Here is a 55000-nt window from a genome sequence, read left to right as displayed (position 1 = left end):
CCAGAACACGAGGCGAAGCAGCAGAGGAATAAAAACCCTCCGCAGGATAAATGAGAAACGTCGGAGCAGCGAGTCTCCGTTCGTCCTCTGCAGCGTTTTCAGGCCTGCAGGCGTCGAATCAAACCTCCAGAGATCCGATCCGACCGACGGGCCTCGTTTCACATCGCCGGGCCGCCGCATGTTAACACGGCCGGCCCTTAAAGCAGCGAACCGCTGCTTTCCCCTCCCAGCCCGTCCCAAATCAATTTACATTATTTATCAGTTCACACACGGAGAAAGAAAAAAGAAACAGCTCCTCAAATGTCTGATTCACGTTAGAAGAGAGACGTCGGAAAACCTTTAAACCGAAATAATCCTAAAACATAATTCATTTCTGTTTCAGAGTCACATTAGTAAACTGAACAACCTCCATGTTGATGCGTTCAAGGACGTCCGAGATCTAAACCTCTAAAAATGCAGCAAACAACCAAAGTTCACGTTCGACATCATTTACAAAATTAAAATCGTTCTTATTCCTTATTTATTTTTCCTTCATTTTGTTTTTAGTTACATCTACAGGGGATTAATTTGACATTTTATATTTATTACTATTGTTTCTGTTACTTTTTTTTACGTGAACAATAAAACGTTTTTCATATATTCAACCAAAACGTGATTATAAATACAGATTCTAGTCCTGCGCTTCAAAGAACACTAAAGATAGTTTTTAAATGCATCTTTTTATTGAGTTTTTCTGTCATTTGTATTTTATTTTGTGCTGTCAAATTTCACCTCTGAATTTGAACTTTGTTAACGTACGGAGGCCAACGAGTGCCAGAATAATAAACAATGCAAACACATAAAACTGAATAAATCTCAGTTGAAATGAGGTATTAAAATGAATTTTGGCCCCGCAGAGCTCCGGCTGCTGTTTGTAAGGAACGATTGATCCTTTTAGATATCAATTCATTAACACATATGAATAAAAAAAAATGTTTATCTTAAGATGTGATTATTTTATGACACTTGAGAGAAATCTGTAGAGTCCCAAAATGATATGATATACTCTGTAAAATAATCTGGATTTTCACTTCATAAAAACAAATCTATTTGTTTGTTCATTTCCCCTCTTCAGGCCTCAAACGCCAGTCGATCTCACGTATACCTATAATATTATATTATATATATATATAGTATAATACCTCCAACGGTCGGAGCTGAAAACCGTTAATCAGCTCGTTTCATCACAAACACGTTTGTTTTGGTTCCGAAGCACCGAAAGCTTCAGTTGAAGAAGCTGCAGCGACTCCCGACGTCGGCGGTGACGTCGCCTCGTCGTGTCCCGCGGTGGGAAACCGGTCCGACCGCGTCGTGTTCTGTTATTTGTGAGTTGTCATGTCAACACGAACTCAGGCGTCGCGGCGGACGTCTCCGTGGGGTCCTTTAAAGTTGTCTTTTCCCACCGGGGAGGCTGGTGGGAGGAAATATAAAACATAAAAAATAAAAAAGCGTGTTTATGGTTTTGCGTTCTGCCGTGTCTGAGCAGGTCTCAGGCTGATGAAGCCCGACTGCAGGATTATGGTAATAACAGGCTGCCGGGTCCGTCGCTGCAGGACGGGCGGGTGGGCGGGTGGGCGGGCGGGCTGCGGACGCTTATCAGCGCGCTGCAGTGGGCGATTCTTCACACGGTCACATGACGGAGGACCGACACCTTGATTCACACTGCGGCCGCACAAAAGAGCAGCGCCGCGGTTTTTATCACCGAAAACCAGGAGCGGAAAAAAAAAAAAAAGAAAGAACCACGAAGAGATGCTGCGCGCTGATTGGGTTTTTTTTCGTTTGATTTTTTTTTAAAGCTCAAAACGACTCCGTCAATCTCCAGAAAAATGTGACTGTTCTCCGAAGCGAAGGGACTCGGATGTGATCGGAGATAACCGGTAACGAGCTTCGTTCTCCTAAAACTCAGCTGAAAAGACTCGCTTTCGTACCCGCCGTCAACTTCATCAGATAACAACGCCGCTCCGCGGTGACCTTCAGGGTCGGAGACGCAGACCCGGTTCTGGTTCCGGTTCCGGTTCCGGGACCCGACTGGTCCGATTTGGGGTTTTTCGAACGAAAGGTTTTGATTGCAGGAGAGTGGAAAAAAAACCAAGAGAGAAAAGGACGCAGAATGGGATGAAACTGTATGTAGAGTTGCCAAGGAGACGACAGGCAGCAGGGGGAGGGAGGGGGGGGGAGTTATAGGGGGTTAACCCCCACACCCTGATTTCATTCACAACGCTTCTCCTCTTCGTCCTCAGGAGACACTCGAGGAGACGCAGCCGAGGACGCGGCGCAGGTGAGAGTCCACGTCTCCGTCCGGACGCTCCGACCGGCTGCAGGTGTTGAGAACAACTTCTCTCCGGAGTTTCGGAGAAAAGCAGCGCTGCGGCTTTAAAACGGACATAATTGAGTGTCGATGATCGCCACATCAGCTGCGGCGTCCCGGAGAGGACGGCTGCCTCAGCTGTGCGTCCGTCACGCTCACTTCACTTCTCATTTCTCTTCTGGTTGCAGCTCGCTGGAGCCGGCGCTGAGGAATTATCTGCTGTCAGGGACGCCGGGACGGGGGGCGGGGAGGGGGGGAACCGGAGCTGGACCGGGCGGGGTCGTGTCGGGGCGGGGGGGCGGCTGAGCCATGCTGTCCGGCGCCGTCCAGATCCTGGCGTTCGCCCTGGCGCTGCTCGGCGTGCTCGGCGCCACCGTGGCCACGATGCTGCCCAACTGGAAGGTGAGCGTGAACGTGTGGTCCAGCGTGGTGACGCCCGTGTCCCAGATGGAGGGTCTCTGGATGGACTGCGTCTGCTACAGCTCGGGCGTCTTCAGCTGCACCGTGAAGAACTCGGTGCTGTCGCTGCCGGCGCACCTGCAGGCCATGCGGGCCGCCATGGTGCTGTCCTGCATGGTGGCGTCGTTCGGGCTCTGCCTCGCCACCCTGGGGCTCAAGTGCACCCGCTGGGGGGGCGGCCGCCGGGCCAAGGGGCACACGGCCGTGGCGGCGGGCGGCTGCTTCGTCCTGGCCAGCCTGCTGTGCCTCGTCCCCGCGTCCTGGTTCACCAACGAGGTCATCACCGCCTTCCTGACCACCGACCTGCCGGACAGCAGTAAGTACCAGCCCGGCGGCGCGCTGTGCGTCACCTTCATCTCCGCCGGCTTCCTCCTGGCCGGAGGCGTCATCTTCTGTTTGTCGTGTCCCGGAAAGAGATCCGGGCGACCGGACGACGCTTCGCCCGACGGACCGCCCCGAGACGAGCGGCGGAGGCGGGAGCCGCCGGCGGAGCGCGAGGAGCCGAAGACCGGACAGAACAACGCCGTCCGGCTGCACGTGGACGAGGTGAAGCGGGAGAAACCGGATCAGGAGACGAAGACGAAGACGAAGCTCTACTCGTCTCCCTCCAAACTCCCCCAGAAAGACATCAAGGACAGCTACATCCTCCAGGAGTACGTTTAATCCTCACGGCGGAGCACCGCAAATGTGGAGTAATCGGCCGAGGCGGAGAGGAGAAGAGGGGAGGAGGGGGGAGGGGGGAGGGAGGCGTGATTTTGAAGGGAAATAATTACCAAATGTTGGAAATGACAGATAATGGATTCGGAGTCTCTGCAGGAACCCCGAACACTGAAAACCCTTTAAAAAAAAAAAAAAAAAACCTGCCGCAGCTTTTTTTAAACCAAAGGTACGAAGACGAAAACCCGCTGAACACACAAGAAAAGCCATCGTTTCAAAGCTCTACATGCCGTCTGCCTCCCGGGGTTAAATAGTCTCCAGCAGGGCCGGCCAAAAAGCTTTCTGGGGGCCGTGAACCCCCCTCCCCTCCCCCCAGCCCTCCCACCTACCACCATAGAGGTCCCGATTACAGACAGAAAAAAGAAACAGTTAACCCGACACGTTTTCAGTTCTTTGTGTGTCGTGCTGTTTATTTGATGTTAATGTTTATTTGAGGATTCTGTACCTTTAAGATACGCGCTCTGATTTGATTTGTTCTTGAAGCTTTAAAACTTCAAATAGGACCCAGAAAATTAAGAAAGAAAGAAAAGTCCTAAAGTGTCATATTTCAAGAAAATCTATCGTACATCCAGAATGTAGATCGCTAAGTGCCAAAAATGTAACTTTTTTTATGAATATGAATCACAGCGAGTGTTGAAGGTCTGTGGATTCAACGGCAGCTTTCTGTATTACTTTGCTGACACGTTGGTTTCATACCAGCTCTTTTCGTTGTACGTGAACACCTGAGTTCCACGCGTTAACGTGACCGTTGGTAACGTGAACATCAGTGATGTCACCGTGGAAACCTGAAACTGGACAAACATCCGATTTCGGCTCAAAAAACAGAAAAGCTTCAACACGCCAGCATTTACAGCCGAGTGTTCCTGAGCCCACGCGGTGATTTCCACGACAGAATTGGGGCTGTTATTTAAAAGCAGGGCCCACCTGTGGGCCCAAAGATCACGGCCGTCTAATATTGGTTGCTTGCTTCCATCCTGCTCCGTGAGCATCGCTGTGCTGCGCTGCGTTCGTGTGAATCAGGAACTTTACGTGAATCGTGAGGAAACGTAACCAGAGATTAGCTTTAAAATCCACCTTTGAAATAAAGTCCGAACAAATTTAGTTTTTGGTGCTTTTGAGCACGATGACAAAATCGCAGGGTGTATTTTAATTTATGACCAAGTAGTGCAGAAGAAGACGTGTTTGGGGCCCCCTGCTGGCTGGAGGCCCCTCCGTCCCTCCGTCCCTCCGTCTGCTCTTGGCCGGCCCTGAACTCAGCAGTCGATTGTTTCGTGCATGTCGTCGGTGCTTTTAGATGCTTCCAGCCTAAAGTTAGTGAAAACTGCTGCTGTAGAAATCTGTGACTGAAGTCCTAAAAACATCGCTGAGCCTCTTCAATGTTAAAACGAGTCCAGATCCAAACGCCAGAACGGCGACATCCACTCCGTCTTTTCCTGGAGGTTCGAGGGGGGAGGGAGGGGGGCAGAGCAGCATGGAGAGAGGTAATGATGCTCTTTGCTTTCCCATTATCCTCTCACCACGGTTGGATGCACATACCCCCCCCCCACCCCACACACACACACACACACCACCACCTCCTCCACCCGCTGCAGCTGTATGGAAAAGGACATGCAGTCATTTTCAGAATGTAACTCCAACTATAATGGAGACCGAGGTGGAGGGGGGGGTGGGATGGGGTGGGGGTGTCCACAGTGTTGTGTCAGGCAAAGTGTCCTTTAACCTGAGTGAGCTGTCAATCACGGCTGCCATCGAGGAGACGAGCCGGCCGAGCTGAACGCCCACTCTGCCTCTCAGGAAAAAAACCTGCAAAAAACCCACCAAGGGAGTGGATTCGATTCGTCAGCGCTGCGGCGGCGTTTCACCGTCCAACCTGACAGACGCAGTCGAGGAGAAAACGAGACTCGTTCAAGCAAAAAAAAAAAAAAAAACCTTATGTCAAAAAATCCAAACAGGCAACGACGCTTTCGAATGTTTCTGCAGCTCAAACATCAACGACGTCTGAGATTTGTTTTTAAAAATGAATGTTTGCGAGCAGCATGCTGTCGACCCGAAGACGGATCATCGCACTGTTCACATTTTTAGTTTTAGTTCCACTTACAGACTTCGTGTGATTCAAAATTACAGCCGATGCGGCATTAAAAAGGTTTTGTGCCTTTGCATCAAAAAAAATAAAAACCTGGAAAATAATTGAACCGCCATTAAATGTCTGCTATTAGTGACCTTTTGTGTGATGTTTGTTTCCTTTTCACGGATAAGTGAACCAACTGATTCACTTAAAGGAGAATAAATAAATACCAGAAACCTGGAAGGAAACATCGTCAGGAATATTTCAGGAGGAGGCGCTGACATTTCATTTAAATGTTTGGTGCCTGTTAAAGCTGAAATAATTAGTCAATTAATCAACTTGTCAGGTCATTTAGAACTGATTCAGCTCTGAGGTAAATAGATCCCAGATATGACCGATCAATTAATAATAATGATAGAAAAAAAAGGATCAGCAGATTAAATGATGATGAAAACTAAACATCACTCAGTTTGTTTTAATGTCAGAATGTGACCGTTTTTTAGGTTGGTTGATATATATTTTTTTTTATTTTGATAAAATGTACACCGATCACAAGAATTAAGAATCAAATTCAAGCAATCTCCACGATATCTGCAGCGGCTTTCAATTGTGTGTCGTCAGAGTAAATTAGTGTGTAAATTACTGCATATTCAGCAAATAAAATTTTAAAAAAAAACTTAGATCCCATTTAACATTCTTAGTCTTTTTCTGTTTGTCTCTACTGTGGTTCTTATTTTCTCTATTTTTACTGAAAAAGATTTTAATTGGTGGTGAAAAAAAGAAGTTTAAATTGATTGAACAAAGAAGCACGGTGAACAACGGTGAAAGATAGAAAGACACGTTTTACAGCAGGTGAACAACATATTGGCTCAAAGTCTCAGAAAGTACTGTCGTAAACAATCTGTTATCAGTTCAACTCCACCTCCAACGAGACGATGGTGACGTAGTCGTCACGTCCTGAGACGTCCGCGGATCACGTCGGCCTTTAACTTCAGTCGAGCACAACACGGGAAGGAATTCTGGATTTATAAAACTCGACATTTTTACTTTCTGGCTCATTGTAGAGAAGAATGATCGCTGTTAGAAGTATTTGAAGCTTTATCATTTCCCCTGAACACATAGTTTAAGTTAGTTTAACAGAGCTAAAGCCGTTTTTTGTTTTTGTTTGGGTAAGTCGGTCCCTTCAGGGTTTTGCTTGGTTTTTTTGTGATTGTTTTAATCAAACATTTTTGATTTCGCAGCAACTTTTCTCATTAATTACGATGTAACATGGATTTTTTTGTTTTTTTGCGGTAAAATTAGCTAAAATTATAAGTCGAGGGGAAAAAAAACAAAGTTTGTGACTTTAATCTAGAATACTTTCATTTTTTATTTTTTTTTAATTGGTATCAAAGTTTGATGTTTTTCTCTGCAGCCATGGGAACAACATGTTTCAAAGCTCAAGTACCCGTAACTCCAACATGTAAGATTACTTTATAAACATACAACATTTGAGTTTTTCTTGGGTTCAGTTTTTCTGATGATGATTCATTCATGTTTGGTTGAGATCAGTGTCACTGAGGTTAGCTTGTTGAGATCATTTCATTTCCTACGAACTAACACTTATTTTATTATTATTGTTGTTAAAAATGAACCTGAACATTTTATGAGTCATAAACAAATCATACAATTTCTGGATGAGGAAATATTTGGTAATCTTACAACAGTTAGACGTGTTGATGTGTGCTGATGTTTTAAAACAATATATATCATGAAAGTTTTATACGTGACTTTCACTCTGCAGCCACGGCACCATCGAGTTCCAGAAAGGAAATACCTGAACCTCCTCCACGTAAGACTGGTTTTTAAACATCTAAAATGTCACTTTGTTGTTTGATGATATTTTTGAATACTTGCTTGATAATGTGTCCTGTTTCTGACGGTTCTCCTCAAGGAGTCGGTGACTGTAATATAAAATACAAAGGTGACATCTGCTGTCAAAATAAGAGCTTTACATGCTTTTTAAAATCACATTCATTGAACACAAAAAACAAAGTTCAGTCTCTCAGCTGGAAGTGTGGAGAAAACTCATTTAACATTTAACACCACATTTCCCACAAAGCCCCGTCACTTGCTGTTGTTGCGGTTAGCTAGCAGCGGTTTGTTTTGATGGAGAGGAGAAAGGGGGCGGAGCCTCGCTGATTGGAAATGAAGTTATTTTTGGTAAAAAAAGACATTTTATTTTGAAAGTCTGCACGGCTTTCAGCAGAGCTTCTGTTTGACTCATGAGGTTTTGCGAGCGCCCACAAATGTTGAATCGGCATTAATTATTGTGAGATCGGCATCAATGTTTTACACGTGACTGTTTTACTCTGCAGTACCCGAAGCGTCAAGTTCCAAAAATGAAGAACCCGCAACGCCGACATGTAAGTCTAGTTCATACAAACTTTAAATGTCACATTGTTTGCTGATGATGGTGTTGTTTGTCATAACGTGTCCTGTTTCCGACAGTCGTCCCGGAGCCACGGTGGGGGTGAGTGCTTCCTCATCCATGTTTTTATCAAAACTGCAAAATCAAACTTCAGTCAGAAGTGTGACGTAACGTTTTCTTTCTTGTGATGTGATGTTGTTGTGTTTTTAGAGACAAACAGAATCTTCTGGAGTACCTGAAGAACTACAAACCTCAGATTGAAAGTCAGCAGCTCAGGATTCTTCTTCTTGGGCCGGTTGGAGCTGGAAAATCCAGTTTCCTCAACTCTGTGTCGAGAGTGTTACGAGGCCGAATGTCTGCACGGCCTTCGGTGGATAAAACCTCTGGCAGCTGTTCCACCAACGAGGTCCCGTATGTTCGACTGTTTGTGTCGAGAGACCAGAGAAATGGACCAAATTCGTTAGCTTGCATACGATTATTATTGAATAAAAAACATTTAGGATTTTAAAGAGCTGCAGGTAGAAGTTCTTTTACGGCATTCAGTTCGACTGGCCAAGAGTATGATCATTATTAAAACATTCAAAATGATAAACAGGTAAAAGTCCAGTTGAAAAGATCGCCGACTCGCGGTTTTATGACTCGACCAATCAGTGGAGTTGCAGTTAAATTTGCGTCTGTCCAGACGTAATCTAAAAACTTCACTCAGATAGTTCCCTACGTGTTTTTCTGCGTGTTGACAAACTAACTGCACTTTTCTCCGTGTGCGTTTTTTCAGTACACGACATACAAGATTGAAAAAGACGGCCCGGGGAGTTTTTACCCTTTCGTCTTCAAAGAAATCACGAGCTCGGTTTCAAACGAAGCCGCAACTGTGGACGACATCAATCTGGCTTTAAAGGGACACGTGAAGGACGGTTATCAGGTAACGGCATCAAACATACGTAGAGTCAACGGCAAACTTTCAAGCTTATTTTAAACCTTCCTGAAGAGAATGTTCCAGATATTCATCGCTTACTTTGGTCTTTTAAAAATAAATTGTGTGCTGATTATCTCAAATTCAACAATATTTTGAATAAAAATCTGTTTTAAAAAATGCACACCAAAAGTCGACCATAGTTTTACCAGATTTTCGCCTCGTTTTGTAGTTCAACCCTGAATTAAAGTTGTCCGAAGACGACGAGTCGTACGACGACGAAGCGCATCTCCTGGTTTGGGTCGTTCCCGCCCGCGAGAGCTGGAAGTTTGTGGGGAAGTTTCAGGAAATCAGAAACGGAGTCAGCGGCTTAGGTGACTGCTGGAATCATGACGGTAATTATTCCGCAACGGTCTAATAGATCAGACGGCTCGATGAATACGTAATAAAAGATCCTTCAGATCTCACACGTCTCTTCATACAAACTTTTTAAACTGAGGAGACTGATAACTAATAACTGCCCGATTAAAGCTTTCACAATCCTGGCACTGACCAAAGTGGGCTGACCACAACTTTAGCTTTAACTTCAGCAGGGTTAGCCCCCAGTTTGCGTAATTACTCCCCGATCGTGGACTTATTACGGGGCTAAAGGTGCCGGTGTGACACTGGGCTACCGTAAATAGATTTTCGTCCGAGCACACAATTTCTGCTGCTGGCGGCATTTTAATTTTGCTACTTGCACTTAAAGAGATGCTCCAGAGACGCGTCATTCGAGAATGTAAACGTTATTTCCAGACATTTAACCCGAGCCAGTAGAAGTGCAACGTGAACGGCATACAGCTCTTGGCTTTGGTTGAACCTGAGTTAATAACGCGTGGATAAAAAAAACACCATAGAGAGCTTGAATTCAGTCTGAATTCATGCGACCTGCACTCGGTTTACGTTCTCATAGTTCTGTGTTCATCCGGCAGGCGTCCCCCAGGTGGCGCTCCTCACCAAAATCGATATGGCCGCTTCTGAAGTCAAACAGGAGTTGGGAGATTTCCTCAAGTCGGAGGATCTTAGGGACACGGTTTGTACAAAGACGGAGAAATATTCTAAATATAAAAAGCAACAATTCTCTGAGCAGTAATTTGTGATTTTTCTAATTGCAGATTAAGTTCTTCGGCTCCGACATGCGTATACCGAGCATCTTCCCTGTGAAGAACTACGTTGAGGAAACTCACCTTGACGATGACACCGATGTGCTGCTCCTGAACGCCCTGGGAACAATCGTCTCCCTGGGAAACAGGTGGATGAAATTAAAAAGCAGCATGAAAGGATGTGAAAACAGAAAACAAATTGAAAACGTGAAAAAAATGATCTTAAATGTTCATCGGGATGTTTAAGAGTCATGTATAAGAATTAATTACGGTTTCATCTGCCAATCACAGAGCAGCGGGACGCCGATTGCAAACTCAAAGAGGCGTCTTCCAAACTCCTTATTACCGTTATTATAATACCTGTTGGGGTTTTTTATTAATGAATGGACAAATGATAGAGAAGATAGCTCCAAATTATGAGGAAAATCATCTACGAGTGGTGTTCAACCTCATTTCCGAAAAAATTGCCGGCGGTGTTTCTGGATCATGTTTCTATCTGGTTTCTTCTTTGGAGAGTTTTAACCTCCATTTGTGGACGCAGCGATGAACTGTGTTCACAGACGATGGTTTTCACAAGTGTTCCTGAGCCCATGCAGTGATTTCCACTCCAGAATAGTGTGTTTTTAATGCAGTGCTGCCTGAGGGCCCGAAGATCACCACCATCCAATATTGGTTTTCTCCCTTGATGGGATTTTTTTTTTGTAACACTGATGATGAAATCACGAATTTCTTTGTAATTTTACATTGAGGAAAATGATTCTTGAAGTGTTGCACTATTTGCCCACACAGTCTTTCCCAGAGTGGTGAACCTTTCCCTCGGTGTTTTGTTGCTCCTGTTCCAACTGTTTTTGAAACGTGTCGCTGCAGTCAAATTCAAAATGATGATATCGGACTGATATTGATTCAACGATGAATTCTGCATCATATCAAAGAGTGTTTGAAGATAATGTGAAGCCGTCTACCTGAAAGCTGAAGTTGTACCTGAAGTGGACTTTTAACGGGATGATGGACTTGAACAATGTTGTTGTATGTAGCAGGAGTTGAAACAGGCAGTTGATATGAAAGTTATTCATGATGACTTGTCGCATTTATGTCCAGGTTATTGAAAATTTGCATTTTAAGACGTTAATAAAAGAGTTGACACGAAAATTACGAGTGTAAAAGAATTTGTGTTTAATTTTAAATTTAGATTTAGTGAGTGCGTTTGAGTGCAGTGCAGCTGAGTGTATTAGCTGAGAGCTCCAGCAGAGGGCAGCATGTCGTTATTTTCTGTTCTGTTGGTGCTCGTTTGTGCAGTTTGAGGTTGAATCTTCATCACGTCAGGATTTCACACAAAAAAAAAAGAGCACAGAACCAGTCAGCGACATTTAAAACTCCTTAATTCAGGTCAAATGTGCCAAATACATTCATGAAGTTCTAAATCTCAAGTAAATGTTCTCACTTGCGTTTCGTCCGAGGTTGTGATCAAACGCTCAAATCCACATGGATAGCAGTGAGTTTCCCAGCATGCCTTGGTGGCGGACAGGAGGCGCGTCGGGCGTGAACACACAGGAACGCAAACATTTGAGACACGTGAAGATTTACGGTGTCTGAAATGTGGAATATAAACATCTAAAATATAACATTGGTCCTTTCGACTCAAGAATTTGACTCTAATTTAAAACTGGACTCATGAAATAAAAGTTTTTGAAGTAATGTACCATTAAACTCAGATTTATAACACGATAAACGGAGTTGGACAAAAGATTTTACACTTATTGGTGTTTCAATAAAAGTCAAGTGAAAAAACATGGCACCTCATGGAGAGTTAGCGCCACCTGCTGTTCACCTCGATGAGCCAACTCTTCGTATTCACGTAACGGGAGTGGAGGCTTTTTATTTAGCAGATTTTCTCCAAATTTGGCTAAAATTATTTTTGATATTAATTAATCTCAGTTATTTTTCTCTTTGATTAATCCATTGATCATTCGGTGATAAAAACAAGTAAAACAACAGCAACTGACAAATTTAATCTTGATTGATTGTGCTGTTCGGATGATTAACTGGAATATAACCAAAACTTCAAACTGTTGGAAACCACAAAAATAGGCATCAAATTTTCCCCAAATTTGCACAAATCGTTTTTACACACCTGTAAAATAAATAAATAAATAAATAAATAAATAAATAAAAGGCCAATTCTCCTGAGAAACTCTAAATCTGGAGACGCTGATTGTTCTTGATGACAAGAAGTCTTTTAAAATGACTGAATGAAAAGAGGCGTTAATGTTTCGGTCCCTGAACGTCCGGTGTCCGTCCGGCGTCCGTCCGGCGTCCGTCCGGCGTCCGTCCGGTGTCCGTCCGGCGTCTGTCCGGTGTCCGTCCGGTGTCCGTCCGGCGTCCGTCCGGTGTCCGTCCGGCGTCCGTCCGGTGTCCGTCCTCTCCGCAGCAGAGCGAGTGTTTCTGAGAGCTGCTGCTGCTTTCTGACCCAGTTTCCCTGCTCGACTTGACTGGGTTGTTTCCAGTGCTGCTGTGGGAGCACCCCCCCCCGCCCCTCTTCCTCCTCCTCCTCCTCCTCCTCCTCATCCCCCCTCCCCCCCGCCCCCACCTTCACACAAACAGCCGAGGGGAGGCGTCCCTCTTCATTCTGCTGTAACGTACGTCGTGTCCTCCAACTGTGGAGGTATTTTTTTTATCCGATCCAGGACGCTGCCTAAAACCTCGTTACCGTCCCGGGAGCACCGACGCATCGTCTCCACGAGGTTGATTTTGAGTCCATCTGTTTTTATTCACTTACTCAAAACGTGCATAAAATCCCCTGATTGGAAAACGTTGACGCTCCACATGAACACAACCTTTTTTTGGAAAGAAGTTTTTTACCGAGCGGTAAACAAAACGGTGACGTCGCCCGTTCGGTTCGCGAACGACCGTTCTGAAGTTCGGCATTTTGGCCGTCGCCATCTTGTTAATTTGAAGCCAGGAGTGACCATATTTGGACGAGCTGGGGGAGGAGCGTCTCTGCCCCGCCCACCTGTCACAGAAACCTGACTGCACCAGAGGCCTGTCAATCAAACAGACACGCCTTAACTGCTGCCAATTCGTGACCACCTGCGATTCTACAGTAAATAAAAAAACAACACCTATAGCCCAAATAATATAATAAAATGTAATGCTGAATTTGTCTTTATTGCAAACATACGATGATATCTTTGTGTAATCTATTCGACAATGGTTATTGGTATAACTAATAAACAGGATAGTTTCCATAAAAGTATACATACCACCTTCCCATGCACCTTTTTTTCATTTTTTTTTTCACAACTCAATGTTTCTGTCCATCACTTATACCAATCTGCTTTATTCCCAAAAGTCACATGGGAAGAGAGCATGCTGGGAAATCTGGCCAATCTGCTTATCAACATCTGTCTCGGTCTATCTTTGTTTATCTGCTGTTTTCCACCCAGATGTGTTGATGCTTCTACAAAAGTTGAAAGCTCCTCTTTCTCTCCGCCGCCTCTCCTGTTTCTGGTTGGATGTTTTCTGACTTCTGGTGACGGCAGCCGGACGTAGCTGAACTGTGAAAGGAGTTAGATCATCAAAGCTTTGTTCATATGAAAAATGAGGAAGAAAAACTCAGCATGTCGTGTGTGAATGTTTGAGTGAAACATTGAGTCGGTTTTACAGATTAATCTGCAGATGAATCACAATACTGTAGAAATAAAAGTGCGGTATGAGTGCTGCGGAGGCGACGGGCCTCCTGAACTGGATCATTTGGAAAGTCATGAGGAACCACTCGCATAAATATTCTCTGAAGCGTGACATTTTATTTATTTATTTAATTTTTGGAGCTCTGCGGTGCCCCCGGCCCACCGGGGTGACCGGGACCTCCTGGCCGGGTCAGGTCGCACCTGTCCAGGTGGCACCAGCCCTGGTGTCGGACGGTGAGAAGAAGTTCCCTTCAGACGGGGAGCACTGGTGGTTCTGATCCATCAGCTGGGGGGGGGGACCTCCCGGAGAGGATCCGAGCCGGCTCCGGGGACCAGAAGCACCAGAGCTGGAGCACCAAAAGGCCCGGCTCGTCTCATGTGACCGACATGGAGCCCAGGAGGCTCGGCGGGCGTAAAGGGAAAAACATCGACATCAGAACAAGTGCTGCAGCTGCTGGCATTGGACCTCCTCCTCCTCCTCCTCCTCCATCACCACCACCACCACCATCATCTCATCACACACCTCCGCCGTTCAGCTACTTTATCCAGCAGCTTCACCCCCAGCGGCAAACCCACAACAACAACAACAACCAACAGGGCCGGAGGGAGGTGCGAGGACAGAGCAGCGGAGACCGACAGCACCATGGAGGGACAGGAAGCCTTCTCCTGGTGGGGGACAGCCGAGCGGAGGAGCGCCATCACCAACACCAGCTGAATCACACCGAGGAGGAGGAGGCGGAGGAGGAGCAGCAGCGGATGGATGCGAGCCCAGGATCAGCCACCAACAGCACCACCAACAACCCTCCTCCGAGTGGGACCAGCTCCGAGTTTAATCATTATTATGGGGATGGAAGAGGAGGGCCTTGCTTTGCTCAACATGGCGGACAACAAAGCCCAGGGACTGGGGTAACAGCGGCGCTCTCGGTACTCGGCACCATGGACCAGGTTCAGAACTCCCACGAAGGCTACAACAACAACAGCCCGTACAGCCACTACCCGAACTACCGACCGGGCTACGGGGCCAGCGGGTACGGGGGCATGATGAGCCCTTCGCGGCAGGGCAGCAGCCCGCTGGGCCCGGCCGCCGCGAACCACAGCAAGGCGGCTCCGGCCGCTGCCAGCTCCCCGGCTGGAGGCGGAGGGTTCCAGCGGTTCCCCGGGCAGGGTCAGCAGGGTCAGCAGGGTCAGCAGCACCCGTCGGGCTCCACGCCGACTTTGAACCAGTTATTGACGTCTCCGAGCCCGATGATGCGGGGCTATGGAGGCGGATATTCGGATTATAACCATCCTTCCGCGCAGCAGCAGCCGAGCCTGGTTCTGGCCAAAGACACGGGCTCCCAGTACGGCTCGGCCGCTCACGGCTGGGCGGGACAGCAGCGGAGCCACCCGGCCATGAGCCCGGGGAGCACCGTGCAGGGCGGCGGCAGATCGCAGGTGAATATCGGGCGTTTTAAACTCCGGTCCGGTGCTCGTCTGACGGGCGACATCCGGCTAACCTGCTAGCCGTGATGCTACCTAGCGTCGGCTAGCTGTGTTTTTTTAATCGTTTTATTTCCTCATTAAAACAGCGCGAACACACGTGTGGGCATTTCTGGGGACTATTTACCAAACGAAGACCCCTCGTCGGTTAATGATGCGGTTAAAGGAGCGACAAATAACGGACATTACTTCCGTTAAGTCGGTGTTTCCGACCGTGTGTCCAAGGTGACTCCGGTGTTTTTTAGCTGGCTATGCTAAGCTAACATTAGCATCCAGCTGCCGTGCAGCGCGCAGGCCGGAAGAGGCTCGTGTCTCTTTGTGACTTTAAACTTTAAACTTTAAACTTCAAACTTCACGCTTTTATGGTGAAATGACAGTTTCGGGACATTCAGCTGCTCCACGTGTGCTAATGACGCGGGTTAAAAGTGACGTGAGGTGTCGCCGGCCGCCAGGTCGCCCTCCTCGGCTTTAGTTCCTCTTCCGCCCCGCTGAACAGAACCTCCGCGTGGAGAGGAGTTACCCGCAGGTGGAGGTGTTCCTCCTCCTCCCTCCTGTCCCCTCCTCCCCCTCTCCTCCCCCCTCCACGTGGGTGTGGCTGCTTGCTTGTTCGCCCCGTCACTGTGACCGTCGCGTCCATCTCCACCGGAGCCCTGACCTCCACACATGCAGATTAGCCACGTGTGCCCACCGGCACAACACTGGAGCAACCCGGGCCGCCCAGGGCCACCAGCACCGGTCACAGGCGGGTCAGCGGGTCACCGCTTGTTCCCCCTTTAATTCAGTTCACTTTTATTCATACACGGACAAATCACAACAGGTTATTGTACAGCATTGTACAGAGAAATTCAACAGTTACCACGTTAAAAAGACTCCCTCGAAACAGGAAGAAACCTCGGACAGAACCGGGTCGGTGGTGAGAGCAGAGCAGAGAGAGAAAAGGACAGCATAGAGAATACCAGAATTATGTCACCGCTTCTTATATTCAAGCCTGAAACTAAACAACTAGTTTCATTAATCTGCAGAATATCTGAAAACAGTGGGGGGGAAATCTCAATCTAAGTATCGGACAGTTACACGATAACATGATTAAAATGGGTTGTTTTGGCCCAGATTTTGGAAATCTTCTGGATCCTTTACATGTGTGCTTGAAGAATGATCAGAATAATCGGGAGTTGGACCCCCGGGATCAATCGCCTGGTCGTATTCGGATCAAAGTCCGCTTTGTGCCCTCTTAGATATCTGGACCGTCTTTCCTCGCCGGGCTCTTACTCGTAGCTTCGGTGTTCTTGGTTGTGACTAAAGTCTGAAAAACCCCGTTCACGTTTTATTTTTATTTTTGTTATATCTGCGTGTCTTAATATTTGACTTCAGTAGAGCTGCAGCGACTGATGGAAAAATGGGTTCTCCTGAAAATCAACTATTTGGATCTTCGAGTCTTCTTTTACGTCGGCTACTAAAGAGGCCGAATCATCTTTGGTTTGAGCTTCTCAAACGCAGTTTGTTACTGTTTTATATCACGAGGCAGAATATTTTGGGGGTTTTAAGTCACTTTGACTTTTTATTCAAAGAATTAAATCCTTGATAAATCTAAATTCTGTCTTAATACGTCCAGAAAGCAGCAACACGTGGGGCATGGCTTCGTTTTCTTGTTCTTCTCTTGATCGACATCATCACTGAGTTCCTCACGTTAACGCTGGTACGTGAACATTTGTGATTTCACCACAATGGACCTGAAACTGGAGCAGACAGAAAATCTTCAACTCGCCTGCTTACAGCCAAGCGTTCCTGAGCCCGTGCAGTGATTTCCTTTACAAAATCAGGGCTGGGTTCTGGAAATCGTCAACAGAGACCCTTTAAATGCTTCAGAAAGTCTTCGGCCGTGAAGCGCTGAGCCGGGCGAGGTGGTCGGGACACCTCGTACCTCGTGACGTTCACAGTTTCGAAGAGGCGGAGCCTTAGTGAGGTTGTTGTTACTCGGTATCCTGGAGGGGACACGCGTCTTTAAATTAGATTATGCACCTGCCGAAGACTCTCAGACTTTTCTGCAGTTTGACTTGTTGAGTCGAGCTTCATCGTCCCGTCACCGACGGCCGAAGCTTCCCTCCCTTCTGTTTACATACCGATTTATTGATCGGGCCTTTTTCCAGCTGCGTCGCCTCGGCAACCCTCCAGACCCGCTCGGCTCGTGCGTTGTTTATTTCCTCTCCTCAGCTGACTTGCTTAGAAATGCGTCGTCTGGAGAAGAGATTTTAAAAAAAACAGGACTAAAATCTGCTTCTTTTTTTTTGGAGTAAAATCCATCGTGTTTCTATTTTTAGCCGTCTGAGCAGAAACATCTGTTCTCACTGAGTCACTTCTCTCACCTACTATTATGTCAGTGTGTCACGTACAGTGTGAGTGGGAATATTTAATATTCCTCAGACGTAGGTTATTTATCGTAAGTGAAGAACATTTGGGCGTCGTTTTCACCGTGCACGCGAGAAGAGACAAAATGAGCGCTGCCCTCGTGGTGTTCGCAACATCGAAACTTCCACTTTTTGCTACGTTAAAATGGAACTCGTAAGTTTGTAGTTGCGACACGGGAAGTTGGAGTTAAGTTCTGAGACCGCCGTTGCTAAGTAACGGCTATGTGGGCGGCGACTAGAAGCCAAAAGAGGCTAACAATTTAGCGAGCAGCCGACATTTTATTTCGCAACATGGCTAAGTTACAAAGACAAACTCGACGTGACTAACATTACAATGTATTAGCTTAACATCCGATAAAAAAAACAAGCTTCCATGACCTCTGACCTTTCTGTATAGACCTCAGCAAACACGTCACATTGTGTTCCGACGTCGTGAATACCACAAGAGGGCGCCGTTCACACGGACTCCTCTCGGGCACACGGTAAATACGACCCTTATTGGAGCCAAGCGTGAATTTTCTGAGCACTTTACAAAGTTTTTCTGCGTTGTTGGTGCGAGCCCGATCTTGAACGTCCTCTTCAGGATCTCGGTGAACCTGCGGTTAAAAACTAAGTTACGAGTAAAAAAGAAAAAAAAAAGAAATGGTCTGAATCGCTCATCGTCCGATCGTGTGTCTTCCTCAGGTGCCGTCCATGGACCCGATGGCGATGAAGCGCTCGCAGCTCTACGGAATGAGCAACAACCCGTACTCCCAGCAGCAGGGGGCGCCGTACCCGGGCCAACCCTACGGCTCCCCCTCCCCCCACCGGTACCCGATGGCGATGCCCGGCAGAGGCCAGATGGCGATGGGAGCGATGCAGTACCCTCAGCAGCAGGTAGGAGGCGCTGTGACTCTTAACTGACGCCCCATTTTCGTGACGGGATTCACGTCATCGTCCTGGACGGGAATTTAAACTTCTGTGATTTAATGACACACGAGTGGAGAATTAGCACCACCATAGGACATTATTTATTTTGATTATTGGTTGGAGAAGCCGACCCGTTCTGGATTTTTTTGGGGGGCAAATATCGATATTATGTTGTAAAAAATAAATTAAAAGAAAATCTGATATATTTAGGCGGACATTATTTATATTTATACAGTAAATATAATGACATTTCTCACATTTAATCCCTAAAATGTGGTTATTAAGCACTTTTTAGACGTGTGACAACGAGCTGTAATGTTACAGTTCGTCCACTCGGCGCCCTGAAACACTGAACTTCACTGGAAGTTCAATCATTATTGATAATAAATAACAACAAAAACAAACAGCGTTATTTCATATTGGCACATATCGGCTAACATACACGCCGATATCAGCTGATGTATCCGTCGGGCTGCTGATTCATCTGCAGCGTCACCACCTCGTCGCCATGGACAACAACGGACCCATTGATGCTGTCAGGCCACATGGTTGCAGCAGAGCCGAGCCGGGTCGGGCCAAGTCCAGCCGGGTCGGGCTATTCCTGGTGCAGGATGGGCTCGGGCTATTTTTAGGCTCCACACTGCTGGTTTGGGTCTGATGCTTCTGCTCTGAGCCAATGAGCTGCTTCAGCTTCATCAACTGAGGCGTCACATTCAGGGACAGGCGGCAAGAAGTCTTTACAGAGTCGACATCAAAATAAAACGCTTGGACTTGATTTAGAAATCCAGCATGGAAAACCTGGACGTGATTTTTAACCTTTTAGAATTGACAGTGTTTCTTTTAACTGGGGCAGGTTGTCATATTTTCTCATTTTAAATCAGGAAATTGTTTCTGGATGTTTACCGGTGCCTGTTAGTAACACACTACAACCACCAGAAGGTGGCGGTAATGCTCCTTAAAGCTGTTTGCCAGCTGCCATTAAGCAACAAAAGAAGAACACGTTCCTTCCAAGTGGCAACAAACAGTGACGTCATCATCCATCAGTGACGTCATCATCCATCAGTGATGTCATCGTTGGTTTGTGAACGTTATGAATCCTCCAGTTCAGATTCTGTCCGTCACCATCTTTGCTACTTCGGAGCGGTTTGGAGCAGGAAGTGACCATATTTGGACGAGCTGGGGGAGGAGCCAGCGGTGGATCTGACTCAATCGAATTGGATAACTGACGCTACTACGTCCCGCCCACCGATAGTTGTAACCTGACTGCACCACAGGCCTGTCAATCAAACAGACACGCCCCTCCACCGAGCTATGTTTGGAGGCTTGGCTGTTTGATTGACAGGCCCGGGGTGCAGTCAGGTTTCTCTGTATTGTGTGGGTGGGGCTCGGTCTGTCAAATCCGCCCCTCTCTACTCCCATGCTCGTCCCAATATGGTCGCTTTTGTCTCCAACTGGACGGCTGACGTCGCGGCGGGCTGCCCCAGATGGGCCCGGGACTCTTCCCTGCCGGTGGGTTTTGGGGTTCGGAGAGTTAAAGGAGCAGTTTGACGTTTTTCCATCAGGGTGTCGGCAGTATTAAAAAAAACAGTGGTGTTGGTGGTAAAATGTGACTGACAGCAGGTCAGCTCATCCGGACTCGTTTCACATGACTTCCAACTGATTACATTATCGGGAATTGTAGTCACGTTCTCCCTCAAACGTCTCGCAGCAGAAACTGTTTGATGGTCCGACTTAATGAAAAGCTTTTGTTTCCCGGAGCACACGGTGAGATCGCTCCGTCGGTTTACAGTCAGATTAGACTTTCAACAACTTCCTGGAATCATTCAAAGTTGAATTTAACCACATCAAATATTATGATGGGGAAAAAAAAGTCTCATTCTCATTGCAAACTTGCTTTTATTTTGTAGGAGACACTTCCACCCTGTAGTTCGATAAATAAAAGCATCAACAATTGTTAAAAATTATAGTTAAATGCAAAACAACAACAACAAGCAGCTCATCGCTCCTCAATCCGTCGGGCTGCTTCAGGCTGCAGACTCAACCTGCTTCCATCTTAAAAAAGAGCTGCGTGAGGCGCTTTTGAGCAAGGCAGCGGCAGATCCTGCAGGGCAGCTCTCACAGATTGCACCGAGGTTGCATCTTATTGCACTTTGTGGCGTTCGCTTTCAGAGGGATAATGATCTGAGGGGTGTGTGTGTGTGTGTGTGTGTGTGTGTGTGTGTGTGTGTGTGTGTGTGTGTGTGTGTGTGTGTCAGTAAAACAGCTCTCATGATGATCATTATGAGTTTGATAAGCGTTCATTAGTGACACAGAACAGGAAACACTGTGTGCCTGCTTATAGTATAATAACATACAATAAACTCTATTGAACTGTCAGCTGATACAGTGGGCGGAGCTTCAGCTCAAGTTTTAATGGGAGTCTCCAGGGACCGACTCCCTGCTGGAGCCTCTATTGGACATTAAAAGAACTGCAGGTTTTTTTTTTTTTTTAGAGGCTTCACGTTGAGCACAGAAGCGTTCTGCATTGAGCCCGTGCAGTGATTTCCATCAGTGTGGAGATCGTCAACACTCTTGAAAAGGCTTCAGAAAGTCCACGGCGATGAAGCCGCGTGCGTCGCTGCGCTGCGTTCAACGTGAAGGAGTCAAATCAAAAACGCTGACGCTCTCCGTCTCCGTCTCAGATGGGTTCTCAGTTCGCTCAGCAGCAGCAGAACGTGGGCGGTTACTGCCAGCCGGGTCAGCCGCCGTACTTCAGCCCTCCGCAGCAGCAGCCCGCCGCCCCCAGCCAGCCGCCGTACATGCAGCCCCGCCCACTGCCGCAGCAGGTAGGACTCCATGCCTGAATTCACTTCCTGCAGATGTTTTCCCCCAAAAAAAGCCTTTCGGAGGGAGAAAAGACGTCGGAACGGCTTCGGTATCATGGTTTTGTCTGTCTGTCTCGATGCAGGAGGTGCCGCAGGAGGCTTACGGGGGGCGGGGCCAGTCTGCCGCTATGACTCCTGGGAAACCAAACCACGAGGAGATGAGTCTGAGCCAACAAGAGCGACCGTCCAGCCTGCCGGTAAGTCGGCCTGCGGTGCGGTCAGGTTACAGCTATCGGTGGGCGGGGCGTAGTGTCGTCAAGCTTTCCAATCAGATCCAGTCAGATCCACCTGTTGGCTCCTCCCCCAGCTCGTCCAAATATGGTCACTTCCTGCTCCAAACCGCTCTGAAGTAGCAAGATGGTGACGGACAGAATCTGAACTGGAGGCTTTGTAATGATGAAGGAGATGAGGCTGAACAGCAGTCACACTTAATGGTTTTATTTTGGAAATATTACTAGACAGGACCTTCACAATAAAAGCTTATTTACGCCCCTGAAGCAAAACTAGAACCCCAATAATCCAAATAAAGGATTAAAAAACAATATTCAGTTGGTTTTAATCTGCAGCGGCACCACTAGATGTCAGTAAATCCTCCACGTGGCTCCATTAAATTCAATTTAAAAGGACTTTTTGCAGTTTGACGCTCACAAACTAAATACAAAAGTCGGTTATTTTTTGACATTTTATTTTGAAATCCTTCACTTTATTTCCCGTCTGATTGAGGGAGTGACCTGTGAGCTGTCGTGACGGACAGCTAGAGCTCCTTCATAGAGCAGCTGTTTGTTGTCCATAATGACGGCGTCCTCTGATGATGATGATGATGATGATGATGATCACTATGGTTTTATTTCTCGTATTTCTCCTGATTGACAGGTCACATTGACTCTTTTGAAACAGTAGAACTTTCAGTCTGAATATGTTTCAGTTTTTCCGAGGACGTGCATCTTCATCCTCATCTTCATCCTCATCTTCATCCTCATCTTCATCCTCATCCTCCCTCCATCTCTCCACAGTCTGTTTCATCCCCTCGTTTCCTCCGTTGCCGTGCCGCCGTCCTCATCCTTCCTCTCTCTCTCTTTCGTCTCCTCGTTCTCTTTCGGCGCCTCCTTTTGAAGTGTGGGGTGCCAATGCAGTTGCCATGGTGACTGCTGGTGGAGTGGAGATGGCTCCGTTTGCAGGAAGGAGAAAATGTAAAAATATAAAAAAAAAATTAAAATAAGCAGAAATCTGCTGCAGCCGAAAACCTCGTCGGTGAGTCGACTTCACGGCCGGAGGCCGACGTCGAAACGTCTCGCTTTACGAAACGAACACGAACAGGAAACATGTCTTTGACGTGACTAGCATCGTCTACACGTGTCAAACGTTTCTAAAGTCGTGTGGTGGCAAGTTTACGTACACGGATCAATAATCGATATATTTCTATCGCTTTAATTAAATAAATGCAACAATATTATTCTATTTTCAATTGTTGTTTTGGTTTCAACTTAAAAAGTGTTCCTGCAAAAGTTTCACAATAAAAGCTTCTTTTTTTTTTAAAGAAATAAAGGGTTTCTATCTGCTGAAACTCTCAAGGGCTTTTATTTTGAAACAGACATGTAACGCAGAAATTTTGACAGAGCAAACGGGAGCGGATCAAAACGAAACGCCACAAACATCCCACAATGCAACACTTCAGTAGAAAACCATGCTACTAATTATTACCATTACTACCATTATTGTGAAATTATTGATCACTGATTGATCTGTGGGTCTAAAACTGAAGTGGGTCCTCACAAAGATAGAAGAACAAGAACACACACACACTCACACAGTGATTCACGCACTCTGACGAGCCAGCAGAAATATTTGAATTTCAAAACAACAGCCTCTGACTAACAGAGGAGGAGGAGAGGAGGAGGAGGAGGAGGACAGAATGAAAAAGTGAGGAAGATGAGAAGACCAGAGAGAAAGGAGGAAGAAAAGAGGAGGTGGAAGCAGGAGCACAGATGTGAGAGGAAGTTGAGGAGAGGAAGAGGAAGGTTGAGCAAGGCCTCAGCTCACTCTTTATAATTAGAAGTGTGTGTGGGGGGGAGGGGGCGGCAGCTGATTGGTCGAGCTGTTGGCAAGGGGCGGAGGGAGGGAGGATGGGTTGGTGCGCTGTGATTGGCTGGCTCAAGGCCCAGGGGCAGATGGGAGATTTGAGCGCAGTGCTTCACTTCTTCTACTCTTTCATTTCCTCCTTCCTGTCGTCTCCTCCTTTTGCTTGTCCTCTTCCTCTTCTTGCTCTCTAACTGTCCTCCTCCTCTTCTTCTTCAACTGTCCTCCTCCTCTTCTTCTTTAACTCTCCTCTTTTCTCTCCTTGCGTCCTTCCTCCTCGTCTTCCTGTTTCGATCTTCGTCAGAGTACGAACTGTCAGTCAGACACTTGAGTGCTCGTCTTCCTCTCCGAGGTCCGGTCTGATGTTCTGTTCCTACAGAGCTGCAGAACTTCCACCCGGTTCTGTTTGGTTCTGGTTCGGCCCGTCCAACTGGAAATGATTTTTTTTTTTTAAACGCCACATAAACTGAAACAAAAATGAGAATCGGTGAAAAGTGTTTTATTCAGTCTTCAAAACATTTACCGTAAAAATGAACCACGCAGGGAGGAAGTGACAAACACATTATAATCCGTTTACCTCCATTTATTTAAGAGAAGCTGTCGTCGTAGAAACCGTTAAATCTTCGAGGTGAAAAACTTTGTTTTTCTATTACAGACGAGTTTTGTTTTATTGTCGACATTAAAACCTCAGAAATGTAAAATCTACGAGTTGAACTTTCTGTATTGAGACGAAGTTATTAGAGCATCGTAGAATCGGTACCAGAACCGCGACGGATCGATCAGCTGATTGCTGTTTGTGTTCCAGGATCTGTCCGGCTCCATCGACGACCTGCCGACCGGCACCGAGGCGGCGGTGAGTTCGGGGGCGTCGGGATCCGGCAGCGCTCAGGGCGACCAGGGGACTCCGACCCGTTCCCCGTTCTCCCCCCACGTCTCGCCCCGCCTCCCCCCGTTAGCTCGCGCCGGGCCCTCCCCCTCCCCGTCGCCGTCCCCCGCCGGGTCGCGATCGGGGCCGATGTCCCCCGCCGCCGGCGGACCAGGTAGGACGATGATGTCGCCGTGTTGCCACGGAGACCGCCACAGCTGGACTCCTGGTCGGCAGCGTTAACTCTCTTCGTGTCTCTGGTCCGTCTCAGGCTCTCAGCTGACCCCTCAGGTCTCCGGTCCCGGACCAGATGTTGGACCTCACTCCTCCCAGTCGGCCATGACTCAGGACAGAGGTATGACATCACCAGTATGATTCGTCTCGTAGGTCATGATAACATTTCCTGTTTCGTCTAGTGCTAAGGCTAACAGTTTCCCCCTGTTTCCAGTCATTGTGCTAAGCTAGGCTAACAGTTTCCCCCTGTTTCCAGTCTTTGTGCTAAGCTAACATTGTCCTGGATCTCAGACCTTCTCCTCTGTCCTCTCCAGGTTTCCCTCCCTCCCTGCAGCGCAGCACCCCGGCAGCCCAGTTCGGCTCCCAGCAGTCTGCCCCCCCGATGGCCCCTCAGCCGGCGCCGGGGGGGCCCGTCCACCACAGCTCCTACCAGCAGGGCAGTCACTCCTACGGCCAGTACGGCCCCCCAGGTACGACCGTCCAGAGGAGTTTTAAACCAACGCACTTCCTGTCTGCCGTCTCTTTCATCTCGTGCCTCGTCTCCTCCTCCTCCTCTTCAGGTAACTACCCTCGGCCCCCCCACTACGGCGGGGCCCCCAGCGCCAACTACAGCGGACCCGGTCCAGGCTCCGGCCTGGCCAACAGCCTGGGCTTGAATGCCAGCAGTCCCATGCACGGTCAGGGCCCGTCCACCCCGGCGGGTCGCGGCCCGGGGCCCGGCGCCGGGGGCCGGCCTTACCCCACCGGAGGCGGCACCATGGCCCCCACCTCCCCCGGCATGCCACAGCCCGCTGGGCAGGGCATGGGGCCTCTGGGGCCCAACGCCAGCTGCAAACCACCCGAGGTCGGCCCCAACGCCGGGCCGAGTGCCAACTCCTCGTCCTCGACCGGCGCTCAGAGCAGGTGAGCAGGTCGTCGTCATGGAGACAATTGCAGGAAGATACTCGACACCCCCGTGCAGCGCCCCCTGCTGTGCCGACGCCGGCGTGTGAAACAAGTTGCTCATGAACCAAAATCTGTTTTAGACAGAATTAGTAACAACTTTTATCAGGGGCAACAAAAAGTTCAGAGTTTCTTCCTGTTGAATCATTTCGAGGGTCTCAGGTGATGATTTCCTCCCCCCAAAAAAACAGCCTTGATTTTTGTAGTGGAAATCACTGCATGGGCTCAGAAACACTTCTGTAAGCAGACGTGTTGGAAGATTTTGTGTTTCAGGTTCACGGTGACATCACAAATGTTCTTGTACCAGCGGTCACAAAAACGCTCTGAACACTTCCTGATGACGGTCGTTGCTTCCTGCCGCTCCGGGTGCATCGCTGCGCTGCGTTCAACAGGAACAGACTCTGAACAAATATGTAAAAAAAAAACAGCAAAACGCCGTGGTCAGTTTTTATGGATGGTTTTTTTGGTTGATGACGGTCTCCACCTCCACCACCTCCTCCGTCTCTCCAGGCCTCCCTTCGCCCGTTCACCCGTCTACCACAACCAGTCCTGGCTCGGGGGTCGACCCGCCCTCTCTCCCACCCTTCGCCCCTCCCACCCTCAGCACCACCACCACCCTCCTCATCCTCACCCTCCTCCTCTCCACTCCCAGCAGGGCACCGGTGCTCACACTCCCCCTGAGCATTATGGGTAGGTTCCACTCAGAGAGAGGGGTCGTGGGACGTTTTTACTAACCCGGACGCCTTCCTGTCCTCTGATTGGACGGCTGCTGCTGCTGCTGACTCAGCTTTCTTTTTTTTTTTTTTTTTTTATCTCCGCAGCTGCCTGAAGCTGAAACTAACAGAAGTGTTTCCGTCACGTTTTCCATCTCGCTCTGTCCTCTTCTTCTTGTGCTGCGGTTTCATTGGAGCGACGGAGGATTCAGGACAGATCCTGGACACTGACGCTTCGCTGCTGCTCCTCTTCCTCATGTCTCAATAATAAATCTTCTTCTTCTGTGGTTTCCAGGCAGGGCAGCTACCCGGGGCTGACACCGATGGGGGTGATGGGCCCCGGAGGTCCTTACAGCCAGCAGCCGGGCGGTAACTCCGGGAGGACGACGCCGCAGGGACCCCCCTACAGCGGCCCCTCGGCGGGTAGGACCGCAGATCCGACACCTGTCGACCGTTTCCGGGTTTTGCGGCCGTCGTTTTGCTCCGTCACCGTTATCTTTTTTTCTTTTTTTTTCAGGCGCCATGATGATGCCGGCGGACGGGACGGGCCCCCACGGGGACGCCAAGCAAAGGGTGGAGCTCAGCAAAGAGGGCGTCGGCCTCGCCAGCGACTCGCCCAAACCCAAGGTCGGTCTCCTCCGTCTCTTGTCGACCAATCACAGAGCTCGGCCGCGCCCATCGGGACCCCCAAACAAACAGAGATTCACGTCGACACGTCTGTTCACAAACAAACGGATTCCCTCGCGCGTCTTCCTCGTTGGCGTCTCTTCAGTATTGATCAGCGTGTTTCCAGCAGCGAGGTGTTCGTCGCACCCGTCAGCGGTTCAATCTGAGCTCGGCTGGAAGTGTTTTTTCTTCTTGTTTTCCCGCTCTCGGCTCGGCAGCAGCCGAGTTGTGAAAGCTCGTCGCCTCCCGCTCGTCATCTGAACGCGAGGAGTCGGCCTTGATCGCCGCCGCCGTGCATCCGTTCGGTGTTTGCTTTGACTCGCTGCCGTCTGTCGAGGAGTCCCAGCAGCTAATTTAGTTCGGTTTGACACTTCGACTGTCACAGAAACTTCAAAATAGATGTGAGGCGACGGGAGATGTGGAAAACTTTAAAGACCCGGTTGTTAAATTTCACTTGTTTCCCGGATAACAAGAGTCGGAGGTGAAAAGCTGTTTGTTCGGCTTTTGATCAGATGAAGTGTCACTCAAGGCAGCCGAAGCTCTTCAGTACGAACGCGTGGAGTCGCTGACGTTCATCACAGCTCCTAAATCCTCAATTAATACGTGTTGAAATGAAGGAACGTTTAGATAAAGGACGCGTTATCCAGATTATACATTAATATCCAGGTTATTGATCATTTTTTACGTGAATATTAAAAAGCAATTTTTTTGCGGGAGACCTGGTGGAGACGGGCAGCGTCCTGATGTTTGACCTGGACTGTGTCCTCTGCAGAAGCCCAGCGTGGCCACCATGACCAACGAGAAGATCACACGGCTGTACGAGATGGGCTCGGAGCCGGAGAGGAGGCCGTGGGTCGACCGCTACCTGTCCTTCATGGACGAGAGGGGGACGCCCGTCCCCAACCTGCCCGCCGTCGGCCGGAAGCCGCTGGACCTCTGCGGACTCTACCTGACCGTGCGGGAGATCGGAGGACTGGCCATGGTGAGACTTCATCATTAATCCCTGAGGGCAGATCGGTTCGTGGCCGTTCAGGCCGTGGAGGGATTTGTGTCCGTCAACGTGTCCGTCAACGTGTCCGTCCCCTTTCTCAGGTGAACAAGAACAAGAAGTGGCGGGAGCTGTCGTCGCTGTTGAACGTGGGGACGTCCAGCAGCTCGGCCAGCTCTCTGAAGAAGCAGTACATCCAGTACCTGTTCGCCTACGAGTGCAAGGTGGAGCGAGGGGAGGAGCCTCCGCCGGAGACCACGGGGCCCGCCGGAGACGCCAAGAAACCTCCGTCGCTCCAGGCCAAGATCCAGCCGCCCTCCCCAGGTAGGAAACGGTGACACCAGAACGACTCCTGGAGATCATTCCACTTTGAGTTGATGCTTTTTGAACAGGAGTCTATTGGAGCCAGAGCGTCTTTTTTTTTCTTTTCTTTTTTGGAGCCAGCCCCTAGTGGCCCTCAGTGGTATTACACTTGAAGCTACGTGCACTCCTATTTACAGTCGGTGTGCGTCGCTCTTGTGCTCAGCAGGTTTTCTGTCTGGTCTGTATCTCCGCAGCCAATTCGGGCTCCTTGCAGGGCCCCAACACCCCTCAGTCCAGCAGCAGCAGCAGCTCCCTGACCGAGGCCCCCGGGGACCTGAAGCCCCCGACCCCCGCCTCCACCCCGCACAGCCAGATGGGCCCCCAGCCGGGAAACAGGTAAGGGGGGGCGGGGAGGACCTTTAAACTTCAAACGGGAGGTTTTCCTACTCGTCTGAACGTCGGGTCCGGTGTGGTTTCCCTCTCAGGATCTTGGTGAGCGTCCAGGACCCGTTTTCTGAAGGCGGCGACCCGGCCTTCCACAGCAAGCGAGGCCCGGGACCCGGCGGCGCCCCCTACCAGCAGGCAGGAGGTCCAACAGACCCTCCTGTGAGGATTCAGTATGAAGCCAACAAAGACCCGTACGGAGGACCGAGGAAGGGTGAGGACGGGGACATTTAACACTTGTAGCTGATGAATCTTTTGTTGGATACTTTAGTTTTAGTTCACGAGCAGCTCGTTCACATGGAAACAAACTGCAGACGCCGACATTCACAGTTCTCGACGCTGGTGTCCTGGTGTCCTGGTCTCCAGTGTCTTCTGTCTCCGTAATGCAGGACCAGTTTCCAGCAATGTAAAGGAGCTTTAGTGCGTTCAAGCCTCTAGTCGCAGTCATGAATGCTCTGCTGCCCCCTGGTGGTCCAAACCAAAACCATCGACCTCATTACAGACAGAGCTGCATTTATATGACATCCACATTACATCACCGCAGAGCAGCGTTTCCTCCTTCCAGGCACTTCAATCTTATTTATTAGTGAAAACCAATAAAACAAATCATGAAATAAAATAAATTCAGTCATTTTTTAATTTGCATTATTCCTTGTTTTGCTTCTGTTCAGGTCCGGGGACCGGCGAGGCCTTCGGTCCCGGTCAGATGCCCAGCGGTGCCATGCAGGAGTTGTACCCTCGTGGGCCGCCCTCGGGGCCCCTGACAGTGATGGGACCCCGACCCCAGTACCCCTACGGCCCCGGATACGAGCGGAGGTCGGATCCCTTTTCCTTTGAGATTTCTCCAGATTCTCTGAATCTTTTAAGGGTTTTAAATATCGTAGATGATGAAACCCTCAAATTTGTTTTGTGTTTGTCTCCTGCAGGCCGGATCATGTGATGGGTCCAGAGGGAGGCATGGCGCCCCCCGGAGGTCAGAACAGCATGGGTCCGTCTGGAAACGAGGCCGGCATGTATCCTGGCAACAGATACCCCCACCAGAGGTGAGCGGTGTTTAACCCGCCGTTTCTGAAACTGATTGATGGCGTGTTAATAAACGCTGACTCGTGCGTCTTCTGTTCAGACATGGACACGACGGTTACGGGCAGCAGTATCCTCACGGCGTGGCCTACACTTCCCATCAGCCCCTGTACCCTCAGCAGCAGGTGAGCGCTCGGACTCTTCGTCGCTGCGGGATGAAGAGCAGCTTCGATGAGATTAATGTGTGAATCCTGACGGACAGTTTCCTGTTCGAATGCAGTTTTATTCATGTAGTTCAGTGTGACGAGTGAAACGTGGACAGAAACGTACACCTCCCCCGACACCCCCCATCCTCCCCCCCGATCCCCCGATAAGACGGACCACAGGCCGTATCCATGGCAACACTCACCGCCACAGACAGGACGAGGTGTGTTTGGGGACGTGAGGTCCTGGTTGTGACGGGGGTCTGTGTGTCTGCAGGGCTACAAGCGTGCGATGGAGGGGATGTATCCGCCGGCGAAGCGTCACGAGGGCGAGGCCTTCGGCGTGCAGCAGTTCGGCTCGCAGCAGCCCGACGTGTTCGGGCCCTACGGGGGGGGAGGCGGGGGCTACGTGGGCCCCGAGCGCCGGCCCGTCCAGGGCCAGTACCCGTATCCGTACAGCCGAGACTGCCAGGGGCCCCCGCAGCACGGCATGATGGGCTCGGGGCCGCCGGCGGCGTCTGGGGGTCCCGGGGAGGGTCCGCAGGCCAACATGTGGCACCCCAGGACAGATATAGGCTTCACGTACAGCCGGCAGGGCCAGGGGCCCCCCTACCCCGGCATGGGCCGAGGGGACGACCAGGAGGGCAGGGCCCCCCAGGACAACCAGTGGCCCCCCGGTCACCTGAGCCAGCGCCAGCCTCCCTATCCGTCGCCCTCCTCCTCCTCCATGCCCCCCCTGCCTTCCAGACAGCCCCCCTCCTCCTTCCAGGCCACGCCCACCGTCCCTAATCATGTGACCCGTTCTCACAGCCCCTCCTCTTCCTTCCCCCGGCCCCTGGGGGGCTCTCTGTCCCCGAACAGCGCCCCCTACCTGCCCTCCATCAAGAAGCCGGGTGCCCCGCCCTCTCAGGGCCTCCCCCTAGTCCATAGGGAGGTCAGCTTCCCCCCCAGCTCTGTGGAGGCCACGCCCCCTAAATTGAAACCACGACGACGATTGACTGCCAAGGACACAGGTCAGACCGAAACCCCCTCCCCCGCCTCCACACACACACACACACACACACACACACACACACTGTTTCTCTCTTACTGATTGGTCGCCGTCTTCATTCTGTGATTTCATTCGTCAGGAACCCCGGATGCGTGGCGGGTGATGATGTCACTGAAGTCCGGCCAATTAGCAGAGAGCACCTGGGCGCTGGACACCATCAACATCCAGCTGTATGACGACAACTCGGTGGGATCGTTCAGCCTCACGCAGGTCAGACGTGTTCTCAGAGTCATGTGATGAACACGCAACAGTTACTGTGACCTCAGGAAATGACAAATCTCCTCTCCTCTCCTCTCCTCTCCTCTCCTCTCCTCTCCTCTCCTCTCCTCTCCTCTCCTCTCCTCTCCTCTCCTCTCCTCTCCTCTCCTCTTCTCTCCTCTCCTCTCCTCTCCTCTCCTCTCCTCTCCTCTCCTCTCCTCCTCCTCTCCTCTCTTCTCCTCTCCTCTCCTCCTCCTCTCCTCTCCTCTCTTCTCCTCTCCTCTCCTCTCCTCTCCTCTCCTCTCCTCTCCTCTCCTCTCCTCCTCTTGCAGCTGCCGGGTTTCCTGGAGCTCATCGTGGAGTTTTACCGCCGCTGCCTCATCCAGATTTTCGGCATCCTGGAGGAGTACGAGGTGGGATCTGAGGGCCAGAAGACCCTGCTGGGACCCCTCCCTGAGGAGGAGGAGGAGGAGGAAGAAGAGGAGCCGCCAGCTGCCGCCTCTGAAACCGACGGCCAGTCGACGGAGGAGCAGAGGAGGTCGGAGGAGACTTCACCGCCGCTCACGGCTCCTGAGGACGAGACGGAAGACGGCAAACCTGCCGTCAAGGTGGAGGTGAAGGAGGAGCACAGGGAGCAAGCGGAGCCCCGCCCCCGACAGGCCAGCAAGTACGACAAGCTGCCAATCAGGGTGGAGGAGAAGGGGGAGGAGTGGGAGGAGGTGGAGGAGCGCTGGGCCAAACTCAGCCGACCCAACGGCTTCGTTAGCGGCCTCCTGCACTGGGAGGCCGGAGGAGGCGACTCCACCGCGCACATCCAGACACACTTGGAGCCCCGGATGGGAGGCTCCACCCCCGAGAGAGGGAGGAGAGAGGGGGGAGGAGGAGGGGGCCCAGAGAAGGAGACTGGTAAGGAGGAGGAGGAAGACAGTGTGGAGAGAAATCTGCCAGAAGGAACCCCGCAGGAGACGCAGGAAAAAGAGCAAGGTAAAGAGAGGGGGGAGGGGTAGAGGGAGAGGGAGGGGTCAAAGGTCGGGAGTAAATCACTTTTAATTAATAATTGATCCCAGTAACAGATAGTGTGCTGAGTGTTGTAGTAGCGCCGGTTCACCACCAGGAGGCCGGTTATCGTCCCTCTGACTTTGTTCCCCTTGTGTTCTGCCAACAGGCTGCATGTCAGAGGTCGGAGGTCAGAGGTCGCCGGCTCGGAGTCCCATCAGCCAGCAGGAGGACGAGCCTCGCTGCTGGGACGAGGCGCCGCTGTCCACGGCCGAGTCCTGGCAGGACTCGCTGGCCAAACGCTGCGTCTGCGTGTCCAACATTGTGCGCAGCCTGTCCTTCGTCCCCGGCAACGACGCCGTCCTGTCGCGGCACCCGGGCCTGGTGCTGATCCTGGGCCGGCTGGTGCTGCTGCACCACCACCACCCCCGCCGGAGACGGACGCGCCCCGCCTACCAGCGGGAGGAGGAGCTAGGTCTGGCCTGCAGCCGGGACGAGTGGTGGTGGGACTGCCTGGCGGCGCTGCGGGAGAACACGCTGGTGACGCTGGCCAACGTGTCGGGCCGGCTGGACCTGTCGCTCTACCCCGAGAACATCTGCCTGCCGGTCCTGGACGGGCTGCTGCACTGGATGGTGTGCCCGTCCGCCGAGGCCCAGGACCCGTTCCCCTCGGCGGGCGGCGGCTCCGCCCTCAGCCCCCAGCGGCTGGTTCTGGAGTGTCTGTGCAAGCTGAGCATCCAGGACCGCAACGTGGACCTGCTGCTCGCCACGCCGCCGTTCGGCCGGCAGCGGCAGCTCTTCTCCACGCTGGTGCGCCTGGTGGGCGAGAGGCGGAGCCCGGTGTGCCGGGAGATGGCGGTGGCCGTCCTGTCCAACCTGGCGCAGGGCGACCCGGCGGCGGCGAGGGCCGTCGCCCTGCACAAGGGCAGCGTGGCGACGCTGATCGGCTTCCTGGAGGACAGCGTGGCCGCCGCTCAGCACCAGCAGAACCCGCTCGGCGCCGCCGCCGCGCCGCCGGAGCCGCCCAGCGTCAACATGATGTGCCGCGCCGCCAAGGCGCTGCTGGCCATGGCGAAGGTGGAGGACAACCGGACGGAGTTCGTCCTGCACGAGAGCCGGCTGCTGGACATCTCGCTGTCGGCCGCCCTCGGCTCCTCCGTCGCCGCCATCATGTGCGAAGTTCTGTTCAAGATCGGACGCTCGTGACGCAAGCGGTGAAACTGGCTCCTATTATATTTTTATTTAAAGAACAGAAAGCAAATGTTTTTACGTACAAATGAATATATATAGAATATATATAAAGCTCCTCGGCTCCATCCGCAAATGTTTATTTGGGATTTTTAAGTAATTTGAATACAAAAATATTTAATAATAATGTATTTTTGATTTTATAATTCTTTTGTCAGTTTGTTTTGTTTTAACCAAAGTGTGACGGTGGGAAGCGCTCGGGTTCTGGCTCTCTTCGGTGTTTCTAAACGGGGCGGGGGAGGGGTTAGTTAGATGTGGGCGGGGTCAGCGTTATTTAAATAGCGACATGTTGTAGATAAGCCTTTCTTTGATCACGTGGTGTGACGGAGGAAACACTGATGTTGTCATGTACTTTGTTCTGGTGCAATAAGTTTGTTTTTGGGCGTTTTGGGTTGTTTTTTTTTAAATGTGAATTTTTGGACCATCAGTATTTTTTGCCGAACCACAGCAGTATCGGGGGAGGAGGGGGGGGGGCGCTTTGTTTTTTAAGAACTTTTTGTCTCCGCCAATCAAACCCAAATTTCCCTCCACTGTCATCATCATCATCCTCCTGTAAATAGACGATGTACCTTTGCGGTCCAGCAGGTGGCGCCGTGACTCATCATTTATAATCAAAACTCACCTGAACATTCAGTTTCTCTCCAAACAGCAAGAACATTTGTTTTTTTTTCTGTAATTAAGGAGAAAAAAAAAAAAGTTTCAGGACGTTTTACGGGATGCGATCTGGGAGAGGGTGCGTTTGATTTGAGAGACTGCATGTGCAGGATGTCACGGGGTGGGCGGGGCTTGGACTTCTCATGTTGCTAACCGACGCCACGACTTCTCAAAACGATTATAAGAAATGTAAAGAGAGGGAGAGAAAAAAACAAAAAAAAGAAAATGTCTACGCGGAGAAGATCTCCCGTCCGGTCGGACGGACGTTGTTTCTTCGGCTCTTTATATGTTTCACGACATGTTCAAGAAATAAACGTACATGAACTCTGGTTGAGCACTGTGAACGCATCTCCGTCTGGTTTTTACGAGATCGACGGTTGATTTTGATTTTACAGGGAAGTCTTCGGAGGTCAGAGGAAGAGCTGGCGCCCCCCGGAGGAAGAGCTGGCGCCCCCCGGAGGAAGAGCTGGCGCCCCCTTGAGGAAGAGCTGGCGCCCCCTGGAGGAAGAGCTGGCGCCCCCCGGAGGAAGAGCTGGCGCCCCCTTGAGGAAGAGCTGGCGCCCCCCTGAGGAAGAGCTGGCGCCCCCTTGAGGAAGAGCTGGCGCCCCCCTGAGGAAGAGCTGGCGCCCCCGGAGGAAGAGCTGGCGCCCCCCTGAGGAAGAGCTGGCGCCCCCTGAGGAAGAGCTGGTGCCCCCTGGAGGAAGAGCTGGCGCCCCCTGGAGGAAGAGCTGGTGCCCCCTTGAGGCGGCGACCGTCATTTACACGCCAGACAAACTGCAAACGAGACGTTGAAGAATTTTATTTCTCAAAATATTTTTTTATTCACAATTTCTTTACAACTCTTCTGAAGTTGTCGTGTTCATTTCTTTTTTCCACAGAAAGTTCAGAATAAAACAAACCGAGACGTTAAAGTGACGTTCAGAGAAACGAAAGAGTTTAAAAACAAGATGAGGTTCTGTTTTTATTTTTTTTATTTTACTGTAACTGAGGAACAAAATTCAAAGTCCACCAGCAGACCCTGAAATCTGACTTAATCTGTCCCGCAACTCAAACTCAGAGCTCAGTCGGTTGGGAACCAGCCTCCGGGCCCCGGTCTAGGTCCCGGTCCTGGTCTCAGTCCTGGTCCAGGTCTTTGTCCTGGTCTCGGTCCTGGTCTCGGTCCTGGTCTCGGTCCTGGTCTCAGTCCTGGTCCAGGTCCTGGTCCTGGTCCTGTCTCTCAGTCGGCTCCAGAGAAAAACAACACAAACATCTTCTCTCCGCAGAGATCTCTTCACGTTCACGTTCAGTCTCTCGTTGATTCGGGTCTCTTCGTCTCGAACACCGAGTCCCAGTCCAGAGGTTCTGATCCGGCCTCGGCGCTCTTCGGGATGGACGGGAAGAAGGACTGCATCTTCTGTCTGAACTCCGATAACTGAAAAAGGACACAAAGAACGTCACTTAGAAAAATACAGAGCGAGACGTCGACAGATGAAAACTGAAAAATCGCTCATGAAACCGTTTAGTCAGCGAATTCTGATTTTGATTTTATTCTTTAAAATTGTACATCTTAACTTTATTGAAAACATTTCGCGACTTCTTTCCAACGTTTACGACCAAATTATATGTAGTTATTTATTTATATTAGTCTTCAGATACGTACGCTGTGAACGCCGAGGGCTTTCCACACGGTGAAACTCAGCAGGCCGACTCCGCACCAGGCGAACAGGGAGCCCCAACCGAGAGCTCGGAGGGCCAGAGAGGCGCCGCTCTCAGGGGCCGACGCCGTCGCTGCAACGCCCTGCGGAGGAAACAAAAACAGTGAATGTCACGTGAATTTAAATGCTGCCGACAACACGACTCAATGAAAACCTTCACCGGGACCCTAAAACCTCCTAAAACCTCCACCAGGACCCTAAAACCTCCTAAAACCTCCACCAGGACCCTAAAACCTCCTAAAACCTCCACCGGGACCCTAAAACCTCCTAAAACCTCCACCAGGACCCTAAAGACTTGTTTTGGTTGAATAACGTGATGCTTCAGTCAGACGGTGTAAAAACAGAAGCTGAGCAGACGCGGCGGTGAGGAACGTCTTCGCCACCGCGGCGCCTTTAACCCGATTTCACGCGCGATTGATTTGAGCTGCGACGCAGACGACAAAGACGAGTCTGTGACGGAAATAGAAGCGAGGAACAGGCGCTCCTTCTCAGGATTCAAGTCGATCAAATGCAGCTCGGGCCCTTCACAATAAAAAAAAGCATATTTGCTTTTATTTTGGTAATATTAAAAGAAGGAGAATTATTGATGAGCACTTCCTGTCTGCAGCGCATTATAGATCCCAAAATCCTCCACCAGGACCATAAAACCTCCATAAAACCTCCACCAGGACCATAAATCCTCCACCAGGACCCGAGATGTTTACCTTGTTGAACCAGCCTGGACTTTTCTTCTTGGCCAACGCTAACGTGGAGCCAAATCCTGCGATCATCCCTACAGAGGCCACCGTGGTCAGGAACGCTGCACCTGCACACAGGAAGTCAGTTACAGGAAGTCAGTTACAGGAAGTCTTTTCTGGAAGCTTTCGAGACCAGGCTGAATAAGAGGCTGCTCTAAAACATGAATGAAACCCGTGTAGAGTCAACCCAGAACAGACTGCGCTCTCATCTGCCCTACACCAAACCCCATTCAAATTATTCCAAATTAAAAGAGTCTCACTAATAATCTGCAGTGATTTCTGCATCTAGCGACACAAATTTGAAAACCCTGTTTAAAAAGCAAAGCAGCTTTATGACTGCGATACATCGAGGGCCGAACTGAACAGAGAAAGTTAGTATTTCAGGCAACAGTCTGATATGATGATTTACAGCTACTGAACATTCTCCACAACAACGAAACTTTAAATCGAACAGATTTTGAGTGGACTTTGGTGGAAAGGTTTCTCGCATTATTGGAAAAGGCTGCCCGATGCAGAACACCCAAGAAGAAACTTACTATTTTAATATTTTACATTTACAGGTCATCTGAGAAGATACTGAACATACAGAAACAAGATCCTACAGTGTCTTCAGCTGTGTTTCAATTCGGCACCAAAATAATCCGAATTATAATTTAGGCATCGTTGCTTTAATCCACTGTAAGGGATTCTGGGAGCAGAAAAAACAAACATGTACAAGTTTGTTTGGAGGATTTTAATGAGCAGAATAAATTAATGTTTCAGTCACAGATTTCCATCATGTTGTGCATCTTATGTGGATTTTTTTTTAACAGCAGATGAACCTTAAAATACCAGATTTTTGAGTGGAGTCTGGTGCAGCAGGATGAGGCGGCGGATTCGACATTGCTGTGACCTCAGACAGAAAACCGACAGGAAACCCCGCGACAAGCTTCCGGTTAAACAAACCAAAGAGCTAACAGGCTAACAGCTGTTTTACCTTTCAGCACCTGCAGTTTGGCCTCTTCATCACTTTCTGTCTTCGCAGCCCTGTCTTCATCAGCCGCTGTCATGTTGCCTCGGTCCGTTTCCGTAAAACGCCCGGCCAGAAACAAGCTGGCTAGGAACCTCAAAGTGTCTTTATTTGTCTACGAATTCAAAACGGCGGCACAAAAAGAACAACCGTTATTTATGTTAAATAAATTAATAAATAAATGAAGCTGAATTTTTACCTACTACCAGTTAGTGTTTATTTTTCTGTCAGAGAGACGGAATTATGGAACAAAGATCGTCTATTACATAGGAATGGTGGTTTGATGGATGCAGCAATCGGGAGGTCTCACTCTGTCCACGATTATCTGAGACGTGTTTCTGCGTGGAAAATGGGACTTTGCTCAATAACTACAAAACAAAACAGAAGACGAAGTTCAATTAAAATGAGAGTAGACCCTCAATGTTGTGCGGTTCTCTAATGTCGTTATAATTATGTGACACTTAGTCTCTCATCACGGCACGAAGCAGATGATAAGTTAGAACATCTGCACTTACTCACAAACTCACCTGGATGTAACCTGACAGACAAAACTCTGGGATAAAAACCTACAGACTAATTATCACCGTTTACTCCTTCTGCTCTAAATGTCAGCTGAGTTTGAGGCACTTTCACCTTCATCTGTTTGGTTCCTCTTTTCCCTGCAGAGTGGTTCATCCTGTTTATAGAGGATCTGTGCAGTTCGGGACTCCAGCAGCTCTGCGGAGGATCAGGATGCTCTTCACGTCCTCCTCCTCCTCCTCCTCCTCCTCTTCCTCTTCTTCTTCCTCCTCACCGACACAGAACATCTGAACCTCCGTAGCCGCTCCTGTCTCCCAAGCCGGACCCGGCTCACACCGGTGCCCGTCCAGAACCGCATCTCGGGCTACATAACCGGATTTAGTATGTGAGAGGGGCGCTCATTGGGGCGCGCGGCGGGGGTGTTGTGGTCCGTTTCTGGCTCTGGAGCCAGCGCGCGTGCGTCTGGCCACGAGTTGGTGTTTGTTTACGAAATATCACAAAATAAAAGCGGAGGATTTTTTTTTCATGAAAATGTAGGCTTTGTTTTGGTTCCGGCTCCTGTGGGACGAGTGGACCCGCGGACTCATGCTGGAGGCGGACTGAAGCTTTGGAGCGCCTGAACGCACCACCGGCAGCGCGCGCACACCTGTCATTTCATTCGGTTCGTTCATATTTTCTTTCGCGCGCGAGCTCACCTGTGAGGACCCATGTCTCAGCACCACCATGCGGCTCTGGACCAGCAGCAGCAGGGCCAGTACAACCAGATCTGCACCCGCAACAGCAGCTGCTCGTCGCCGGCCCCCGCCGAGGGCACCGAGCCGTCCGCCTGCCCGGGCCACAGGGGCCGGACCCCCCGCAGGAAGTGGCAGGTGTTCCCGGGCAGGAACCGGTTCTACTGCAACGGCAGGATCATGATGGCGCGGCAGACCGGGGTGTTCTACCTGACCCTGGTCCTCATCCTGCTCACCAGCGGCCTCTTCTTCACCTTCGAGTGAGTCAAACACACTTTGTGAAATTTAGATCTCAAAAAGAAAAAAGGGGAGAGTATGCTGTGACCTTTGACCCCAGCTGGTGTCCCCGAGGTCAGACAAAAACTAGTTCCACCACATTCAGATGTTTGCAGCCAATAGATTAAAGTAGTTTAATAGTTTAATAAAGTAGAAAATAGTTTCTTTTCATAGTTTATAAAGTGTCAATAAAACAGACTTCGTGATTCTTAAAAAGTAATAACTTCATTCTGTCCACAAACAAAAACACAAAAATCTTGAACTCAAAATAAAAATATAAACAAGGTTAAATTGATTATTTCGTCCGTATCTTATTTTTTAATAACATGATCACAATTAAACAGGAGTTTGGTTACAGCTGACGCATTCTATTTTGAAAGTGTGCTCCTCATGCTTTTATTTTGGTAAAGGCTCCAAATCCGTCCACAAAAAAAATAATTTTATTTGGCCATTAACTCTTTGATCCCTGACTCTTTGATCCCTGACTCTTTGGTCCCTGACTCTTTGGTTCCCTGACTCTTTGGTCCCTGACTCTTTGGCCCCTGACTCTTTAGTTCCCTGACTCTTTGGTTCCCTGACTCTTTGGCCCCTGACTCTTTGGTTCCCTGACTCTTTGGCCCCTGACTCTTTGGTTCCCTGACTCTTTGGTCCCTGACTCTTTGGTTCCCTGACTCTTTGGTCCTTGACTCTTTGGTTCCCTGACTCTTTGGCCCCTGACTCTTTGGTTCCCTGACTCTTTGATCCCTGACTCTTTGGTCCCTGACTCTTTGGTTCCCTGAATCTTTGGTCCCTGACTCTTTGGTTCCCTGACTCTTTGGTCCCTGACTATTTGGTTCCCTGACTCTTTGGTCCTTGACTTTTTGGTTCCCTGAATCTTTGGTCCCTGACTCTTTGGTTCCCTGACTCTTTGGTTCCCTGACTCTTTGATCCCTGACTCTTTGATCCCTGACTCTTTGGTTCCCTGACTCTTTGGTTCCCTGACTCTTTGGTTCCCTGACTCTTTGATCCCTGACTCTTTGGTTCCCTGACTCTTTGGTTCCCTGACTCTTTGATCCCTGACTCTTTGATCCCTTACTCTTTGGTTCCCTGACTCTTTGGTTCCCTGACTCTTTGGTTCCCTGACTCTTTGGTTCCCTGACTCTTTGATCCCTGACTCTTTGGTTCCCTGACTCTTTGATCCCTGACTCTTTGGTTCCCTGACTCTTTGATCCCTGACTCTTTGGTTCCCTGACTCTTTGGTTCCCTGACTCTTTGGCTGTCTAAAGGGTTTATTTGGTCTTTTTTTTTTTTTTTTTTCTTTCACGTTCTTTGCCGCAATTTACCAAACATGGCACCACGGTTTTTCCCGTTTCCACAGTAAACGTGTCCTGCAGCTCCTGTCACAACAGTAACAGCAGGAGATTGACGGGAGGAAGGGGAGGCGGAGCTCGGACTCAGTTTATCTCATTTATAAGGTTGTCGAAATCCTGCAGGATGGAAACAACAATAGTTTGATTTTTAAACACAAATGTTTCATCAGGAAGCCAAAAGTTTTCAACATAAAATTATGAAATACTCCAATTAATGTAAAATGAAATAAAATAGAAATAAAAAACTATATTTTCTATAAAATGTAACTTTTGTGTATTTCTTATTTAATTTATTTCAGTCAATTGAAGTTAGTTTTCTACTTTCCACATATTCTCTGAAATACTGAAAACTAAACTAATCGATAATTAAAAAGAACGATTGATAGTTGTCAATTACCTCAAAGAAGAAACACTGAAATTACTGTTTTAAAGTGCTTTAAGGGAAATATAACATGATAGAATGAAAAATAAACCACAGAAGGGTTCATTTAAAAATGTATTTCGGTCTCATCTGGCAGCAAAGACTCTTTAAACCTGGACGTGAACTGATTAAAGGGCCCTGAGGTGAAGCCCTGAAAACAGCCGAGGTCTCCCGTGATTGGCCGGTTTGTTTCTCCGTGTCTCCAGCTGTCCCTTCCTGGCGTCCAACCTGACCCCGGCCATCCCGGCGGTCGGCGGCGTCCTCTTCGTCTTCGTCATGGGGATGCTGTTCAGGGCGAGTTTCAGCGACCCCGGCGTCCTGCCGCGAGCCACGCCGGACGAGGCCGCCGACCTGGAGAGGCAGATCGGTAACCATGGAGACACACACATGTTATCACAAAAATGTATTCCTCTGAGGTTAGTTGACTTTAACGAGAGTTCCAGAGTTTCTGACAGAAAAACAAACAAACAACAAAAACAAAAATAAACAAACTATTTAATCTATGAGGTTGTTGATTAATCACTGATGAATATTGTGTGGCTGATTAATAAAATCTGACATTGATAAAAACAGTCGTGAAAAAAAAAGCGGGAAAAGTTTCAGTCTGAAAAATAATATTGATTAGAATATTTTATGAAAAGCAACAATGAGAAAATATAAAATTGTGTTTACAAAATTGGATGTGAAGCCGATGTAAAAGTGTCGTAAAGTGTAATACCACTGAGGGCCGCTAGGGGCTTAAAAACAACTAGAACTCTCTTCAATAGACTTCCATTCAAAATGTTCTCTCAAAGTCAGTCAATGTTTTCCTCTGATCAGTGTTTCCTTCTGGAAATGATTCCAGCATTCATTAGATATTAGGACTCAAACACAGCTATGTTTGGGGGCGGGGCTGTTGGTACAGGTGGGTGGGGCTTAAAATCTTCTCTCGTTCCCTCCCAGCTTGTCCAAATATGGTCACTTCTGGCTCAAAAAAAAAAAAAAAAGACCATCAGCTCACAAACTGACCGGTGACGTCACTGTCGGTCGCCGCTTGGTAACAAGGAAACGCTAACGTTAAAAGATTGCGTGAAACAGTTTTGATCGCGGAAAAAATAAAGTGACAAAAAGTTTTCAGTCTGAAATGTAACTTAGATTTTTTTATATATATATATATATATATGTATAAAAGAAGTGTGACGCAAACTAATCTGGAAACAAAAACGAAACTCCGTCAAAGTAAAGTGTTATTCTTTGTGATTACAGATATTTTTTTGTAAAATTTCCTTTAATCACTTCAGTCATTTTTTTTGGTTTTATTTCCTGTTTTCAATCAGAAACTGAATCAGCTGCAGACTAACGCGCTCTAATTATACTGAGTCATTACAGGAAGCCGCTCACCACCTCCTCCAGTCGGTGTGTCTTAAGACGTCTGTGTGTGTGTGTGTGTGTGTGTGTGTGTGTGTGTGTGTGTGTGTGTGTGTGTGTGTGTGTGTGTGTGTGTGTGTGTGTGTGTGTGTGTGTGTGTGTGTGTGTGTGTGTGTGTGTGTGTGTGTGTGTGTGTGTGTGTGTGTGTGTGTGTGTGTGTGTGTGTGTGTGTGTGTGTGTGTGTGTGTGTGTGTTCAGTCACATGTCACGTCTTCCCTTTCAGGCCTTCTCTCTTTCAGATTCGTGTCGAGGCGAATCATTTCGTTTCCACAGAAACTGAACGTCACCGTCGAAGCTCTCTCTTCTATTTTTAGGAGCCTCTTATTATATTTTTCTAGATTGTTGATTTATTTATTTTATTTCTTCGCGTCGGATGCAGAATCTGCGGCGCGCCGGAGCTGTCAATCACCCCGGAGCCAGGGCTTAGGAAGAAAGACCAAATTTGGGCATTGTGGATCGGCTCCCTGCGAGATGCGGAGGAAGGATGGAAATAGAAATACTCTTCTTTTCTTTTCTTTATTTTTTTGGGACTGTTTTGTTTGTTCTGTCTGATGGTGGTCAGGGATTTATTCAGTGACGCACAGCTTGAAACGACATCCTCACTTCCTGTCCGACAAACCAAACTAAAGACAACTTTTCACAAACAGGACGATAAAACAATCGATGTAACGACTGCTCGTGCTGTAAAAAGTGTCTCCGTGGAGCTCTTCAGATTTTGGCTTCAGATATTTGAGAGCTCTTCGTTTCTCTCTCGACATGTTGGCGACCAAAACTGGAGCTAAAAGAGGCTAAACGCTCTTTTTCCATCGTGTGTGATTTGTTTGTTTTGTTGTTTCTTCCCAGCAGGCTCTGCAGCCATGAATCACATCAGCTGAGAAACTGCACGAGATTCACAGCAGCTGATCTCACAGCAGGCGGAAAGACGTGTGTGTGTGTGTGTGTGTGTGTGTGTGTGTGTGTGTGTGTGTGTGTGTGTGTGTGTGTGTGTGTGTGTGTGTGTCTTACACAACTGTCCTTGTGGGGACCAGTTTGAGCTTTAGGCAATGTGAGGACATCTTTTAAAAGTGAGGACATTTTTTCTGGACTTCATTGTGGACCTTCAGAGACTGTTTGAGGGTTCACACCAGGTTTTAGGGGTCCCGTTAGAATCAGGTCGGTTTCAGGTCGGGGGTTTGGTCCCCACAAAGACAGAAAGACACGGATGTGTGTGTGAACAGACTTGAGAATTTGATGTCCTCCTCCGTACGGTGGCCTGTTTAGGACATCTCCGGGTTCAGCTCTGACGTGTGCTAACATTAGAGCAGCCGTTCTTCTGTCGTAACCACCTGTCGTCTGTGTGTCTTTAGACTCGGCGGGCTGCTCCAGACCTCCTCCTCGCACCAGGGAGGTGCTCATCAACGGACAGACGGTCAAACTGAAGTACTGCTTCACCTGCAAGATCTTCCGGCCGCCTCGGGCGTCTCACTGCAGCCTGTGCGACAACTGCGTCGGTCAGTACGTGTTCCCGCGAAAAGTCCGTCAGCTCGATGCTGATGTCGGCGGCGGTCCTCAAACGGCGTCAAAACCAACCGCAGTGTGTTCAGTACTCTGAGAGTGTCTTCGCCGTCAGCTCAGATGTGACGTCGCACATTTCTGCAAATTCACAAATACGTGGAGCGTGTTTCGATTTCTGTCCGTTTTTCTCGTAAAGAGGAAGCTCGTCGATGAACCCTGACAATAACATGTCAACGCGGGTTTGGAGCACAGACGATATATGAAGCTGGACGTAGCTTCCGGGTTGGAAAAGTGAAGCAGGAACAAAAGCACCGTAACATGCAATACCACCGAGGGCCACTAGAGGCTCCAAAACACACCTCTCCAATAGACTCCCATTCAAAAAATAATAAATGTTCCATTATTGTGTCATTAACTGAGTTCCCTCCTGATCAGTGCTCTGGTGGGGTTTTTGGAACCAGCCCCTAGTGGTGCTCAGTGGTATTGCTCTTTAAGACACTACGTCCACTTTTATACACAGCTCGTCCAAATATGGTCACTTCTGGCTCCAAAAAAACCAAGATGGCGACGGCTGAAATGTACCTTTCATGTGAAGTCTAAACAGTTTGTTAATCTGATCAATAAAAACAACAGAATTCAAGATTTATTTATTTATTTATCGGTAAGCGCTCATTAACTTTATTCATTAAAGTATAAAAACTAAATATCCATACTTCTGAGATCAAACCGAAACTTCTGCAGGACTCTGAATGTTTTTTTTTCCCCATTTGGTCCATTTTTAGTTTTTAATTTGAATGTTTTTGTTTTCTGACTTGTTTCCCGCCCGCAGAGCGCTTCGACCATCACTGTCCGTGGGTCGGGAACTGCGTCGGCCGGAGGAACTACCGGTTCTTCTACCTGTTCATCCTCTCGCTCTCCCTCCTCACCATCTTCATCTTCGCCTTCGTCATCACACACGTCATCCTCAGTGAGTAACACCTCCGCCGCACTCGTTCTTGTTCGCTTTCCTTTGAAGGTCGTCATGTTGGAGAAGCCCGTTGCCATGGCGCCGCGGTCGTTCGCAGCGAATGTTTTTCGGTGGTAAAGTGTCTTTTATTTTGAAAGGCTCCCTCTTGTGTACGTATCGATGTTTCGTAGGTAAAGACCACATGAAGTACATGTCGGCTCTCCGTGTTGAACCCTGCGTGAGCTCTGCGGCGGCTTCTCATCTGTCTAATGGACCAAACCAAGCTCGGCCAATCGATCGCGCCCCCGGGGCCCCGCCCACCGCCCCGTGATTGACGGCCTGTCACAGAGAGAGATGCTGAGGCTGCGAATCCGTTCCTGTTTCCTGTTGGACGGACGGACGCAGATCATCGGACTCTGCTGGATCGGACGTTTGACGTAACGAGACGTCGTACGTGATCGAGTCCGACGGTTTAAAAACCAGTTGGTCTCAGTTTGGGTGGTTTTACTCCGACTCGCCTCCATCTCCTCGTTTTAACTGAGGTTTGCCGGTTTTTGTGGTTCTGACGTGTCCCGGCCGGTCTCGTCCCGGACTGACTCGTCTTGCTCGTTCTTACCTTGCGGGTGTTTGAACGCGTCTCGGTCTGCCTTGTCGCCGACTTATTGGACTCTCGGCGAGCGTTGGCGTTTTGTTTTTGGGAATATTAACTGGAACTTCTCTTGGTGCTGTTTTCTCCTGCTTTTCCAAACCGTGTCGGCGTTTTGATTCAAACGACCCGTAGATGCTTTTTAAATGTTTAACTCTCCCCGCCGGTTGGTTGCTTCTTGAATTTCCCTCAAACCGGTGGAAGGAAAGTTTACCGTCGGTTGTGTTTGTGGATCTGAAGCCGCCTGCCGACTCGTCGCCGTCACGCTCCGTTGACCCGATTCTCCGCTCGGGCTGCTGATGTTGTTTTCCCGCCCCGCGGGTCCAAACTCTCGGGAAACTGGATCCTCGAGCTGAAACTCGGAACAACCGGCGGACTGTCTGAGACCAACTCGTGTCTTCGTCTGAACACTGCGCTGCTTGTTTTCTGTTATTAGCAGCGCAGCTATAAAAAGATCCGGCAGACTGTCGTGACTTTGATCTGCCAGATGTAAATTTAGCGAGCGGCTGAGTTCTCTGAAGACTTCAAGCCGTCACCGTTTGTTTACGCCGGCCGCGGGGAGTTTTTTTTATTTATTTTTTTTATGTTTATCGAGGAGTTTCTTTAAAACACGGAGGAGAAACGTGGTCCGGTCACATGTTGATGCTTTAACACGAGCGAACTCGCAAAGAGCCGACGCATTCACCGACTCTGAATCCCTTTCATCATCTTTTTATTTATTCATTAAATTATGATGTTTTTTGTTTTGGATTTAGTTCTAACCTTCAGAGTTGGTCAAACTAAATATGGATGAACTGGTGTGAAGTTTGTACACTGAACTCGCTGCAGTTTAATGTTAATGTTCTCACTTTCCAAACCTGAGTATTTATATTTAGCCTGTTGCTTTGTTAAAGTCACGGCGTCATGCAAACCAACTGGTGACATGTTAACATGCTAGCATTCACATTGAGTTGAAAGCGCGGCTCAGCTTTAGTGCGCCTGATTCAAGTCTCACGAGATGGGTCTGAAATGTCCTAAAAAGGCCACCGTACAGACAATTCTGATTTTCATCTAGCGCCACCTCCAGGACAACCTTGATTATTATTTTTTTTTACGACACTAGTGTTGAAGATCTCGCAGTAATTCAGCCGTACTCAGCAGATATTTCAGAAGTTTCGTGAGCTTTAATCTTGCCTGGAATTGTTTTACCTTTTGCATATAAAATGAACGACCTCTGACCTCCGTTTCCTGTTTGTGTGTCTCACAGGATCCAACCGGACCGGTTTCCTGAGCGCGCTCAAAGACAGCCCGGCCAGATATCCTTTACTGTGGACGCTTCGTGTTTGAAAGCCTGAATGGACTCGGAGAACTCGGGGAAACATTATCCTTGGACCTCTGTCAAGTTTCATTATTTCCTCGGAAAACAAAACGTCCTCTAGACCCGACAGAGCAACACTTATGGTATCAGATTACGTTTTCTACGTTCTCAGATGTGAGTATTTTCCCGTTTCGTCCGATCGTTGACTCAAACTTTGGAGTTTTTTTAAACTGTCGGTCGGATAAAACCGAGCGTACGACTCCAGTTCAGAGAATTAAACAGGCGCTGATTACTCCTCATACACACCAGTAGTCTCTGTCTCTGTAGTGTGTTTGTGTTTCTGATTAATCAATGGCTCTGACGCTGTCACGCGTCCACACGTCCGATATGTCCCATCATGCATTGCCCAAGGTCAAACTCACGGCTCCTGTCACACACTGCGTTTACACTCAGCTCCGCACTTTGTGCTGCAGCTACGAGCTAGCAGCTGTTAGGATCCAGGTGCCAGATATAAATCCTAATTACTCACATTAAATGAAAACCACGTCCACGTTGTCCTCTGAATCGGAGACCTGAGCTTGTCCTTGACTCGGCTCGGCACCATCCTGGAGGTGGTGGTGTGTTTCTTCTCCGTCTGGTCCATCGTCGGCCTGTCGGGCTTCCACACCTACCTGATCAGCTCCAACCAGACCACCAATGAGGACGTGAGTACACCGGGCCCCGAACGTGGTCCAAAAAGGACAACCAAAAACCACTCTTCTTTTTGTGTCTGTTCTGATGTTGTTCTGGTCCGATCCGGTCCAGATCAAAGGGTCCTGGTCCACCAAGCGAGGGAAGGACAACTACAACCCCTACAGCTACGGAAACATCCTGACCAACTGCTGCGCCGCCCTGTGTGGACCTCTGCCTCCCAGGTCAGCACTGAACTCAAGACTAAAGTCAGGATTAAACAGGACTAATGTCTGCGCTGAAGTTAAGACTAAACAAGACTAATGTCAGGACTAAAGTTAGGACTCAAATCAGGGCTAATTTCAGCACTGAAATCGCAATTAAACAAACTCGAGGCTGAAGTCAGCGTTACAATCAAGACTAAGCTGGACTAAACCCAGGACATGACTCAGCACTAAAGTCCAGAGTAAACAAGACTAAAGTCTGGGATCAGGGGTAAAGTGGGGACTAAAGAGGACTTCAGTCAAGGCTGAAGTCAGAGTTAAGAATAAGACTAAACCAGACTAAGATCAGGACTAAAATCAAGACTAAACAGGACTAAAATCACTGGAACCAATCAAAACACGTCTTTGCTTTATTCGTTAGTTTTGTGTTTGAAAACGCCGACTCGTCGCCGGCGTCACATCTGCTTTGTGTTTTCCTGAATATCAGCGCACATAAATAACATTGAATCGGCTTCGGGCCTGAAAACTGTCTGTAAGCGTGTTATTTCCGATCACTCTGCTCGTCTCCGTCACTGTTTGTTTCTCTCTGCCTCTTTCCATCGCCGTCTTCGTTCTCCTCCTCCGCCCCCTCGTCTCTCGTCTCTCGTCTCCCGGCGTGTTTCTGTGTTTAATGAGGACAGTTTTCATCTGAGACCTTCCTCGACGTCGTCACGCTCTCGTCTCTCAGCCGGCTTTTCTTCTCCGGCGTTTCCCTTCGCTGACAAAAAAAAAAAAAAAAAAAGAAGCAGCAAAAGCGATCAGAGTATTGATCGCGTTGGTTTCCTTCATATCCTCCTCTCTGCTTTCATCAGCTCTTACGTTTCTCCGTCGTTTATCATCGCGACGGAGACGTGGGCGGTGCTTCGGAGACATTTTGCCGATACTCTTTATGGCTTTAGTCAAAACAGCTGATTAATACGGTTTCACTCATTTAAAGTTAAGCGTTAATTGAATGATATATCTCAAGAGCGCCTCGAGGGAACGTCTTCGAACTTGGCACAAACGTTCACTTGGTTCCAACAAAGAGCTGATGAGATTTTTAGGGGTCAAAGGTCATTGCGTTAACTCGTTGACTCAGTCTTGTGAACGCGATAACCTCCGGAATTTCACACAAACGTTAACTCGGACTCAATAATGAACCGATTTGATTTTTAGGGTTAGGGTTACCTCATGTTGACCCATTCTCTTGGCACGAACGTGCTCTCGGACTGGACAAAAGGTCAAAGGTCACTAAGACCTCACCGTAACGCCAGAATTTAAAGAGAAATAAAAACAGACAACAAGCACGGCATCTATTTTAGTCACAGTGGCACCGGGAGGCGTTTTTCTGGAAACAGCAGCAGGATGTGTTTTAACAACGGATCCCGCTACGGAGACCTCCAGAGTGAAGGGTTTAAAAAAAACATCATTTCTTTAAATATTAAAAAGCATATTTTAGCTTTTTGTTGACGTGTTGGATCGCTGGTAAAGATGTTCAACTTTTACAGAGAAGTCTGAAACTTGACACATAAAAATATTAAAATATTAATATTTAAATATTAAAAAATTTTTTTTTAAAGTTTTAAAATAAATAAAAAAAATAAAAAAAATTAGTAGGTTTACTGTTAAAACAAAGAGAGTAAAAAATGGCAAAGAACAAATGTCAGTTGACTTATTGATTTGATGGATGGACGTACGGACGGACGGTTGGATGGATGGATGGATGGATGGATGGATGGATGGTTGGATGGATGGATGGATGGATGGTTGGATGATGGATGGATGGTTGGATGGATGGATGGATGGATGGATGGATGGTTGGATGGATGGTTGGATGGATGGTTGGATGGATGGATGATGGATGGATGGTTGGATGGAGGGATGGATGGTTGGATGGACAGACGGACGGACGGATGATGGATGGATGGATGGTTGGAGGGATGGATGGATGGAGGGATGGATGGTTGGATGATGGATGGATGGTTGGATGGATGGATGGATGGATGATGGATGGATGGATGGTTGGATGGACGGACGGATGATGGATGGATGGATGGATGGATGGATGGATGGTTGGATGGATGGATGGATGGAGGGATGGATGGATGACAGATGAATTGATTGACACAAATAAACCTCCCAAGTCATGCAGGAAATAATGGACGACGTAGAGCGCAGCGGCCGGGGGGAGGAAGTGAGAGGTGAACTTTCAAAGTAAAAGCGTGGCGTAAGGAGAGGAAGAGATGTTTGTTTTGCGGGGCCGAACATATGGAGACTCATTACACAGTCTGCTTGTTGGTTCGCGGCTCCACCTGCTGACACCTCGACAGGTGGCGACATCCATCTGGACGCCCAAAAAGTCTTTTTTCAGGTCAACAAAATATTAAAGTGTTATTTTAGGCGTCTTGAGGTTCCGGCCGTCAAAGACCATCTCGTTTTCCTTCAGTGATTCATTTATTTTGATTTATACCCAGTTTCAAAAGAAATAAACATATTTCTCTTTGTGGCTGATTTCAGTCGATGTCGTTTTTTGCAAATAAGTTCAACGAATCAGTAAAAAAATTCACTGACGACGTTTTTTTCTGCAAAAAATATCTGAAGTCCAGAGCAGCATTGTGAATCAGGTTTCAGGTTCTGTTCAGCTTTTCGTTTACTTTTCTTCTTCTTCTTTGGTTTTACTGGTAAAATTCTGGTATTAAACCTCCATGGATTTAAGAATTAACACTAAAAAGACAAAAAAAACCCTCCAGTTGGAGGTTTCCGATCAACCGTTTGATGCATCTAATTTAAAATGGTAATAAAAAATGCTTTTTGGACCACGGGTTTTTTTTTCTCCGTTGTAATACCGTAAGTGGCCACCAGGAAATAATTAGCAGCAAGGCTAATCAGTGAGCTCTTTCCCCTCATGATAAGCTACGCTAACTCCTGGTTCTCGTGCTAAAAAAAAAAAAAAGGAATTAACATATTTCCCAAAACTCTTCCTTTATTGCACAGAACAGAAGTTATATTAGTAACTGCCTGGCTTTTTGTTGCACTGTGAACTTTGAGTGAAGTAAAGTGAAGTCCTCTTTGTCTCTGTGTCCCAGTTTGATTGACAGGAGGGGTCTGATCCAGTTGGATACCCCGCAGACCGTCTCCCAGTCCAACGGCACCAGCAGCAGCTACACCTCCACGCAGCTCCGCAGTCACATGGTAGGTGGAGGACGCCGTCGGCGCTCGGAGGGAAGCTGCAGTCCGACCGAGTCGGCGTAAAATCTTCATTTACACGCCGTCAGAACTGGAATAAAAAGCATTTTTAACTCAGTAAATTAATACTAATAATAATCTTTATTCGCACTTTTCAAAATATGAAAAACATCCAACACAATAAAGAGTTAAAACTGGTCTCAGTGGTGTAAGATAAAAAATATTTACAGCTAAGAGCTGACTAAATTTTTTTTGGGACTTTATTTCATTGATAGCTTTTCTCATAATTTCCTAGAATCCACTTTATTTATCTGCAGATTTCAGGATGTTCAATCAATCAATGAATGTTTGCTGTTAGCCTACATCAGCCAACGGTAGCCTGAATTATCGCTCCTCGGTATAAAACTTTGACGTGTTGATGTTTTTCTCAGTGTGATCAGGATCAGTGCATCCAGAGCACCAAGTTCGTCCTGCAGGCTGCTGCCACCCCTCTGCTGCACAGCGACCCCGTGGTTCTGGCCCCTCTGCCGGGGAAGACCACCACTCTGGGGGGTCCCTGCGCCTACCTGACCCCCCCCCAGCCGTCCCTGCCGTCTTGCGGCGGAGACGTCCTGACCTTGAGGGACGCCGACTCCCACTGCCACCACCACCTCCACCACCATCACCACCACCACCACCGCCACTTCGTCAGCCCGGAGGAGACGCCCTGCAACACGCCTCAGGGCGCCCTGCCATGCCCCGCCCACCTGCACCTGCACCCCCAACATCACCCACCGGTCCCCTCCCCCGCCAGCCTGTACGACCCCGCTAGTCAGGACGCTTTGCACGAGGACTCGGTCCGAGGGCTGGTGAAGCTCAGCTCCGTCTGAACCCAACCGACGATTCTTTAGTTCGACCTCAGTTTGACCCCCGTGACCTCAGTTTGACCCCCGTGACTTCAGTTAGACCCAGTTTTTAACCTTCTGTTTTGACTGACTTCCCCGTTTTCCATGTTCCTCTGTGGTCCCGATGAAGTCGAAACAAAGGACTCTGAATCCAGAATAAGCTACTTCGGTGCCAAACAGGCGTCTTTCCTGCAGCTGCCTTCGGACTGGGACCAAAAACAAACAGCTGACTCTTCGTTTTTGTATTACGGACCAAGCGGCCGTCCAGGTGATGGCGCTGTTTTTTCTGTGGTCAACCTTTTGTTTGACTCGGTTGGACGAGAACACGAACACTGCCAAACGTTCAGCTGGAGTTCACCGCTTCAGATAATCTTTTATTTTTTGTCGTGTGTCCAGTTTTATAGACGAGTTTCAAAAAGACGCCGTCGACACAAAATCTTTATTTCATGCGGCGTTAAACACGTTTCCAAAATGTCGTTTTATACGTGGACATTTTCAGTTTTGGGTGGAAACCAGTGACGTTTTGTCTGCAACACTCTTGTGCTTTTATTCTGAAGGTCACAAGCATTTTCCAAAAATCCCCAACTTTGAGATTTTCCCCGAGTTTGTTTTACTATTTGTAACTAATTTGTTGGTTTCATGCCAACATTCCTTGCAATATAAAAAAATTAAAAAATCTCCTGGAGGAAACGTGACCAATCTTTCACAAAGAAATAAATATACGATGCATTCGGGAGAGTTTGGAGAAAGTTTTGAAGCAGCTTGAAGTTTGTATCTTCAGAAAAAACTGAATTCAATCCCTTTAAAAAAAAAAGAAGATGATATTAAAAAATGTCACATTTTATTTTCCTGCTAAAGGCGGTAAAATTAACTGAAGTTCACTAAATTATTTCTTAATCAGTTGATTTCTCCATTAATTTTCTGATGGTTATCTGCGTTCAGGTCAAATTAAAGTTAATCGATTACATTACTTGGAATTATTATTATATTCAGTCAGGGAATAAATTCATGTGCTTCATAAATAATTGTAGCGTTTACCCCCTCCCAAATATCAAGTTGCATTTAATGTTGTGTTTACTGGGTGAACTCAGCAGCTGTCAGCCATGAGATTCAATCAAAGACAATAAATGCCTTATTTATTTATTTTGGTGTGTTTAGTGTGTGTTGCACCGGTGACCGTGTCATCCGTTCGAGCCTGCTGATTGGACGGTTGTGTGTCGCTTTGCATTCAGTCCGATGATAGTAATAATAATAAAAACAGAAACACACCTGCACAGGTCGTCATCCACCTTCAGCTGCTGATGTTAATAAAACACACTTTTTTTTTTAAACGTAAGAGTCTCATGTTTGTAGTTTGAAGCAATAAATGTAGCTTTCATGACTGTTAGTTGATTCACTAATTGGTCTTTTGTTCCTCTGATTATAACAAACTGTAAAGACTTCTATTTATAAACTGCATGTTATTAGAAATCCACTCATCTCTCACACATAATGTTTCCTCTCCTCTACTTTCAGTTTTTTGATATATTTCAATACATACGTTAATTTAATCAGAGTAACAAAAGACGAATTAGTGAATCATCCGATTTACTGTTGTTTTAATTTCAGCTCCCAGTCGCCAGGGGGCGGTAGAGGCTGTGACGTATATGTTCCGATTTAGGTGTGACCTCGTCACCTTCCCGGGCAGCCAATTGTTTGATATATTAATGTTTACATGATATTAATGTTTATATGATATTAATGTTTATATGATACTAATGTTTATATGATATTAATGTTTATATGTTTATATATATATTAATGTTTATATTAATGTTTATATGATATTCATGATATTAATGTTTATATGATACTAATGTTTATATGATATTAATGTTTATATGATATTAATGTTTATATATTATTAATGTTTATATGATATTAATGTTTATATGATATTAATGTTTATGATGATATATATAATGTTTATATATATACTAATGTTTATATGATATTAATGTTTATATGATATTAATGTTTATATGATATTAATGTTTATATATTAATGTTTATATATTAATGTTTACATGATATTAATGTTTATATATATATAATGTTTATACATGATATTAATGTTTATATATTAATGTTTATATTATATTAATGTTTATATGATATTAATGTATTAATGTTTATATATGATATATTCATGTTTATATGATATTAATATAATGTTTATATGATATATGATATATTAATATTATTAATGTTTATATATTATTAATGTTTATATATATATTAATGATATTAATGTTTATATGATATTAATGTTTATATATTATTAATGTTTATATATTAATGTTTACTACATGATATTAATGTTTAATGTTTATATTATATTAATGTTTATATGATATTAATGTTTATATATTATTAATGTTTACATGATATTAATGTTTATATGATATTAATGTTTACATGATATTAATGTTTATATGATATTAATGTTTATATTATATTAATGTTTACATGATATTCATGTTTATATGATACTAATGTTTATATATTATTAATGTTTACATGATATTAATGTTTATATATTAATGTTTACATGATACTAATGTTTATATTATATTAATGTTTACATGATATTCATGTTTATATGATACTAATGTTTATATGATATTCATGTTTATATGATACTAATGTTTATATATTATTAAAGTTTACATGATATTAATGTTTATATATTAATGTTTACATGATACTAATGTTTATATGATATTAATGTTTATATGATATTAATGTTTAAATGATATTAATGTTTACATGATACTAATGTTTATATGATACTAATGTTTATATGATATTAATGTTTATATGATATTAATGTTTATATGATATTAATGTTTATATGATATTAATGTTTATATGATATTAATGTTTATATATTATTAATGTTTATATATTAATGTTTACATGATATTAATGTTTACATGATATTAATGTTTATATGATATTAATATTTACATGATATTAATGTTTCGATGATATTAATGTTTTATATATTATTAATGTCTATATGATATTAATGTTTATATGATATTAATGTTTATATATATAATGTAATGTTTAATGTTTACATGATATGATATTAATGTTTATATATTATTAATGTTTATATTATATTAATGTTTATATGATATTAATGTTTATATGATATTAATGTTTACATGATATTAATGTTTATATGATATTAATGTTTATATTAAATGTTTATATGATATTAATGTTTATATGATATTAATGTTTACATGATATTAATGTTTATATGATATTAATGTTTATATGATATTAATGTTTATATGATATTAATGTTTATATATTAATGTTTACATGATATTAATGTTTATATTATATTAATGTTTATATGATATTAATGTTTATATGATATTAATGTTTATATGATATTAATGTTTATATATTATTAATGTTTATATGATATTAATGTTTATAT

At 47.3% G+C, this 55000-nt stretch overlaps 5 protein-coding genes across 7 annotated transcripts; 4 read left to right on the top strand and 1 right to left on the bottom strand.

Annotated features, from left to right (window-relative positions):
• The first annotated feature begins 2654 nt into the window (after positions 1 to 2654).
• On the top strand, positions 2655 to 3521 carry LOC138635632 (claudin-20-like). The gene has a single exon (XM_069723210.1). The coding sequence runs from the start codon at positions 2657 to 2659 to the stop codon at positions 3467 to 3469; it is 813 nt and encodes a 270-aa protein (XP_069579311.1). The 5' UTR covers positions 2655 to 2656; the 3' UTR covers positions 3470 to 3521.
• Positions 3522 to 7969: 4448 nt separating this feature from the next.
• LOC138635622 (interferon-induced protein 44-like) lies at positions 7970 to 11189 on the top strand. Its single transcript, XM_069723196.1, has 7 exons — positions 7970 to 7993; positions 8079 to 8100; positions 8211 to 8404; positions 8774 to 8920; positions 9144 to 9306; positions 9883 to 9983; positions 10066 to 11189. The coding sequence occupies exons 1-7, from the start codon at positions 7970 to 7972 to the stop codon at positions 10297 to 10299; spliced, it is 885 nt and encodes a 294-aa protein (XP_069579297.1). The 3' UTR covers positions 10300 to 11189.
• A 2675-nt stretch (positions 11190 to 13864) lies between these two features.
• On the top strand, positions 13865 to 34341 carry arid1b (AT-rich interactive domain 1B). Of its 3 annotated transcripts, XM_069723211.1 has the most exons (22): positions 13865 to 15173; positions 18308 to 18499; positions 21214 to 21357; positions 21480 to 21593; positions 24278 to 24512; positions 24609 to 24692; positions 24886 to 25041; positions 25132 to 25474; positions 26024 to 26203; positions 26522 to 26649; positions 26744 to 26853; positions 27665 to 27874; positions 27985 to 28204; positions 28438 to 28579; positions 28669 to 28841; positions 29299 to 29443; positions 29554 to 29670; positions 29751 to 29832; positions 30128 to 30863; positions 30981 to 31111; positions 31432 to 32083; positions 32265 to 34341. In XM_069723211.1, the coding sequence occupies exons 1-22, from the start codon at positions 14127 to 14129 to the stop codon at positions 33299 to 33301; spliced, it is 6378 nt and encodes a 2125-aa protein (XP_069579312.1). In that variant the 5' UTR covers positions 13865 to 14126; the 3' UTR covers positions 33302 to 34341. The 3 variants fall into 3 exon arrangements, with proteins under 3 accessions (XP_069579312.1, XP_069579314.1, XP_069579313.1); XM_069723212.1 differs by lacking the exon at positions 26024 to 26203 and having other exon boundaries at positions 13866 to 15173; XM_069723213.1 differs by lacking the exons at positions 21214 to 21357; positions 21480 to 21593.
• Positions 34342 to 34780: 439 nt separating this feature from the next.
• Positions 34781 to 37522, bottom strand: tmem242 (transmembrane protein 242). Its single transcript, XM_069723215.1, has 4 exons — positions 37405 to 37522; positions 36396 to 36496; positions 35637 to 35774; positions 34781 to 35408 (listed from the first exon to the last, which is right to left on the bottom strand). The coding sequence occupies exons 1-4, from the start codon at positions 37475 to 37477 to the stop codon at positions 35280 to 35282; spliced, it is 441 nt and encodes a 146-aa protein (XP_069579316.1). The 5' UTR covers positions 37478 to 37522; the 3' UTR covers positions 34781 to 35279.
• A 621-nt stretch (positions 37523 to 38143) lies between these two features.
• Positions 38144 to 52891, top strand: LOC138635634 (palmitoyltransferase ZDHHC14-like). The gene is made up of 9 exons (XM_069723214.1): positions 38144 to 38947; positions 40940 to 41100; positions 43487 to 43630; positions 44464 to 44601; positions 46473 to 46521; positions 47125 to 47227; positions 47328 to 47437; positions 50521 to 50626; positions 51052 to 52891. The coding sequence occupies exons 1-9, from the start codon at positions 38664 to 38666 to the stop codon at positions 51487 to 51489; spliced, it is 1533 nt and encodes a 510-aa protein (XP_069579315.1). The 5' UTR covers positions 38144 to 38663; the 3' UTR covers positions 51490 to 52891.
• The last annotated feature ends 2109 nt before the right edge of the window (positions 52892 to 55000 follow it).

This window comes from Brachyistius frenatus, unplaced genomic scaffold (genome assembly GCF_029030835.1).
Source record: "Brachyistius frenatus isolate BFR_SWC_R1_liver_20210118 unplaced genomic scaffold, ASM2903083v1 Contig_320, whole genome shotgun sequence".
NCBI lineage: Eukaryota > Metazoa > Chordata > Actinopteri > Embiotocidae > Brachyistius > Brachyistius frenatus.
Note: the sequence above shows the minus strand (reverse complement) of the source record. Positions and strands in the feature narration are given on the sequence as shown.

Excerpts from the sequence above, each read along its gene's own strand:
- arid1b (XM_069723211.1), top strand. The coding sequence starts at position 14,127 with ATGGAGCCCAGGAGGCTCGGCGGGCGTAAAGGGAAAAACATCGACATC. Across the intron at positions 26,204-26,521 it reads ACTCCCCCTGAGCATTATGG|GCAGGGCAGCTACCCGGGGC; the intron begins GTAGGTTCCACT and ends TGTGGTTTCCAG. Across the intron at positions 26,650-26,743 it reads CTACAGCGGCCCCTCGGCGG|GCGCCATGATGATGCCGGCG; the intron begins GTAGGACCGCAG and ends TTTTTTTTTCAG.
- LOC138635622 (XM_069723196.1), top strand. The coding sequence starts at position 7,970 with ATGAAGAACCCGCAACGCCGACAT. Across the intron at positions 8,101-8,210 it reads GTCCCGGAGCCACGGTGGGG|ACAAACAGAATCTTCTGGAG; the intron begins GTGAGTGCTTCC and ends GTGTTTTTAGAG. Across the intron at positions 8,921-9,143 it reads ACGTGAAGGACGGTTATCAG|TTCAACCCTGAATTAAAGTT; the intron begins GTAACGGCATCA and ends CTCGTTTTGTAG.
- LOC138635634 (XM_069723214.1), top strand. The coding sequence starts at position 38,664 with ATGTCTCAGCACCACCATGCGGCTCTGGACCAGCAGCAGCAGGGCCAG. Across the intron at positions 47,228-47,327 it reads ACCAGACCACCAATGAGGAC|ATCAAAGGGTCCTGGTCCAC; the intron begins GTGAGTACACCG and ends GATCCGGTCCAG. Across the intron at positions 50,627-51,051 it reads CGCAGCTCCGCAGTCACATG|TGTGATCAGGATCAGTGCAT; the intron begins GTAGGTGGAGGA and ends TGTTTTTCTCAG.
- tmem242 (XM_069723215.1), bottom strand. The coding sequence starts at position 37,477 with ATGACAGCGGCTGATGAAGACAGGGCTGCGAAGACAGAAAGTGATGAA. Across the intron at positions 36,497-37,404 it reads CAAACTGCAGGTGCTGAAAG|GTGCAGCGTTCCTGACCACG; the intron begins GTAAAACAGCTG and ends TCCTGTGTGCAG. Across the intron at positions 35,775-36,395 it reads GTCCAGGCTGGTTCAACAAG|GGCGTTGCAGCGACGGCGTC; the intron begins GTAAACATCTCG and ends TTTCCTCCGCAG.
- LOC138635632 (XM_069723210.1), top strand. The coding sequence starts at position 2,657 with ATGCTGTCCGGCGCCGTCCAGATCCTGGCGTTCGCCCTGGCGCTGCTC.